The sequence below is a fragment of the Cajanus cajan genome, chromosome 4, assembly GCF_000230855.2.
Source record: "Cajanus cajan strain Asha chromosome 4, NIPB_CcT2T_4, whole genome shotgun sequence".
Taxonomy (NCBI): Eukaryota; Viridiplantae; Streptophyta; class Magnoliopsida; order Fabales; family Fabaceae; genus Cajanus; species Cajanus cajan.
This window is the reverse complement of record NC_138520.1, coordinates 32317543-32389631: the sequence shown is the minus strand read 5'-3', so window position 1 is coordinate 32389631 and position 72089 is coordinate 32317543. Positions and strand designations below refer to the sequence as shown.

Below are 72089 nucleotides of genomic sequence, written 5' to 3'. Positions count from 1 at the left end.
ATCGTGGACTGTGGAGACAAAATCATCACAAAATCCCTGGAAAGGAGATATTCACGCTACCCCCGTCGTCACAAACACGGAGGTATGCAGCTTCCGGCTCGGGCAATGAGCGAAGCTATCTCTGGAAAGGGGGTACTCACCGTTCACCGTTGTCACAAAGGTACTTAGCTTCCGGCTCGAACAAAGAGTGAAGCTAAGCCTGGAGAGGCGGTACTTACGGCTTCCAGCTTGGGCAACAAGCAAAGCAAGGCCTGGAGAGGCAAAACTCACACTGCTCACCGTCGTCACAAAGGTGCTTAGTTTCCGGCTCGAACAAAGAGCGAGACTAGGCCTGGAAAGGCGAAACTCACACTGCTACCGTCGTCACAAGGGTACTTAGCTTCCGGCTCGAACAAAGAGTGAAGCTAAGCCTGGAGAGGCGGTACTCACAGCTTCCAGCTTGGGCAGCAAGCATAGCAAAACCTGGAGAGGCTACTCGACAATTTTCCACCGGAAGACGCTACAAGTCAGAAGGTCGGCGCATCACCCGGACAATTGGGTCAACTCCTTTACTTGTCAGCCGATACACCAAAAGGCCGTCCGACTAAGTAAAGGGGGGGCAGCTGTAGACCCCTAAAATTGTCCGGGTCGGAAATAAAGCTTGAAGACTCTCGAAGACTGAAGGAAGATCAGCCAGAAGGACTCCTGGAAGGCCCTAGGAGGGTTCTCTGTAGGTCTAGAGGTCTTAGAATAGCTCAAAATAAGGAAGTGGAGGGAATGAAGCCCAATACGGCCGTACTGAACTTAATACGGCCGTATTGAAGCTTCAATACGGCCGCAGTGAACTCAATACGGCGTATTGAAGTTTCTGAAACTTCAATACGGCCGTACTGAAGTCAATACGCCCGTATTGACACTTCAATACACCCGCAGTGAACTCAATACGGGCGCATTGAAATTTCTGAATTTCAATACGGCCGTATTGAACTCAATACGACCGTATTGAAGTTCAAAAATTTCAATACGGCCGTATTGCTCCTGTAGGCCGTATTGCGCCTATTCCCTATAAATATGACGTCAATTGGACGTCATTCCACACTTTTGAACAGAGTTTCAACCCTCTCCTTGAGTATTCTGGGGTTTTTGAGCAGTGTTCTGCCCTAGAAATCACTCGGAGAGTTGATCCGACGAAGTTCTTGAGCCCCGAGCCATTTTGCTTGAGGATCGAACCTCGTCGAGGGGAAATCTTTTTGATTCCCTTAGTTAAAATTTTGTTCTAGGAGAGCGAGAAGCGGGCTTGTAGAGCGAGGGAACGCCAAAACGCTTCCCAGTTCATTTTTTGCAATATATAAAAGCACGCTTCAAGAGGTTTCCCTTCAATCCTTCCTTTTACCGCTTTCTGTTTGTTGCATAATTTAATAAGTCATCATGTAGATATTTAATTCTTAATCGTTCATAATAAAAGGGGTAATTTAGTAATTTTACACTGTTATTTTAGAAATAATCTGTCATAGGGAACCCGAAAGGGGCGCTGTGGGGTGCTAACACCTTCCTCACGCGTAACCGACTCCCTTACCCGACTCTGGTTGTAATGGCCAAAGTCGATTTTTTGAATCGATTGCCTTAAACTTCTTTTTCCAATGTTTTGAGTAAAACATTGGTGGCGACTCCATGAACCCTCAATTTTTATGAAAACCACTAATCCATAGAGGGTCCCGCTTGGGATTAACATGGATTGGTGAGCCTTTTAATAAAGTTGCTCGTTTGACGAGGTCTCAGTTTGAGAATAAGTCATTCTAAGCAATCCATATTTTAAAATAAACGAGTCCAACCATCCTTCGCGAATGCCGAAAGCCCGTTTCGGGCCGGTGGCGACACCCTTGATGGCCTTTTGTGTGACATGTATGATGTCAAATTCTGATAATTGCACTTGCCATCGGGCAATCTTCCCAGTGATTATCGGTTTGTCGAACACGTACTTAATTGGGTCCATTTTGGAAACCAACCAAGTAGTATGCCTAATCATATACTGCCTGAGCCGTTGTGTTGCCCATGCTAACGCACAGCACGTCTTTTCTAGTGGCGTGTAGCGGGTTTCATAATCAAGGAACTTTTTGCTCAGGTAGTAGATGGCTTGTTCTTTCTTCTTTGTTTCATCTTGTTGTCCTAGCACAGCTCCCATGGACTCATCAAGCACCGTTAGATAGAGGATTAATGGTCTTCCCTCGACAGGTGGCACCAACACTGGTGGATTGGCCAAACACTGTTTGATCTTATCGAAAGCTTGTTGACAATTCTCATCCCAAACTTCGGAATGATTCTTGCGCAACAGCTTGAATATTGGTTTGCACGTGTCAGTCAACTGTGCGATGAACCTTGCGACGTAGTTCACCCTGCCGAGGAATCCTCTAATTTCTTTCTCAGTTTTAGGAGGAGGCATTTCCATTATTGCCTTTACTTTATCGGGGTCCACCTCTATGCCTTTTTCACTGACGATGAACCCGAGAAGCTTACCTGACCGAACTCCGAAAGTACACTTAGCCGGGTTTAGCTTAAGCTGATACTTACGAAGCCGATTGAATAATTTTCTCAAATATTGGATGTGGTCCATCTCGTCTTTTGACTTTGCGATCATGTCATCCACGTATACTTCAATTTCTTTGTGGATCATATCGTGGAATAGCGTCACCATCGCTCGTTGGTAGGTGGCACCCGCATTTTTAAGTCCAAAAGGCATCACCCTGTAGCAGAAAGTTCCCCAGGGTGTAATGAAAGAAGTTTTCTCGCGGTCTTCTATATTCATCTTGATTTGATTATACCCCGAGTATCCATCCATAAAGGAATAGAGTGTGTTTGTGGCGGTGTGATCCACAAGTGTATCGATGTGGGGCAAGGGAAAATCGTCCTTTGGACTGGCACGATTCAAATCCCTATAATCAACACACACTCTAACCTTCCCATTCTTTTTGACGACTGGCACAATGTTAGCCAGCCATTCGGGATACTGGGATACAACCAAGAATCCCGCGTCCAATTGTTTTTCTACCTCCTCCTTAATCTTTAAGGACCATTCGGGCTTGATTCGTCGAAGCTTTTGCTTAATGGGTCGAAACCCCTCTTTTAAGGGCAACTTGTGTTCGACAATGTTGGAGTCCAACCCGGGCATATCATGGTACGACCATGCAAATACGTCCTTGTATTCCCTCAATAATTGAATCAATTGTGTTTTTATTCCATCACTGATACGGGTCCCAATGTTGACCTCTTTCAATTCTTGATCCTGCCCCAAATTCACGGTCTCCAATTCTTCTTGATTCGGTTGGAGTAGACGAGCTTCTTGATCTAGCAGTCTTTGCAGATCCGGAGAGATGGTCTCCTCATCACTGTCCAACTCAACCCATTCACCCTCGGCTTTCGGATCCCAGTCAGAGCGAGCAATCACAGACATAATTATTTATTGGTTCTGTTTAGGTTTAGAGTTTATTAATATTAATGAGAGAGAGAGAATAGAACAAAATGAGAGAATAATGTGTGAAAAAATGCCTCTTTATTGATATATGAGTGTAAAACTGTACAAAACCCTTTATTTACATGAAAAGGTCCTCATGATCTCGGGTACTGATCATGAGTCCCTAAAAGAAAAAATGTGGAGGGGCCCTATCATGGCTTGCCCTTCTCTCTACTCCTGCTGCGGTAGAGGATTCTTGCTCACGTCGGGCGCCGTCGAATCGAAAGTGACCCACCCAGCATCGATAAGGTCTTGGACCTTATACTTGAGAGCTCTGCAGTTCTCCGTTGAATGTCCCGGTGCCCCCGAATGGTATAGACATTTGTCTTGTGGATTGTACCAATCGGGGTAAGGTGGATTCACTTTCTTTGGTGGAATGTAAGCTATAAGACGCGCCTCCACTAGCTTCGGCAGGAGATCGCTATAAGTGGTCGGAAGTTTGTCAAACTTCTTCACAGAGTTGTATTGCGATTTGCCTGACTTCGAAGTGGAAGAAGATGGAGAAATGGTTACAGCGTTGACTCCTCCTTCTTTCTTCTTCCCGAAGGCCTTCTTAGCTTCATATGGTTGGGAAGGCTTAGCCAGCTTCCCACTTTTAAGTCCTTGTTCCACCCTTTCTCTAATGGTGATGATGTCCGAGAAGAGTGTCGTTGTGTTCCCTATCATTTTATCGTAATAGGGACCAGTCAACGAGTTGATGAATAAGGACACCGTCTCCTTATCCGACAGCGGGGGCTCTATCTGTGCCGCCAACTCCCTCCAACGTTGGGCGTACGCCTTGAAGGATTCATCATTCTTTTTACTAAAGGCTTGAAGATCTGACCTATCGGGTGTTAGGTCGATGTTATACTTATAGCGCTTGAGAAAGGCGTCGGCCAACTGTCTCCACGTGCACACTTGATTTCCATCCAGCTGCATATACCAATTGAGTGCAGTTTCGGCTAAGCTCTCTTGAAAGCAGTGGATCAAGAGCTTTTCATTTGTGGCATATGCAGCCATCTTGCGACAGTACATGGTGAGATGACTTTTGGGGCAAGTCGATCCCACGTACTTTGGGAAATCCGGCACTTTAAATTTAGGAGGGAATTGAATATCCCTCACTAAACACATGTCAGCGGCATCTTTGATGTCAAAATCATGCCCCTCCATAGCCCTCAACCGATCCTCTAGGGCGTGGAATTGTTCTTTTGAAACCTCGGGCTCTTTAATCATAATTCCAGCCCCAAGGGGTACAGTGTGTGGAGGATCTTTTTCATGCTCTTCCTCCTCTCCCTCATGATGGGACCCATGTTCACTGTGATGAGATCCATGGACGTTGTGGTGACGCATGAGTTCCATCATTTGCGCCATTTGCTCTTTAAGCTGTGAAAGCTCGGTTGTGAGCTTCTTGTTTTGCTCCTCCAATGCTTCCATTTTCTTGATTCTCTGTGCGCGCGTAAGGACAGAGAGATGACCAGCCACTTTCTAAAATGAATGTTTAGTTAGTTTATTTTATGGAATGAATACACTCTTTAACATGAGCTTGATAAACCTCCATCTTTAAGGCGCTGCCTTTTTAAGACGGAAGTTTACCACCCTTCTTTATCTATGATCTCTCCCCAACGGAGAATCTCTATAGTCATGGGTCTCTTTCACTCATGTCAAGAGGTATTGGTGACCCTAAAATGTATGTTTTTATGAGGATGCATGGTCTCTTATTGGTAATGATGCACATGCCCCTTACTTTTATATTTTCACACATTGGTTTTTCCTCTCATGTCATGACATTTTCATGCATGGGGATTTATTCTTAGACCTTATTACGAGGTTATTTATTAATGCACAAACAATTGCACATAAGCATTTACACAAACAATTCACTCATCCACGAACAGTCACGAACGAATCACGAGGTAGGGGTCTCCTGCAGAAAAGTGCATATTCAAGGAGGATCTAACTGTTCTCACTTGGTCAAAGGCCCCCAAGGTGCCCCCATTATAGGGACCCAATTCCTCTCGTCGTAAGTCGATGGAAAGTTCTAACGCACTGTCGGACTCGAGTTCATGGTTATCACCTTGAGTGATGTTTTTCCGACAACGGTCTCGTAGGCTCCTATAGACCCATTCAACCGGCCGTACTAACATCCACTCCCTATGGATTACCACTCATGCCCCCGGGTATAGAGGGAACTGTTGTGTGCAAAGGTTTGTGTGCAATTTATTTCAAACAATTGCGGAAATTTAAACAAACAACAGTTATTTAAAGCCAAATATATAAAGCATGTTATCATACAAGCAAGGGGTAATGAAGTAATTTTAACTATTATTTGTTAAAAATAATCTGTCACTAAATGGGACTGACTCTCGAAGCTTCCCCAGTGGAGTCGCCATCTGTCGCCACCGGCCCAAACGGGCCTCGGCGGTCGCGAAGACGGTCGAGCTCGCTTTTATTTTAATTTTGAAAATGTATTGGATTATTAGAACGACTTGTTCTCAAACTGAGACCTTGTCGATCTTATCCAATTTATTTATTAAAATGTCTCACCAATCCATATTAATCCCAAGCGGGACCCTCCATGGATTAGTGGTTTTCGTAAAAGGAGGGTTCGTGGAGTCGCCACCAATGTTTTACTCAAAACATTGGAAAAAGGGATAAGGCAATTGATTTTATAAATCAACTTTGGCCATTACAACCAGAGTTGGGTAAGGGAGTCGGTTACGCGTGGGGAAGGTGTTAGCACCCCACAGCGCCCCTTTCGGGTTCCCTATGACAGATTATTTTCTAAAATAACAACGTAAAATTACTAAATTACCCCTATTTATTATAAGCGATTATAAATTAACTATCTACATGATGACAGTTTAAATATGCACACAGAAAGCAGTAAAAGGAAGGATTTAAGAAGAAACCTCTTGAAGCGTGCTTTTATATATTGAGTAAAACTGGGAAGCTTTTTGGCGTTCCCTCGCTCTACAAGCTCGCTCGCTCCTTCCTAAAACTTTTAACTATGGAAATCCAGAGAATTTCCCTTCGACTAGGTTCGATCCTCAAGCAAAATGGCTCGGGGCTCAAGAACTTTGTCGGATCAACTCTCCGAGTGATTTCTAGGGCAGAACACTGCTCAAAAACCCCAGAATACTCAAGGAGAGGGTTAAAACTATCTGAAAAAGTGTGGAATGACGTCCAATTGACGTCATATTTATAGGGAATAGGCGCAATACGGCCTACAGAAGCAATACGGCCGTATTGAAATTTTTGAACTTCAATACGGTCGTATTGAGTTCAATACGGCCGTATTGAAATTCAGAAATTTCAATGCGCCCGTATTGAGTTCACTGCGGCTGTATTGAAGCTTCAATACGGCCGTATTGATTTCAGTACGGCCGTATTGAAGTTTCAGAAACTTCAATACGCCGTATTGAGTTCACTGCGGCCGTATTGAAGCTTCAATACGGCCGTATTAAGTTCAGTACGGCCGTATTGGGCTTCATTTCCTCCACTTCCTTATTTTGGGCTATTCTAAGACCTCTAGACCTACAGAGAACCCTCCTAGGGCCTTCCAGGAGTCCTTCTGGCTGATCTTCCTTCAGTCTTCGAGAGTCTTCAAGCTTTATTTCCGACCCGGACAATTTTAGGGGTCTACAACAACTTGGAGCACCTTCCATTGGCCTCGACAAGTGCCATCATGGGTAAAAAGAAATCTTTCAAAATAAAAGAAGCTCGGCAGGAAACCCAAAAAGGGGACTGCGCAAAAATAAGAGCAAAAGACCCGCTAGGAATCCCACGAAAGGGTGACCTAGGCAAAAGTTAGGGTTACAAAAATAAACAAAAACAAAGGTCCGCTAAAACGCCACAAAAGGGTGTTTTAGGCAAAAATAAGGACAATCAAAAAACAAAATAAATCCATGATGGTACCATGAACCGAATTCAAAAAGAAAGGTTCAAGGGAAGCTATCCAAGTTGTCAAATCACAACACGACTTTTTAACTTCATAAGTGTTTAATCAAACAAGCCTAAACACATAAGCCTACCTTGGCCATCCATTCTTACAAAAACCATTTTTGAAAAATAATCCCTTCTAAAACACAAACTTTTGAAAAATATACCCTTTCCTTCTTTTCTCTCTTGTCCCAACGATTTTAGAATAATCTAGTGGAAGCATGGAGAAATAAATCATCACTGATAATGGATCTAATCTGAACAACAAAATGGTGGAAGAACTGTGCCAAGAATTCAAGATCCAACACCACAACTCTTCCCCATATCGACCAAAGATGAATGGGGCAGTCGAGGCAACCAATAAGAACATCAAAAAATAGTGCAAAAGACGGTTGTCTCATTTAAAGACTGACACGAGATGTTACCCTTCGCTCCTCATGGCTATAGGACTTCAGTACGTCCATTTACAGGAGCTACTCCATTCTCACTCGTTTATGGGGTGGAGGCAGTTCTACCCATCGAAGTCGAGATACTCTATCTAAGGGTAATCATGGAAACAAAACTTTCCGAGGCAGAATGGGTTCAAAGCCAATATGACCAGTTGAACCCTATCAAAAAGAAACGGCTGAATGCCATATGCCATGGTCAAGCCTATCAGAGGAAGATCAAAAAGGCTTTTGACAAGAAAGTCCACCCTCGAGTCTACCATGAGGGAGAGTTGGTAATGAAGAAATTACTACCAACTCAAAAAGGGCAAAATCGGAAAGTGTGCCCCAAATCACGGAGGACCATACGTGGTAAAACGAGCCTTCTCAGGAGAAACATTGATTCTCACAAACATGGACGGAGAAGAACTTCGATACCCAGTCAACATTGACGTGGTAAAGAAGTACTATGCTTGAAGACGTTGCTTACATAGGCCTGCTAGGATGAAAACCCAAAAAAGGCGTCCTAGGCAAAAGTTAGGGCAAAATAAAAAGCCCGCTAGTACAAGGGTACTAGGCAAAACAACGGCAAAATTATCCCCGCTAGGATACGTCCTAGGCAAAAGTTAGGGGCAAAAGAATAAGATGTAAAAACAAAGCAAGCAACGATCGCTTGAATCGAAAACTGAAAGGCGGTTCAAGTGATTATCTTCTAGGAGCAAGCGTCTTGCAGCATCTACACTCCTGGCTCAGGCCGAAGCAATTAAGGGAACGTAAAGAGCAACAATTACAGATATAATTGTTAAGCCCAATGTATATAGCCTACCCTGGCCAGCCATTCTTCAGAAATTTCCTTCTGTATATCTTTCTGTAAAAAAAACACTTGTGAATATCAAATAAAATATCCATTTGTTTCTTTTCTCTCTTGACCATGTGATTATGCCTCTAAATTGATGTTTCAAAAATTGTACGAAACTCTTTTAATAATCGGTCAAATAAAGAAAATTGGAGGGGTTCCTATAAAATCCATAATCTCCTGCATAAAGGCTCACAAAAATACTCCCTCGCGTCAATGACAGAAAGTCCTCCAAGAAGAAGAGGATAGGGAGAGCCACTCACTTTTCTAAATAAATGAACAAAAATAAAAAATTGTGTTGCATTTGTGCATCACACACACATTAGTTGCACATTCAAAGACCTTATCATGAGGCAACCGCATAAAATAGAAAAATAGAAAATTGCTTGTGTATGACAGCAGCAAACAAAATGCAAAGATTCAGAAAATCAACAGCGTCATACAGAATAACTGGGCCTGGAGAGGCTTGCCGAAAGAATACTCTCAGAATAACTGAGCCTGGAGAGGCTTGCCGAAAGAATACTCTCAGAATAACTGAGCCTGGAGAGGCTCGCCGAAATAATACTCTCTCAAAATAACTGAGCCTGGAGAGGCTCGCCGAAATAATACTCTCTCAGAATAATTGAGCCTGGAGAGGCTCACCGAAATAATACTCTCTCAGAATAACTGAGACATTTCTATACAGAAAAAGCCAAAACCAACAAAAAAGGAAAAAATACAGAAATCAACAAAAATACAGAAAAAGCCGAACTCAACAAAAAAGGCAAAAACACAGAAAAAGCCAAAATCAATAAAAAAGGCAAAAACACAGAAAAGCCAAAATCGAAAAAAGGGCAAAATACAGAAAATCCAACAAATCATACAGAATAATTGAGCCTGGAGAGGCTTGCCGAAATAATACTCCCGCAAAATAATTGAGCCTGGAGAGGCTTGCCTAAATAATACTCCCGCAGAATAATTGAGCCTGGAGAGGCTTGCCGAAATAATACTCCTTCAGAATAATTGAGCCTGGAGAGGCTCGCCGAAATAATACTCTTTCATCATAACTAAAGCCTGGAGAGGCTTGCAGAAATAATACTCTCTCAGAATAAATGAGCCTGGAGAGGCTCGCAGAAATAATACTCCCCAGAGAAACCTCAACTCAAGCTCACGGAACGAATCCCCAGCGAGAGCTATCAAAGCAAAATCGACGCAATCCCCAATGGAAGTGCGATCATCCAAACAGTATATACAAGTCAAAGGACTTAACACTTCCTCAGTGGAAGATAGCTCTCCGACTCAAAGCGCTGAGTGAGGCTAAGCCTGCAGAGGCTTCCTAAATAATACTCTAGGATACATAAGATCCCTCATTCCCCAATCGCCTACTCAGAGGCATCCCTGCAAAAGGAGAAAAATCAAAAAAATATCAATAAATATTCCCCAAGCGGAATCCGGCACTCAGCCGAACACTGAACCCCAATTCCTCAGTCGCCTACATAAGAGGCACTCCTTCAAAAGGAAAAATCATAAAAAGATCAATAATCATTCCCCAAGTGGAATCCGGCTCTCAGCCTATCATTGAACATCAAGATGATCTGCCTAACAGAAGAGGCCAATCACAAACCAATGACAAAATCCCCTGGCGGATAACAGCCTACACAGAGGCAACAAAATCCAAAAATTAAAAAGAGTTACCCGAATAAGGATAACCGGGATACTCCACCAACGTCCAAAGGACGTCAGCCAATCATAAGGCACTGCTCATCTCAAAAAGAGCATCTTCGTGTCTACACCCCAAGGAAACAGAAATTCCTCAATGGGCGCCAACTACTCAATGGAAAGTTGGGACACAAGAACCTATGAGTAACTGCACATCCCCTAGACGGATCCCTGCGTTATCCAGCCCTCAGTGGCACAAAAATCAAAAACAATCGTCGAAACAGCATCGTGGACTGTGGAGACAAAATCAACATCCAGAATCCCCAGCGGATAACAGCCTACACAGAGGCAGCAAAAATCAGAAAATCAAAAAGAGATACCCGAATAAGGATGAACCGGGATACTCCACCAACGTCAAAGGACGTCAGCCAAACATAAGGCATCGCTCAACTCAGAGAGAAAGAGCATCTGTGTCTACACCCCAAGGAGTCAGAAATTCCCCATGGGTACCAACAATGCAATGCAAGTTGGGGCACAGGAACCTGTGAATGACTGCACATCCCCTAGACGGATCCCTGCGTTATCCAGCCCTCAGTGGCACAAAATCAGAAAAAACCGTCGAAGCAGCATCGTGGACTGTGGAGACAAAATCATCTCAAAGCCTAAAAGGCAATACTCAGCTACCCAGTTGTCGAGAACACCGAGGTATGCACAAGTCTGGAGAGACGGTACTCAAACAAAGTCTGGAGAGACGATACTCAAACAAAGTCTGGAGAGACGGTACTCAAACAAGGTCTGGAGAGACGGTACTCAAACAAAGTCTGGAGAGACGATACTCAAACAAAGTCTGGAGAGACGGTACTCAAGGTCTGGAGAGACAATACTCAAAGTCTGGAGAGACGATACTCAAACAAAGTCTGGAGAGACGATACTCAAACAAAGTCTGGAGAGACGATACTCAAACAAAGTCTGGAGAGACGATACTCAAACAAAGTCTGGAGAGACGGTACTCAGACAAAGTCTGGAGAGACAATACTCAAACAAAGTCTGGAGAGACAGTACTCAAGGTCTGGAGAGACAATACTCAAGGTCTGGAGAGACAATACTCAGCCATCAGCGTCGTCAGAGGCACGTTGGTGTTAAACTCAGCTACCGAGGATGTCAGAAGCGCCGAGGTATGCACCCACCTGGAGAGGCTACTCAACAATTTTCCACCGGAAGACATTACAAGTCAGAAGGTCGGCACATCACCCGGACAATTGGGTCAACTCCTTTACTTGTCAGCCGGTACACCAAAAGGCCGTTTGACTAAGTAAAGGGGGGGCAGCTGTAGACCCCTAAAATTGTCCGGGTCGGAAATAAAGCTTGAAGACTCTCGAAGACTGAAGGAAGATCAGCCAGAAGGACTCCTGGAAGGCCCTAGGAGGGTTCTCTGTAGGTCTAGAGGTCTTAGAATAGCTTAAAATAAGGAAGTGGAGGGAATGAAGCCCAATACGGCCGTACTGAACTTAATACGGCCGTATTGAAGCTTCAATATGGCCGCAGTGAACTCAATACGGCGTATTGAAGTTTCTGAAACTTCAATACGGCCGTACTGAAATCAATACGGCCGTATTGAAGCTTCAATACAGCCGCAGTGAACTCAATACGGCCATATTGAAATTTCTGAGCTTCAATACGGCCGTATTGAACTTCAATACGGCCGTATTGAAGTTCAAAAATTTCAATACGGCCGTATTGATTCTGTAGCCCGTATTGGGCCTGTTCCCTATAAATATGACGTCAATTGGACGTCATTCCACACTTTCACACTCAGTTTTGACTCCCTCCTTGAGTATTCTGGGGTTTTTGAGCAGTGTTCTGCCCTAGAAATCTCTCTGGGAGTCGATCCGACGAAGTTCTGGAATTCCGAGCACTTAGCTTGGAGATTCGAACCTAGTCGAAGGGAAATCCTCCGGATTTCCATAGTCAAAATTTTATAGGAGGGAGCGAGCGGGCTTGTAGAGCGAGGGAACGCCAAAAAGCTTCCCAGTTTTACGAAATATATAAAAGCACGCTTCAAAGGTTTCTTCTTAAAGTCCTTCCTTTTACTGCTTTCTGTGTGCATATTTAAACTGTCATCATGTAGATAGTTAATTTATAATTGCTTATAATAAATAGGGGTAATTTAGTAATTTTGCACTATTATTTTAGAAATAATCTGTCATAGGGAACCCGAAAGGGGCGTTGTGGGGTGCTAACACCTTCCCCACACGTAACCGACTCCCTTACCCGACTCTGGTTGTAATGGCCGAAGTCGATTTTTGAATCGATTGCCTTAAACTTCTTTTTCCAATGTTTTGAGTAAAACATTGGTGGCGACTCCACGAACCCTCCTTTTACGAAAACCACTAATCCATGGAGGGTCCCGCTTGGGATTAACATGGATTGGTGAGACATTTAATAAACAAATTGGATAAGATCGACAAGGTCTCAGTTTGAGAACAAGTCGTTCTAATAATCCAATACATTTTCAAACTAAAATAAAAGCGAGCTCGACCGTCTTCGCGACCGCCGAGGCCCGTTTGGGCCGGTGGCGACATCCACAAGTCTAGCAACAAGTCATTTTTGGTCAATTTTTTTTTTCTCCTTTTTTTTTCTCTATTTTCACGTCATTTTTTTTTATACTTTGGGTCCAATTTCTTTTCTTTAATGTTTAGCCCATTTGTTGCTTAGGTTTTGCACTTATGGGTGAGAAGAAATTAGGTCAAATTTAGGAGAAGGAGAGGAGGACAAGTGGCGGTTTCTTAGAGGTGTTTAGGGTATCTTTTTAGTGGAAATGGATTTGTACTATCTAGTACAAGTTGTTTTGCACAATTTTCCAGCCACCTCTTAGATTCTTTTAGGTTTGTTTTAAGCATCAAATAAAGACCATAACAATTGGAATGCAAGGGAAAAGTGGGGAGCAAGTTATATGCATGTGCAAGGAAGCATTTCACACATGGAAACTCAAAAATACAAGGAACATGCTAGGACTAAGTAGCATGCATAAATGACTCCTAGAATGGTAGCTATATGTCACACCCACTATATCATGCAATATGGTATTTTTTTGTTCATGTATTCATGCAAAGTGTTTGGCATACATACATGGAATTTTTTGACAAAATATAGGAAACAAAACTTTGACAAAACTTAAAAGATTCAAAAATCAAAAAGCATATTCATATGAGACTCAAACCTAAAAATGAAAAGGCATGGCAACACCTAATAATGGAAACCTAAAATGGAAAGGAAGGCTCACAAGGAACAAGGTGTGAACCCAAAACTATTTGGCCACACAAGAGAAGACAAGGAGAAGAAAATGACTGAATAGAAAAAAGAAAGACAACCAAGAAGTCAAGAAAGACAAGATATTACCCTTGATGAACCTTGGCTCTAGATACCACTTGATGACATCCCTCCTTCCATGGTTGATGATAGTGTGATGAAGGGAGACACCTAGCCCATGATCTAGGCTCACCAAAGGGTAGACAAAAGGGAGGTTTATGGTGACAAGGGAAGCTAGGCGTGAAATGGTTGTAAGTGGCGGAATTGTATGGTGAATGGTGTATGAATGCTCAAGGTTGGCTCACTCCAAGTGTAGATGGAGGCCAATCTAGGGTTTCACTCTCCAAGGGTGGAGAATGAAGGTGGCTAGCCGAAACTAACCTAGTGACTAAGGATAGGATTTGAGGCAAAGAAATGCTCTCTCAAATTCATATAATCCAAAGTATTTACAAGGTGTGGGGTGTTGGGTATTTATAGGAGGGGAGGCATCTAGGGTTGCATTTGGAGTAGGCAAATGCATTCCAAATGAAATGCAAATTAACCCTAGATGCAACTTGGTGGCCAAGGATGGAATCTTTGGGTTTAGATTGGCTATATCTAGGTGCATGATAAGACCATGCAACCTTTGCCCTCCACTTGGGCCTAAGCCTTTCTAACACCAAAAATAGACCCAATAAGCACCAAAAATGCGTCACCCTCTAATTAACACCCTAGCCCAAAATTAAAAACCCTAATAATCTAGAGCACCCCATAATACAAGGATAAAATGGGAAATACAAAAGAAAATAAATTCTAAGTCCTAAACACCTCAAAATACAAGGGTAAAATTGGAAATACAAGTAAAATAAATTCTATGACTAAAATACCCCAAAGTAAAAGGGCAAAATAGGAATAAAAATAAATGCTATGCTAATAAAAACTTAGGGGCTAAGGTCCAAAAGTGGCCTCACTAACCCATTCCTCTTGCCTCCTTTAATATATCACCTCTTGGTCTTCTCGGCCTTAGTGTTATTCCATCAGATTCCATCCTTGGCTACCGAGTAGCGTCACATTTAGGGTTGATTTAAAGTGCATTTGGTTTGTATTGCTTGGCCATGCATTCTTAAATGCAACCCTAATTGCTTCCTCCTTTTATATATACCCTAGGCTATCCGCCTTGTAAATACTTTGGAAATTAATATAGAGTCATCCTTTTGTGCCATTATATTTCCTTAGTTTCTCTTGGTCATTTCCGGCCAAGAACCCTGCCTATCTCCACCTTGAGTGAAAACCCTAGAAGTGGCCTTCATATACCTTGGAGTGAGCCAAACCTTAGAGTGCCATTCAAACAATCCATCAAATACCTTTCTTCCCTTATCATTTTCGGTCATCACCATCATCCAAGGCTAGGCTTTTGAAGAACTGTGATCCATGGAGTCTAGGAGTTCTCACATTGATCATCCTTCATCCATCAATGCTAGGAGGAACTCCATCAATAATTTATTTTAAAATGTTAAAATTGAATTCATAAATAAATGTGATAAGTAAAAAAATTGAATTATTATGAACAAACCTCTTTATAATTGTTACCACAACTCTTTTTGTGAATCTTGAGTTTTAATTTTTGTCATCATCTTTAAGATATTAATCAATATTTTCAAATTAAAAACATAAAACTATTTAATTTTTATGCAATAAAAATTTCTAATAAATAACAAGGAAAGTTTATCAAATTATATAGTATTTCTCAATAATTCAATTTTTAAACACATCCACAGGAGTGAACTGCCTTTCTTAGAAAGTTAGAGGAATTTTACAATTTGTTGTTTTGAGAGGGAATTTAGAATTCTAGGTTTTTAATTAATAATAATAGAATTTTAAAATACTAAATTTTGAATTTCTTTATTATTTATTTAAAAGGTTAAAATTTTCAAAATAATTTGTGTACACAAAAACATAAAATTATCTTTATATATATGAATGGAGTCGAGGCACTTCATACCTCTATATTTTTTTTAATAAAAGTGTTTAAAATTATTAATGTTTGGTAAATCAATTGATGTTGTATTTGGTTTTGAAACTAAAATGTTTTGAGTTCTAGTCTTATCTTTGTAAGCTTGATTAACTATTTAAATTATTTCTCTTTTTCTATCTTTATGTGTATAAATAATTTTTTTTAATTATCTAATTCTTTAATCTACTATATTTCATCTCTTTTTTAATTAAATTTTAATAGTTTAAAAAAATTATTAATATAAATTTTTATTGTTGTTGTTATTATATATATATATATACATATATATATATATTGTTCCCACAACTTAAATTTTCTGTGTCTATTAATAGGAACAAACAACATTTGACCAATAAAACTAGGTTAAATCTATTTTTTAAAATAATAATTCAAATAAAATAAGATTCATGAAAACAAGCTTAATTGCCTTAATACACAATAAATTGTGTATTTGAAACAAAACAAATGATCATAAAATAAAGAAGGAATTATATAGTAATCAAAAGACAAATCAACTATGATAAACGAAAGTTAAAATTTATCAAGAGAAAAAAAATAAAAAATTTATTGGATAAATTATTATTCAAATTGTTTCATAATTTTTAAATGATTCAAAAAAAAAATTGCTTAAATTTCTTTTATAGCATTTTTTTTCTCATTTTTTTTAATAAAACATGATTTATTATCTATTTTAATATTATATAATTTATATTATTTATTGTTTAAAAATAAGTAATTTTATTATGAGGGTCATGAGTTCTTGTTCTTCTAAAATAATTTTTTTATTATTTTAGAAACAAATTTTATATTTTTTTTATACTCTCCTTCCCTAACAAAAAATACCTCATTTTGTTTTTTATATATATAATTTTATCAATTTGCAATCGAATTTGATTCGGTCGCTACAGGTATTTTCAATAATTTTTTTAAAAAAATTACATTTTATTGAGTTTTGTGACAGAAATTATACTTGGTCGCTACTTTAGTGACCAAATCATAATCGATAGCTACATATTTACATTTCGGTCACTAAATCGGTCACTGAAGGATAAAAAAAATTTAAAGTGGGAAAAAATTGAATAGTGACTGATTTAGCTACTGAAAAGTTGTGATGGAAGACCATCTATGAAGAACCATGTGGGCCCCATCATAAGATCCATGGCTAGGAGAGTAGAAGAGGAGGAAAGAGCTCACCCACCAAAGGATACCCTCCTCATGGTCATAGAGTACTAATTACTGTTAGAAAAGAATGGCACAATTCAAGAGGGGGGGTGAATTGGATTCTATGACACTTTAAAAAATTTTAGAGTATTTAGGATCTTTATTTCAATTAAACTTTTTTAAAAATGAATTTTCAATGAAGTTTCTTAAAGACTTGTTATAGAAGAATGAATTCTATATGCTTTCTTGATTAACCAATAATGAGGTTCAAAGTTAACACCAATATGTAATGCTTTAATTCAGTTTAAACCATCATTGTTCATGCACACATGCTAATCAAGAATTATCTTCTTTAATACACAATCAAAATATTACACAAAGTAAAAGATAAGGGTAAGAGAAGATTGCACAAGTCTTTTAAGGGTTTGGCGTGCATATAACCGTTCAAATGCTGCAAGAATGTCTAAAGTCGCCCAGATAATCGATTATTTATACAAATAATCGATTATTTGTATCAGTAAAACCCTTTAAAACACTATCTGCTATGAATAATCGATTATTTTTGGAATAATCGATTATTCCAGAGAGTTGTTTTTCCTAACTTTGCCCAGATAATCGATTATTTTCAAGTTAATCGATTATTCCAGAGGCCTTTCAAATTCTTCTTCCCAGATAATTGATTATTACCCTAGATAATCGATTATTCCAAAGACTCTTGAGATTCTTCATACCAGATAATCGATTATTGCCTAAATAATCGATTATTACAGAGGGTCTTGGAATTCTTTATCTCCCAGATAATCGATTATTACCCAAATAATCAATTATTATTATGAGTTTACTTGAAATAATCGATTATATTTTAAGATAATCGATTATTCCAGAGAAGTTTTGCTTCTTAGAAATTCTAACCTTTCAAATTATTCTTAGTCTAATTTGTTCCTTAAATACTCTCTTCTATTGCATTAATGTATCATACTTGCTCCAAGCAATCATACAAACACTCTCAAATCATAATCAATTCAAACATGATTCATTGATTATGCCTAGTTCAATTCTTAATTGGTTAAATCTTTCCCTTGGTAGATGATAGACTATGGCCAAGGCCAAGGAATCAAAGAGGTGATATCTTAAAAGAATCAAGAGGAATGGGATGATCTTAAAGACCTTTTTCATATGTTTGTACATATAGTAGTTTCTTTGTATAGGCTTATTTTTGTCTTTGTATTTGTGAGAAACTTTACTTGCTTTTATTAGTGATTGTATATTGTTTTTAGGGTAGGTTACTTGGAGAGTTTAACTCCATTTAACCTCCTTTGTTGATACATTCATTTTATATTTTTTTCAGTAGGGGAAAAGGGGTGGCATTTAGCAATGCTTGAGGGTGTGACTAGTAATTGGGCCAGAACTGGGCCTAGGCAAAATTTTGCATATTAGACTCATTTTGCTCTTAATTTTTCAAATTTGATTTAGCTAGGTCTCATCATCATATGATGAACCTAACTAAACCAAATCAAATACTTTTGAAATAAATCATGGAGCATTTTTGAGCCTTGGCCGCCTAGCCCATTCCTTTGTTCTTGGCCGAAATTTCTAGCTTCTCCTACAAGCTTTGAAGCTTGCCTTCCAAGCTTCTAAACCTTAGTAGGTTTGGCTGACCTTACCATGGTTCTTAAGTGAATCATGGTCAAGGTTAGCTTCTCCTACAAGTTTTAGAAACCATGGATGGTTAGCTACACCTTACCATGGTTCCTAGTGAACCATGGTTAAGGTTAGCTTACACTACAAGCTACCTCTCCCTATATATTTGTAATCTCTTCACTTGTATTCACTTTTGACATTTATGAGACTTAGAATTCAGAAATTCTCTCTCATTTCAAGAGTCCAATTTCGTGGAGAATCTCCTTCTCCTAGAAGCTTCACAAAGGAACTTCTCCTTTGTGCTTGGTTCCTCAAGTTTCTCTCCTTCAAGAGAAACCGAACCACCTTGGGAAGCATCTTCAAGCTTTTGAAGCTTGAACTCATCCAAATCATCCATTGATGTGAAGAACCTGAAGAGAAGAAGGGACTTAGCATGGTTCAACTTGAAGAACATCAATCTTCTCCAAGTAGTTTCATCAGTTTTGGTATCTAGAGCCTAGTGCTCTTGAGGTTATGTGTTTCTAATTTTTTCTTCATTGAATCCGTGTTGTTCCTTCCTTATCTTTGTCTAAATTTGTGTTGCTGTATGGATCTAGTTTTATTTCATATTTTGATGGATCCTATATGTCTCATGAGAAGTAATTGATTCATATTTTGCTTGTTTCCAATTCTTGTGAATCAATTCGATTTGTGCTTTTAGGAATCTTGTTCTTGTGCATTTTTTTATGTTTGTTTGAGTCTCAAATGTGTCCACAATTGGAAAACATTCATATTGCATTAGTTTTATTTTTGAATCACTTATTTTGTCTAGAGTCATGTGTAGTCCTTTACATGTCATTAATTCCTAGACTAGCTTGTTTAACTTTTGTTTTTTTTGTCTTGTTCTTTGGTCCATTTGGTTTGTGCGTTTTTTTTTATACTCTTTGTACCTGACCTATATTTGCTTTTGTTTTGCATATTTGAGTTCATAATTTGCTATAAGTTCTAGCAAATTTCATAGAGTTATGATGGAAATCTAATCCCCAAGGATCCCTTTGGAAGAGGTAAGACCAAGAAGGGTGAAGGGTGATCCAAGGATGCTCACACTTGAATACCATTGGGCCTTTAACTAGGTCCATGGTTAGGAAGCTAGAAGAGGCTTCTACAGAGGACGTGCTTCTTAGACCTTTGCTCTTCATGAGCATTGATTATGATTCCTCTTACTAGTCTCTTAAGTTTCCATTGTACATACTTGTATAGTTGATTTCTTGTACTTTGTATGTAGTAGATACTTGTATACGTGTATTTTTGCCTTTGTATTTGTGAGGCACTTTATTTCCTTTTTAGTAGCTATTGTATATTGTTTCTAGGGTAGGTTACTTGGGCACTTTGACTCCATTTAACCTAACCTAGAAATACACTCTTTTCTTAGTTTTCTAGTAGTAGGATTGGGAGTGGCATTAGCAAGCTAGAGAGTTCCATTAGTAAGCTAGAGAGTGTTACTAGCAATTTAGCCAAAAGGTGGTCCTAGGCTAAAATTTACATATTGGACTCATTTTACTCCTAATTTTTCATAGATTTGATTTAGCTAGGTTCCATTCACATTGGATGAACCTAACTAAACCAAATTAACAATTTTAAAACGTGATTGGAGTAAAATAAGTCCAAAAGGCCGCCCACCTAGATGTGTTCACACTTGTGTTCACACTTGTGTTCACACTTGGCCAAATTGCTCGGTTTTTCTCAAGCTTGGAAGCTTGAAGCACAATCTTCTCCTTAGCTTGCTTACCAAGCAAGCTAAGTGAGTAGCTTGCACTCCAAGCCTCTAGACCATGAGTGGTTAGCTAGACCTTACCATGGTTCCTAGTGAACCATGGTTAAGACTAGCTTACTCTCCAAGCTTCCTACTCCTATATTTTCGTTTTTCCTTCATTGTAAAACACTTTTGGATGTATTGAGAATTATTTTCTGAAGAATTGTTCAGATTTCTCTCTTCTAAAAGTCCCTAAACCTCTTTGATATTCATCCAATTCTCTTATCCCTTCATAGAAGAGTGTGGTGAGAATTGAAGGGGCTTATCTCTTCAACAAGGAGTGACGCCTCTTGGGAGAGTTCTCCACCAAACCTTGGTGGTTCTAAGGCCTCCTCCTCCATAGGAGACCTTAGCCAAGCTTAGGAAGGATCAAGGAGCCGAAGATCTAGGGGAGAAACTTGAAGAGGATTCACATCAATCCAGATTCTCTAAGCAAGTTTCCATCAAGTTAGGTTTCCTTTATGTCACATTAAAAAGTTTGTCAAAAAAATTGTTGAACACTAATTCCTATTAGGTTTCTTTCAGTCTTGCTTTGTGGCTGAAACTTTTAACACTTTTTAAGTCCTCAAAACAGAGGCAAAACAGAAGTATTAGTGTGTTAAAAGCATTAGAAAAGAAAAAGAAAAGGTGCTTAAAAATTGGACTTAAAAATAGTACAAAATTGTGAAGCACTAGTTGAACATTTCACTTGAATACCTCTTGTTTTGTGTGGCATTTTGGCAGCATTTTTTTTATGGTTAAATCCGAGACTCTTGCATGATAAAAAGGAATTAAACTCCTGTGTCAAAAAGAAAAATAAGTGAAAAAAAATTTGCAAAAAAATAAGAACAAAGAAAGAACAAAAGAAAAGCCAAGGAGTGAAAGTTTTGAGAAAAATCATTCTCGGATTTGTGTAATTGTTTGCTTTAATTTCCTGTCCAGCCACTCATTGTTTACATTTGAGTCTTATTTTATTTTTTAATCATAGATATTGTTTTGTAATCCACTCTAGTGTCATTGATAGGTTTTCCATTTGTGTGCTAGCCTTCTTTGGTGCCTTAATTTTTGCTTGTCTTTTGTGGAACTTTTTCTAATCTTGTCTCTTTAATTCTACCACTTGGTGCATCTTTTCCTAATTGTGCTTTTTCAGTTTTTCCTATATAACTCCAACAACTTAAGGTGTTTTGAGTGCCTCTTTGAAGGTGTGGAAAGCCAATTACAAGGGTAGCATCTTGAAGTGTTTGTGGAAGCCTAGGAGATTGTTATTCTCTTTGGTGGAAAGCTCTTGGTGGGAGACAAACACCTAGGAATAACCAACATCAAGGTTATTCCTAAGAGAGGAGAGATACACTTGGAGAGGTTGCTGCACTTGGGAGAAGCTTGGAGAAAGACAACAACAATTTTTGAGAAAATTTGTGAAAACTAGTGACTAGTTTAGAGACGGAAATTTTTGTTTCAAAAATTTTCCTTGTTAAATTCGTCTCTAATTTTGTCACTAATTTAGTGGCTAAATTTTGTTTCCTAAAGTTTGGTGCAGCCACTAAATTCATTTAGTGTGAATTTACATTTCATTTAGTGTGAATTTACACTTCATTTGGTGTAAATTTGCATTTCATTTGGTGTAAATTTTCATTTCTTTCACTTCTTGTACAAGGGCTTTTTAGGAGTGTCTTGGAGTGCATTTGGTGCATTTCCATCTCTCCTTAGTGTTTTCAAACTAGGGTAATACGCTTAGTACTAGTGAGAGTGGTTCTTGGAAGTCCTTGGTATTTTCCAAGCTCTCACATAGGTTTACTTGCTTAAAACGCTTAGTTTACGTTTTCTTGTCTTTATGTTCATGCCATTTACGTTTTAAGAAATTTATGTTTTCAAGCAATTTATGTTTTCAAGTCTTGATTGCATTGCTTAATTGTACACATTAGACACTTGCTTGTTATTTTTCTTTTGAAAAGAACTTTGTGAAAACATTTTGTGCAAGGCAAAGTACAAAGGGGTTTAGAGATTTTTACCTGAAGATGCTTGGTTATTAAGTGGCTCGATAGTAGCTCACCTCCCTCCAAAGTTCAATTTGTACTCTTAGACCTCCAAGTGCCAAGTCTAGCACTTCCAAAAATATTATTTTCTTAAAATCTATTTTTGTGTGAAGAGAAAAATCTTGTTTAAAATGTCTCAAAAATCCAACTATAGTGGAAGTGATAGCTTTCCTAAAAGAATTTCTTACTTAACAAAAAAGCTAAAATCACTTAAACTATGGAAGAAGCAAGAGGCCTTTCAAAAAGAGAAGGAGAAAATTGAAAGAGAGGCCAAACTTGCTATCCTAGATGAGAAGTTGAGAATTCTTAAACAAGAAGAAGAAAAATTGAAAGAAGACATGAGAAAACACAAAAGAAGAAGACAAATGAAATTCATAGGAAAAGAAGAAATAGAAAAAAAGAAAGAACTTTGTGCAGGGAAGAGTAAAGAGGAAGAAATATCCTCTAAAGGATTTGTGACTAAAGAGAATTGTTTTAGTACAAAATCCTATGAAAAAAATTCTCTTTAGTCATAAAGATCTTAACTCTTGCCCTCATTCTACCATTAGTGTTGAGGAGGAGATTCATAAATCCATTATTTTTTAAAGAAAAAGAGTCTCAACTTCAAGATTTGGTGAAGGAGAAGTGGATTTCACTTAGTTCCACTTCTCATGCTACTTCCTTGGTGGTGCCCAAGGTAGATAGCCTTCCTTTGTGTAGGACTTTTCCTACCTTAGTTGTTTCAATAATGCACCCAATTTATGGAATATATTATTTGTTGGATATAACATCTGAACCTTCAAGGTTCCTTGTGACAAATTCTTCTCATAACTATCCAACAAATAATATAATCCAAAATTGTTTAGGAAATTTCTTTGTAGTATTTTCCTTATTTTCTAAGAAATGCCTAGGTTACCACATAGGGTACTTTAGGCAAGATGTTTTAGTTTTTAGGATTAAGTCTTCAGTGTGCTATAGTTTTAGTTTTAGCACATTTTTAGGATTTAGTAATATACCTAGTATATGTTTAGGAAAGGATCCTATTCATTATATTAGAAGGTCTAGTATCATAGACTTCTTTAGGTTCCATGAAAGGATTCCTTCTAGGATATACCTTTCACATTTATTTGTTAAAATATCACCTCTAATGAATTTTATTATATATTTGTAGGTATGGCCAATAATCATGAAGACCCTCGAGATTTGAGGTCAAATCCTTTTCAAGAGGGAGGGTATGATAGACTATGGCCAAGGCCAAGGAATCCAAGAGGTGATATCTTAAAAGAACCAAGAGGAATGGGATGATCTTAAAGACCTTTTTCATATGTTTGTACATATAGTAGTTTCTTTGTATAGGCTTATTTTTGCCTTTGTATTTGTGAGGCACTTTACTTGCTTTTATTAGTGATTGTATATTGTTTTTAGGGTAGGTTACTTGGAGAGTTTAACTACATTTAACCTCCTTTGTTGATACATTCATTTTATATTTTTTTTCAGTAGGGAAAAAGGGGTGGCATTTAGCAATGCTTGAAGGTGTAAATAGTAATTGGGCCAGAACTGGGCCTAGGCAAAATTTTGCATATTAGACTCATTTTGCTCCTAATTTTTCATAGATTTGATTTAGCTAGGTCTCATTGATCGAAGTCGTATCCGGTCAAATAAAAATAATTAAATGTAGTACTAGGAAGTTGTCCTAGGTCGTCTCTCAAGGACCATTTTTCTCTGTCAAAGGCTTAAACACACGAAGTGGGGGGGGTTTGGTTGTTCAAATTTTTAATTTTATAACACAATAAAATGCAGATAACACAATAAGTAAAATAGATTGGCTCCTTGTTCGGATTGTAACTCTCTTATCCTTGGTTCATAATAAGATTGCTCTGTTAACCACTTAATCCTTGTTCCATCCGAGTTAACCAACTAAGCGAAGATTAACTCAAGATTTCCCTACACGAATTAAGCAAACGTATACAACATCAACCTCTTCACAGATTAAGCAACTGTGTCATTAAGCATAGCCCATTAAGCATGGACATACTAATATAGAGGTTGAATGAAGGAGAACAAAGTAGAACAGAGACACACAAACATACCCAACCTCAAACAGAGATTACAATCCATAACAAGAAGCCAACCCAAAGGTTTTAGCCTTCCATTAAAATAGAAATGGAAATGAAAATGCAAGGAAAATGAAAATGCATTAAATCAAGTTAAAGAGTACTACAATCTAGCCTTCCATGGAGGAGGCAAAGAACAGAACTAAAATGCATACAAAAGGAAAGGATAGTAAAACATAAACTGCAACTACAAGAAAGAAAATAAACTTAAAGAAAACAAAGAGAAGGGAGGTAGAAGAACACCCAAGAGTAACTTATTTGAAGGTGTTTTTGGGATGTCTTACAATGGAGAAGTGAAGGCCTATTTATAGCCTTCATCTAACACAAAAGAAATATAAAATAATGGGAAAAAGCTAAGACAAAACGAAATGGGATGAGTTGGTGTTGTTGGTGGGATGAGTTGGATGCCATTTCCGCACCGATTTTTGACCACCGAAATTGTCCTTCTAGATGAACGAATTTGAACACGGTTCCTTCTGCAAAGTTCTAGGTCTTTGTCTCCGCTTTCCAGGGCCACCGAGTTTTCACCATTTGGATCACTACAGCCCAAGTTAAGCCCTGAAGACCGAGACATGTTCATCAGCCCAAAAACAGCGAAAATTTAGAATAATAATTCCCAACTATCCAATTTGGCCCAACAACACACATATCTATCTAAATCCTATAATTAACCATAGATGGAATGTAAAATAGCTAAATTGAAGGAAAAGATACATATCAAATTATGATTTATCAAATACCCCCACACTTAGCTTTTTGCACTCCTGGGCAAAATCAAGAAAGCAAAGCAAAGAACAATTCCAAAGATATCAAAGAAAGTGATGACACAGGAAGAAACAGAGACAACAATACACACAAGAAAACAAACAGATTTACACAATTCTCAATGACTCCTGGGAAAAGAAAAGGAGTAGACAACATCCAACACAAAAAGAGTCAGAGAAACTAGACACTTATGGAAATCATCCAAGCATTTCAAGACATGGCAAGACAATTAATTAGCTCAAGAGGTGAATCAAAAGTAACAGAGCCTCACAAGATGCACTATATCACTGTTTCTCTCAAGTGTCTAGGCAACTGTATACTCTCAAAGCACTCATGAAAAACAAGCAACAGATAGACTTGGCAAGCCTCTAAAATCAACACCCAATAAACATGCACATAAGGATCAAAAGGTCTTTTTAGGGTTGTAATGAGGCTAAGGACAAGGTAGAGGATAATTTATGGGATAAGTAACTGCAAACCAGAGGAAATAGAGGAGCAATGGGGAATAAGTCAAGAATACGCACAAGAAATAAACCCAAAAATTTCTAATGACTTTTATGATGATGAATCCTCTTTCTCTTGCCTCAAACAACTTCTTCTTTTTTTTTTTTTTTTTTTTTTTTTTTTTTTGAGTATGAACAGTACATAGTGAACAGTACCACGAAAATTTGTAATGAGTAAAGTGTACAACATAAAGGATCAACTAGCCAAAATACATCATCCAATGACACACACGCACACCCCCACACTTATTCAAGAACTTATTCCCAAAACAATTCCAAAGCTCCAAAACTCCCAAAGGTTAAGATAATCATGGTTTTTCTCTTAAGGCTTGTAATGAGCTTCGAACAAAGGGGAAATAGGCTCAGTAGGGGTTATCAGAGGAGATAATTCAGGGTAAGCTTATTTGGCCAGAGGCTTATAAGAACAAAAATGCCTTAATCATATCCAAACATGCATGTGAATCAAGAAGTATCAGACAGAGTCAAGACAAGGCAACTGTGCAAGCAATCAAGAGGCATAACACACAAAAAAGGATAGATAGTGGCTCAAATCCTCACACAGGGTATATCTGTCACAATTAAAACAACTTCTCAAACCTCAAAAATCATCTTTCCAAGTAGAGAAAAACAGGGATTTCAAACCATATAGTATCAAAAAAAACTCCTATCCAAGAATGAAGTCAGTGCCTACAAACAATCAAAACCCAGAAATCACAGAGAAACATGCAAAGCTGTACAGAACACCTAAACATAAAACATAAAATAACAAATAAACCCTAAAAACATGTAATCAAGCTAAAACCGTCCCCCCCACACTTAAATCACACATTGTCCCAATGTGGCCCAAACAGAAGATCAGAGCAATAAGGACAATCAATAAATCTGGACAAGTGCAATAAAAGTAAAGAAGGATAAGGGAAAAGAAAACTCCCTAAGTCATGGTGGAAGAGAAGTGGGGTCGAGCAGAGACATCTCCTCTACAACTGCATTCAACAGGGAAGGATTGCTGAGGAAAGGTTTCAGACGGTGCCCGTTAACTTTGAAGCTCTTGTCTGTGGATTCACTTTTGATCTCAACTGTACCATAAGGAAAAACATTAGTAACAACAAAAGGTCCAATCCACTTAGAACGCAACTTACCACCCATGAGACCAAGCCTTGAATTATACAGTAAAACTTTCTGCCCAACCGTGAAGTCCTTTCTAGCTATCAAACTATCATGGAACTTCTTGGTTTTCTCCTTGTAGAACTTAGAGTTCTCATAGGCTTCCAGGCGGATCTCATCCAGCTCACTCAGTTGCAACTTTCTTTCCTCACCAGCCTGATCAATGGAGAAGTTGCAGGTCTTCACAGCCCAGTAGGCCCGATGCTCAATCTCAACAGGTAAATGACATGCCTTGCCAAAGACAACCCGATAAGGAGACATCCCTATAGGTGCTTTGTAGGCAGTCCTATGTGCCCAAAGAGCATCATCCAACCTGTTACTCCAATCTTTTCTGTTGGGCTGTACAATCTTCTCTAAGATTCTCTTAATCTCCCTATTTGAAATCTCAGCTTGCCCATTAGTTTGGGGGTGGTAAGGTGTGGAAATTCTGTGCACTACCCCATACTTCTTGAGCAAAGCCTGCATAGATCTATTGCAAAAATGGGTTCCTTGATCACTAACAATGGCTCTGGGTACTCCAAACCTGCAAAATAGGTGAGATCTAACAAAATCCACTACAACCCGAGCATCATTAGTTCTGGTGGGTTTGGCTTCCACCCATTTTGAAACATAATCAACAGCTAAAAGAATGTAGGAGAATCCAAAAGAAACAGGAAAGGGACCCATGAAATCAATACCCCAGACATCAAACACCTCACAGAATAGCATGGGCTGCTGAGGCATCTGCTGTCTCCATGTAAGGGATCCTCCTGCTCGCTGACACTGCTCACAAGTGCTACAAATCTTCCACGCATCTCTGAAGATCGTGGGCCAGTAGAAACCACAGTCAAGCACCTTGCGAGCTGTCCTCTGAATGCCTAGATGGCCACCTGGTGGGGAAGAATGACAAAATTGCAGGACCGAATCAATCTCATTATCTGGTATGCATCTCCTAATCACCTGGTCACTGCAAAACTTCCACAAATAGGGGTCATCCCAAGTATAATGCTTAGCATCACTCTTAATTTTATCAATTTGAGCTCGTGATGCTAAGGGAGGAAAAACAGAAGCAACTAAAAAATTAACAATGTTTGCAAACCAAGGGGTGGTAGAAGAAGAAATAGAAGAAATAGTTAACAAATTTTCATCAGGAAAATTATCCTGGATGGGTAAGATTTCAGCACTATTCTCAGCTCTCTCAATCCTGCTGAGATGGTCTGCCACCATGTTTTGTGCTCCGCTCCTGTCACGGATGTCCAAGTCAAACTCTTGAAGCCAGAGCATCCATCTGATCAGCCTAGGCTTTGAGTCAGCCTTTTTCAACAGGTACTTCAGAGCTGCATGGTCAGTATAAACAATAACACGAGAACCAAGCAAATAAGATCTAAATTTATCAAGAGCAAAAACAATGGCCAGAAGCTCTTTCTCTGTGGTGGTGTAGTTTGCTTGAGCAGCGTCCAAAGTCCGGGAAGCATAATATATCACTCTGGGCAACTTGTCAACTCTTTGTGCCAGGACAGCCCCCAATGCATAATTAGATGCATCACACATCAGCTCAAATGGGACTGTCCAATCAGGTGCCTGAATGATTGGAGTGGTGGTGAGTGCTTCCTTGAGGTAGTCAAAAGCCTGCTTACACCTGTCATCAAAAACAAAATCAACATCTTTTTGTAGTAGATTGGATAGTGGAAGGGCCTTCTTGCTGAATTCTTTGACAAATCGCCTATAGAAACCTGCATGGCCAAGAAAAGATCGAACCTCTCGCACGCAAGAGGGGTAAGGAAACTGTGAAATAACAGAAACTTTTGCAGGATCTACTTCTATGCCCTTACTAGAAATAATATGCCCTAAAACTATACCCTGCTCAACCATGAAATGACATTTCTCAAAATTAAGAACAAGGTTAGTCTCAATGCATCTATTCAGAACTCTATCCAAACTATCCAAACATGCATCAAAAGAGGATCCATAAACAGTAAAATCATCCATAAACACCTCTATGCAATTTTCTAAAAAATCACTAAAAATACTGAGCATGCACCGCTGGAATGTGCCAGGGGCATTGCATAGGCCAAAAGGCATCCTTCTATAAGCAAAAGTGCCAAAAGGGCAGGTGAATGTGGTCTTCTCCTGATCCTCGGGAGCAATATGAATCTGAAAATAACCAGAGAACCCATCAAGGAAACAGTAATGAGATTTACCTGCCAGACGCTCAAGCATTTGATCAATGAAGGGCAAAGGAAAATGATCCTTCCTGGTTGCTTGGTTTAGCCTCCGGTAGTCAATACAGACCCTCCAACTATTTTGGACTCTAGTGGGTATGAGCTCATCCTTCTCATTCTTAACAACAGTGAGGCCTGTCTTCTTGGGGACTACCTGGACTGGACTCACCCACTGACTATCTGATATAGGATAAATGATCCCAGCTTGAAGAAGCTTGGTCACCTCCTTCTTCACTACATCCAAAATGACAGGGTTGAGTCGCCTCTGGGGCTGTCTCACTGGTTTAGCTCCATCCTCCAGTAATATCCTGTGCATGCATGTGGATGGGCTAATGCCAGGAATGTCTGCCAGGGTCCAACCAATTGCTTTCTTATGCCTTTTTAGAACCTGCAACAATTTCTCCTCTTGAACAACATCAAGGGAGGTGGAAATTATCACTGGCAACTTCTCATTATCTTCCAAGTAAGCATACTTGAGGTTCTCTGGAAGAGGCTTCAATTCTGGTGTGGGTGCTGGTTGATCATTAGAAGAAACCAAAGAAGGGAAAAGGGGTTCCATAGCCTGTACCTCAACCTGCAAGTCAGATTCTTTCGTACTTCCTGCAACATGGTTAGTGCATTCTGACTGTATAAAATCAAGACCAAGAGGTACAACACCCAAAGTATCAAGTTCAGATGCCTCATAATCACATTCAGATTGATATTCAGATTGACATTCAGATTGACATTCAGATTCAGACTCAATACATGGAAGATAGTTATACCAATCAGATGAAAATGAATGCTTCTTAACATGAGGAGAATCTAAACCATAAAAGTGCTCATCAACTAGATCATCAATCAATTCAGCACGAAAAACAGAATGAGCTTCAGAAGGAAATTTCATGGCATCCAATATATTAAAATGAACAACAATATCACCAAATTCCATAGACAAAGTGCCAGCATAAACATCAATCTTAGTCCGGGCTGTTTTTAAAAATGGTCTACCTAAAATGATTGGGGCAGAACCATGGGAAAATCCATCTTCCATATCAAGCACATAAAAATCAGCAGGAAAAATTAGTTCACCAACCCGAACTAAGACATCCTCTATTAAACCTGTAGGGTGGGCAACACTCCTATTGGCCAATTGGATGACCACACCCGTAGGTTGCAAAGTACCAAGAGACAAAGAATTGAAAATAGACAGAGGCATGACATTAATTGAAGCACCTAAATCAAGCATGGCATTTTCAAACTTATTGTTACCAATAATGCAAGGTACACAAAATGTACCTGGATCCTTACACTTCTCAGGAATGTGTGGAACAGATTTACCTATGAGTGCTGAGACATTCCTGCCCATGCTGATTCGCTCATTGCCCTTTAGCTTCCTCTTATGAGTGCACAACTCCTTCAGAAACTTAGCATATCTGGGAATTTGCTTGATGGCATCCAGCAAAGGTATGTTCACCTCCACCTTCCTGAAGGTCTCCAATATTTCTTTATCCATCTCTTCCATCTTTTTGCTTGGAATTGATTTTGGCGGAAATGGAAGAGGAACAGGAGCTTGATATAGATTATCAGTGCATGCACTAGAAGAAGGTCCACCTGCATGAAAATTTTTACTACTACCTGTATGGCTCTCTTTCTCAAGTGAAGGCTCAGGTGGAGGTACAACAACTGTAGGTGGTGTTGGGATGTCAATTTGTTTGCCAGACCTCAAGGTGATGGCACTTACATTCTTCGGATTTTGCACAGTTTGTGAAGGTAGCTTGTCTGAATTTTGGGACTGTGCTTGATTGAGTTGAGTGGCCATCTGCCCCATTTGGTTTGTCAAACTTTGAATGGAAGCTCTGGTCTCTTGTTGGAACTGCATGTTTTGAAGAGTCATCTGCCTCACTAACTCCTCCAATGTAGGTTCAGAAGTAGATGGTTGAGGAGCTGGTGGTGCAGGAGCTTCATGTTGTCTCTGTTGCTGCTGTAGGATAGGAGGAGGCACATATCTGCTAGGACCAGCATTGTTTTGGAAGGGAGGTGATGGTTGTTGTTGTTGCTGCTGCTGGTTAGACCATCTGAGATTAGGATGATTTCTCCAACCTGGATTGTACCTATTGCTGGAGAGGTCATAACTTTGCTGTTGTTGTTGCTGTGTTGGTCTGTTATTGTAGATATTTGCAGCATAGGCTTGTGGGGCATTAGGACCTATAGAAGACTCTTGCAAGGAGGGACAAGCATCAGTTGGATGATTAATTGAAGTGCAAATTCCACATACCTTTGCTGGTGGTGGACCTGACTTTTGATTTGTAGCCAGTTGTGAGACCAAGGTGGTGAGAGCATCAATCTTACTCTCCAACTTTTTGTGTTCAGTGGAATCTGGGGCTACCATATCATGCACACCCCTCACAACTATGGAATCACTCCTCATATTGAATTGTTGTGAGTTAGACGCCATTTTTTCAATCAACCCTCTAGCAGAAGCAGGTGTCATATCTCCTAAGGCTCCTCCACTAGCTGCATCAATCATGCTTCTATCCATCATGTTCAACCCCTCATAGAAATACTGTAATAATAGCTGCTCAGAAATTTGATGGTGAGGGCAGCTAGCACACAACCTCTTGAATCTTTCCCAGTACTCATATAAGCTCTCCCCAATGAGTTGTCTAATTCCAGATATATCCTTCCGGATTGCAGTGGTCCTGGATGCAGGGAAGAATTTTTCGAGGAATACTCTCTTCAAGTCATCCCAGCCTGTTATTGAACCAGGAGCCAGATAGTACAACCAGTCCTTAGCAAGATCCTCTAATGAAAAAGGGAATGCTTTCAGATAGATGTGATCTTCAGGGACATTAGGTGGCCTCATGGTGGAACAAACAATGTGGAACTCCTTGAGATGCTTATGTGGGTCTTCACCTGCACGACCATGAAACTTAGGCAGCAAATGGATTAGTCCAGTTTTAAGCACAAAAGGAACATCTTCCTCAGGGTATTGAATGCATAAACTCTCATAAGTAAAATCAGGTGCAGCCATTTCCCTAAGTGTTCTCTCTCGAGGTCCAGGTTGGTCAGCCATGTTTTCAGTTGAGTCAACTTCAGATGCTACACTCACACTATGGGTATCACTCTCAGGTGAGACTATATGCTCTCTAACTAATCTATGGTATGTTCTATCTATTTCAGGATCAAATGGATGCAAAGTGTGTGGATTGTTCCTAGTCATACACTACATGCACCACTATAGTAATAGTGAACAAAGGGGGAATTTTATGAAAACTTAGAAAACAACAAAACTAATGCACCAATATTATCCTAAAATCATTAGCTACTACCACACAAGAATTAAGGCAAAATGATAAATCTAGCTGTCAAAATCAAAAATGAATTCTAATATTCTGCACTATTCACATTCACATTAATACACTAAAACAAAACACACAAAAATTGACAAAGACTCTAAAACATAAAACACACAACAAAACACCACAAAAACAAATACAAAAACGCACAGCCTTTTACAGAAACTGATGGTCCCTGGCAACGGCGCCAAATTTGATCGAAGTCGTATCCGGTCAAATAAAAATAATTAAATGTAGTACTAGGAAGTTGTCCTAGGTCGTCTCTCAAGGACCATTTTTCTCTGTCAAAGGCTTAAACACACGAAGTGGGGGGGGTTTGGTTGTTCAAATTTTTAATTTTATAACACAATAAAATGCAGATAACACAATAAGTAAAATAGATTGGCTCCTTGTTCGGATTGTAACTCTCTTATCCTTGGTTCATAATAAGATTGCTCTGTTAACCACTTAATCCTTGTTCCATCCGAGTTAACCAACTAAGCGAAGATTAACTCAAGATTTCCCTACACGAATTAAGCAAACGTATACAACATCAACCTCTTCACAGATTAAGCAACTGTGTCATTAAGCATAGCCCATTAAGCATGGACATACTAATATAGAGGTTGAATGAAGGAGAACAAAGTAGAACAGAGACACACAAACATACCCAACCTCAAACAGAGATTACAATCCATAACAAGAAGCCAACCCAAAGGTTTTAGCCTTCCATTAAAATAGAAATGGAAATGAAAATGCAAGGAAAATGAAAATGCATTAAATCAAGTTAAAGAGTACTACAATCTAGCCTTCCATGGAGGAGGCAAAGAACAGAACTAAAATGCATACAAAAGGAAAGGATAGTAAAACATAAACTGCAACTACAAGAAAGAAAATAAACTTAAAGAAAACAAAGAGAAGGGAGGTAGAAGAACACCCAAGAGTAACTTATTTGAAGGTGTTTTTGGGATGTCTTACAATGGAGAAGTGAAGGCCTATTTATAGCCTTCATCTAACACAAAAGAAATATAAAATAATGGGAAAAAGCTAAGACAAAACGAAATGGGATGAGTTGGTGTTGTTGGTGGGATGAGTTGGATGCCATTTCCGCACCGATTTTTGACCACCGAAATTGTCCTTCTAGATGAACGAATTTGAACACGGTTCCTTCTGCAAAGTTCTAGGTCTTTGTCTCCGCTTTCCAGGGCCACCGAGTTTTCACCATTTGGATCACTACAGCCCAAGTTAAGCCCTGAAGACCGAGACATGTTCATCAGCCCAAAAACAGCGAAAATTTAGAATAATAATTCCCAACTATCCAATTTGGCCCAACAACACACATATCTATCTAAATCCTATAATTAACCATAGATGGAATGTAAAATAGCTAAATTGAAGGAAAAGATACATATCAAATTATGATTTATCACTCATCATCATATGATGAACCTAACTAAACCAAATTAAATATTTTTGAAATAAATCATGGAGCATTTTTGAGCCTTGGCCGCCTAGCCCATTCCTTTGTTCTTGGCCAAAATTTCTAGCTTCTCCTATAAGCTTTGAAGCTTGCCTTCCAAGCTTCTAAACCTTAGTAGGTTTGGCTGACCTTACCATGGTTCTTAAGTGAATCATGGTCAAGGTTAGCTTCTCCTACAAGTTTTAGAAACCATGGATGGTTAGCTACACCTTACCATGGTTCCTAGTGAACCAAGGTTAGCTTACACTACAAGCTACCTCTCCCTATATATTTGTAATCTCTTCACTTGTATTCACTTTTGACATTTATGAGACTTAGAATTCAGAAATTCTCTCTCATTTCAAGAGTCCAATTTCGTGGAGAATCTCTTCTCCTAGAAGCTTCACAAAGGAACTTCTCCTTTGTGCTTGGTTCCTCAAGTTTCTCTCCTTCAAGAGAAACTGAACCACCTTGGGAAGCATCTTCAAGCTTTTGAAGCTTGAACTCATCCAAATCATCCATTGATGTGAAGAACCTCAAGAGAAGAAGGGACTTAGCATGGTTCAACTTGAAGAACATCAATCTTCTCCAAGTAGTTCCATCAGTAGAGGTTTTGTAAATATGTCAGTTAATTGCTTACTAGTCTCTACAAACTCTACAACACAATCATTCCTTTGAACATGATCTCTCAAGAAGTGGTTTCTTATCTCTATATGTTTTGTCCTAGAGTGCAAAATTGGGTTTTTGGTCAAATTTATTGCACTTGTATTGTCACATCTCAGAGGTATTTTAGTTAACTCTGTTCCATAATCTCTTAATTATTGCTTCATCTAAAGAATTTGAGCACAACAACTCCCAGCAGCTATATACTCAGCCTCAGCTGTACTTAGTGCAACACAAGCTTGCTTTTTTCTATGCCATGAGACAAGTGCACTACCTAGTAGGTGACAAGTTCTACTTGTGCTTTTTCTATCTAGTCTACACCCAGCATAGTCTGAATCTGAGTAACCTATCAGACTTAGTGAGACTCCCTTTGGATACCACAAACCTACATTAGTTGTACCTTTCAAATATTTAAGAATTCTCTTTACACTCTTCATGTGAGATTCTTTTGGATTAGCCTGAAATCTTGCACATAGGCACACAACAAACATTATATCAGGCATACTAGCTGTCAAGTATAAGAGTGATTCAATGATACCTCTATACTTTGAGTTATTAACAGTTATTCCTTTCTCATCTAAGTCAAGATTGCAATTGTTTGATATTGGTGTGGAAGCCTCCTTACACCCTTCCATACCAAACTTTTTCAGAAGTTCATTGCAATACTTGCTTTGACTTATGAAAATTCCATCACTCATTTGTTTGATTTGCAACCCCAAAAAGAATGTAAGCTCCCCCATCATTGACATTTCAAATTCTCCTTGCATGGTTTTAGAAAATTCTTTACATAGAGAGGCATTGGTGGATCCAAATACAATATCATCCACATAGATTTGAACATACATTGTATCATTTTTAAACTTCTTGACAAACAATGTATTATCCACTTTCCCTCTAGTCATTTTCAATCAAAAATTTGCTCAACCTGTCATACCATGATCTTGGAGCTTGCTTCAAGCCATAGAGTTCCTTTTTAAGTTTGTACACTTGATTAGGATTTTTAAAATTCACAAAACCTGGAGGTTGTTCCACATACACCTCCTCTTGTATCAACCCATTGAGATAAGCACTTTTCACATCCATTTGATAAAGCTTGAAATTCATTATAGAGGAATAAGCAAGAAGTAATCTAATTGCTTCTATCCTTGCTACAGGGGTAAAAGTCTCATCATAGTCAATTCCTTCTTCTTGATTATACCCCTTAGCCACTAGCCTTGCCTTATTTCTTATAATTATCCCAGATTCATCAAGCTTATTTCTAAAAACCCACTTGGTTCCTATAATTGGATAATCAGTTGGTAATGGCACTAAATCTCATACTTCATTTCTTTCAAACTGATTTAGTTCCTCTTGCATGGCCATTAACCAATGTTCATCTTTTAGTCCTTCATCAATACTTTTAGGTTCCACTTGTGACACAAAAGCCATAGTATTGCAAATATTCTTGATGGCACTCCTAGTTGAGACTCCCTTACCAATATTTCCAATTATGTTATCCATTGATAAGTCCCTAGAAGTTTTCCATTCCTTAGGCAATTGTTCACTTGTTTCCTTTGTATTTTCATGTGATTCACTCTCTTTAGGCTTATTATTAGTTTCACTTTCCAATAGAGGTTGATCAAGCAAATCAGTCATGTCTTCAATTTCAGTTTGCGTTGTCTCTTGTTTGTTGGATTCATCAAATACAACATGGACAGATTCTTCAACAACTAGAGTTCTCTTATTATAGATTCTATATACTTTGCTATTTGTAAAGTATCCTAAAAAGATTGCCTCATCAGCCTTTGCATCAAATTTTCCAAGTTGCTCTTTCCCATTGTTCAGCACAAAGCACTTACACCCAAACACTCTAAAATATGAAATGTTAGGCTTCCTTCCATTGTAAATTTCATAGGGTGTTTTCTTTAATATAGGCCGGATCAGAACTTTGTTTAACACATGACAAGCTGTGTTAATAGCATCAGACCAAAAATATTTTGGCAATTTTGTTTCATTTAACATGGTTCTAGCTAGTTCTTCAAGAGACCTATTTTTCCTCTCAACAACCCCATTTTGTTGAGGTGTTCTAGGTGCTGAGAAATTATGGTTTATACCATGTTCCTCATAGAATTTTTGAAACATTATGTTTTGAAATTGACCTCCATGGTCACTTCTTATAGAGGTAATGTTTGAACTCTTTTCATTTTGAACAAGCTTGGCAAATTTTCTAAAGGCATTAAAAGCATCATTTTTATTTGCAAGAAACATAACCCATGTGTATCTTGAGTATCCATCAACAATCACTAAACCATTGTAGTTTCCACCTAGACTCACGGTTCTTGAAGGACCAAACAAATCCATGTGAATTAATTGCAAAAGTCTAGTTGTGGAAATCTAATTTTTGCTTTTAAAGCTAGCCTTCACTTGCTTGCCCTTTTGACAAGCGTCACATAGTTTGTCCTTACTAAACTTGAGTTTAGGTAATCCTACCACTAATTCCTTCCTACTCAGTTTATTCAAATGATCCATATGAATATGTGCAGCTCTGCTATGCCAAAGCCAAATATTGTCTTCTTGAGTTATTAAGCACTTAGTGTTGGAAATAGCTATTGAGTGTTCTAAATCAAGCATGTATATATTGTCAATCCTTTTTCCAATGAATCTGATTTCTTTTGTCTTTTTATTACATATCAAGCAACATGTATTATCAAATTCAATTTTAAAGCCTTTATCACTTAGTTGACTTATACTCAGCAAATTATGTTTCAATCCATCAACAAGCAATACATTCTCAATCAATGTTTGCGAGGAGGAGTCACCAACATTGCCATGACCAAGTATTCTCCCTTTGTTGTTGTCACCATAGGTAACATACCCTTCATTCTTCAATTTCAGACTTGAGAATTTTGAAGGATCTGCAGTCATATGCCTTGAGCAGCCACTATCAAGATACCATAGTAAGTTCTTGGCCCTCAAGCATTCCTACAACAAAGATTCAGAGAAAAAATTTAGGTACCCATGTGAAGGGTCCTTGTAGGTTAGTTCTCAGCCTTTGGCTCTTTTTGATCCAAACCATTTCTCCATTTGGAACTCCATATTTCCTAGAGTAGCAGTTCCTTATTATGTGACCTCTTTTACAACAATAGTAACAAGTTATTTGTCTAGAGAAATTACTTTTAAATTTTCTGAAATCTTGGTTTTTCTTAAAAGCTTCTTTCTTTGAGTTGAATGGCATGTTCATGCTTTGATTAAAACCAAGTCCACTCCTATTAAAAGTGTTTCTTTGTTTTCCCAAAAGAATATTTAAGTTTGCATTTCCATTTGTGAACTTTGCAAGAGTGGATTTTAAATCAGTATTTTCTTTTTCAAAAGTCTTGCAATTTTCACAAAAATATTTTGAGGAGGAGAAGGTTTCACAATGAGCTTCACTAAAGTTGAAAATAGTTTGAAGATTTTCATGCTCATGTTTCAAATCCTCAAGCTCTTGTTCAGCTTTAATTAAAGCATTTTCATACCATTTCAACTTGTTTTTCAGCTTTGAATTCAAGGCATCTAATTTCACAGCCTCTTTATGAATTTGTATAAAGGCTTCTTGGAGTTGATCATAGTCTGGATTAGATTCAAGGTCAGAATCACTTACAATTGTGTCTTGATCAACTCCAGCCATCAAACACAAGTTGTTCTCTTCAACTTTGGATTCATCACTTTTTGTGCTTGAGTCACTATCTTCCCAAGCAATGTAGGCTCTCTTCCCTTTGCCATTTTTCTTTATTTTCTTCTCCTCTTGTTGCTTCTTCAAGAGGTTTGGACACTCAGCTTTTATATGCCCCAGTTTTCCACACCTAAAGCAATTGAAAGAGGATGTGCTTGCTTCCTCTTTCTTGTTTGTCTTTCTATTGAATTTGTAGGGGGAATTCCTTTTTCTCCTTAGGAATTTTCTGAACTTCTTCACCAGCAACTTGAAGTTCTCAGTTTCGGAATCATCGGAGCTTGATTCTTCACACACCTCTTTGCCTTTGACAGATTTTAAGGCCTTTAATGACACTCCTTTGCCCTTCTTCCTGCTGTTCATTTTCTTCAAATATGTGCAGCTTTTGCTCATGCTCTCTTAGCTTCCCAAAAAGAGTAGCAAGTGCCAAGGAGGTCAAATCCTTTGATTCTTCTATGGCTGTCACCTTTTCTTGCCATGATCTGTCCAAGCATTGCAGCACTTTCAAATTCAGCTCTTCCTTTTCAAATTTTCTGCTAAGGTCAACAAGGTAATTTATCAAGTGTGTAAATCTCTTTTGAAAGTCAGAAATAGATTCACCATTGTTCATTCTAAACAACTCATATTCTATTATGAGAGTATGCTTTCTAGATCTCTTTACATCACTTGTTCCTTCATGAGTGACTTGCAAAGTATCCCACATTTCTTTAGCAGATTTGCATTGTGATATTCTAAAAAATTCATCAATAGACAATGCAGATGTAATAATGTTTTTGGATCTATAGTCATATTGGGCTCTTTTCTTTTCATCATCACTCCACTCACTCTAATATTTTTCTTTCTTCTCATCATCTTTTGTCATAGGGATATAGGGTCCATTTTCTATTGCATCCCATACAGCAATATCAATTGCTTCAATGAAAATTCTCATCCTAATTTTCCAGTAGACATAGTTTTCACCATTGAAAGCAAGAGGTCTATGAATAGACACACCCTCACCATAGGGTAGGTTGCTGTTGGCCATTTTTGAAATCTTGAATAAATCTCAAGAACCTTGCTCTAGATACCAATTGTTAGAAAAGAATGGCACAATCCAAGAGGGGGGGTGAATTGGATTCTATGACACTTTAAATTTTTTTAGAGTATTTAGGATCTTTATTTCAATTAAACTTTTCTAAAAATGAATTTTCCATGAAGTTTCTTAAAGATTTGTTATAGAAGAATGAATTCTATATGCTTTCTTGATTAACCAATAATGAGGTTCAAAGTTAACACCAATATGTAATACTTTAATTCAGTTTAAACCATCATTGTTCATGCACACATGCTAATCAAGAATTATCTTCTTTAATACACAATCAAAATATTACACAAAGTAAAAGATAAGGGTAAGAGAATATTCCACAAGTCTTTTATCTTGGTTCAGCCACTCCACATGAGACCTACATCCAGTCCTCAATCAGAACCTGATCAAAATTTGTTCCACTATCTTAATGAAGAAGGTTTATAAGCATACCACACATGCATATACTCCTACATTCAAGATAACCACTTTCTTGACCTCAAGAAAGCATCCCTTGTAGAAACCCACCACAAGAATTCCTTACCACTTGAGAAGCCCTCTCAAGATTTACAAGTATTCACAAAGAATTAAGGAACGAATTCACCTGGAATTTAGAAGCAAATCTTAATCTCTTCACTTTCAAGAATGTGATGATGATGATCCTTTCAATGTTTTTCACAAACGTTTTTCTTCTTGGATTCACAAAGAAAACTCTCAAAGATTGTCACAAAGACTTCACAAAAATGCTTTTCTAAATTTGATTCTCAATTCTAACTCTGTTCTGATGTTTCAAAAAGTTCAAACTATTTATAAAAGTTTCAGAACCAGATAATCGATTATTTTAAAGAATAATTGATTATTTTGTTCTTCAAGTTTTCTGGAAACCAACCAAGAACAATATAATCGATTATTTCACTGGATAATCGATTATTCCAGAGAGTCATTTCTGGGATAATCAATTATTTCACAAATAATTGATTATTGCAGCAAGGCATCCCATTTTGCCTGTTGCTGGAATAATCGATTATATTTAATGATAATCGAATATTTTGAGTTAGTTTTCAAAACTTCACTTTAAGTCTCAAAATAACTTCTTAGTCCTTTTAACTCATCATCATACACTCCCTAATCAAAATAGATATAGATTTAGCTTATGCACACAACACACACAAAAAATAAACTCAATCAAAACATTTTATAAACTATTTCCTATTACATAGCTCTTTCTTTTGACTTTGTTTTTGCCTTCCAAGTTGTTGTCCTTGGCACACATTTGTTATCATCAAAACTCTTCAAGCCTCAGAGGTGATCTCATCAAGCTCAGACTTCAACTATCTCAACAATTACTCTCATAAGTATCATTAGTATAGGGTTTATTTTCTACCCTTGTATTTTGGGATATTTTAGTCATAGGATTTAGTTTTACTTGTATTTCACATTTTACCCTTGTATTATAGGGTGCCTTAGGATTTTTATTTTTTGGACTAGGGTATTTATTTAGGGCCTAGAAGTATTTTTTGGTGAGCATTGATCTATGTTTGGACTTGGAAAGGCTTAGGCCCAAGTGGAAGGCACCTAGGTTGCATGGTCTTATCATGGACCTAGTTGTAGCTTAGTCAAACCCAAAGATTCCACCCTTGGCCACCAAGTAGCATCTAGGGTTAATTTGAGTTTCATTTGGAGTGCATTTGGCATTGCAATTTTCGACCATATACTTCCAAATGCAACCTTAAATGCTCCCTCCCCTATAAATACCCTAAACCATGCACCTTGTAAATACATTGGATTATATGATATTGAGTGAGCATTTTTTCCTCAACATCCCTTCCTTAGTCACTAGGTTAACATCGGCTAGCCTTCTCCTATCTCCACCCTTGGAGAGTGGGAAACCTAGAGTGGCCTCCATCTTCATCTTGGAGTGAGCCAACCATCATTGAGCTTCCATCAAAACACCTAAACCTTCTCCCACCTTTCATGCCCAAAATCCTTCACCCATAAATGTCCACTTTTTCTCTTCAAAGGCTACTCTCCCTTGGTGCGCCTAGATCATTGGGGCAAAGGTGACCCTCTTCAAAGACGTTTACATCATCCATGTAAGTGAGGTCTCCATCATGTGGTATCTAGAGCCAAGGTTCATCAAGGGTAACTCCTAGTCTTGTTTTCCTTACTCTGGTCATATCATCATCTTCTTGAGTGTCTTTCTTTGTTGTGCCAAATATATGATCAAGTATCTTGCTTTACATTTTGGTTTATTTTACGCTTCTTGTCAACCTTCCTTAAATGTTTTAGGTTTTTCCTATTAGGTGGTATTCGTTCTTTTAATTTTAGGGTTGAGCCTCATATGAACATGAAGAACATGCTATGAACATGCTTTTTGATTTTTGAATCCACCCAAGTTTTGTCAAATCTTGTTTTCCATTTTGTCTACAAAATTCCATGTATGTATGCCAAACACTTTGCATCACTACATGAACCAAAAATACCATGATGCATAACATGAAGTGGGCGTGACATATAGAAGCTATTTAGGAGTCATTCATGCATGCTATTTAGTCCTAGCATGTTCCATGTGTTTTTGAGTATCCATGTGTAAATGATTCCTTGCTCATGCATTTAATTTACAGCCCAATTTTTCCTTGCATTTACACTTGGAAAGGTTAATATTTGATGCTTAAAAACCCTAAAAGAATCTAAGAGGTGTGCTAGAAAATTTGTGCAAAACAAATTGTACTATAAGTACAAAAACCAATTCCACTCAAAAATACCCTAAAAGCCTCTAAGAAGACATCACTTGTTTTCTTCTCCTTCTCCTAAATTTGATCTAATTTTCTCTTCACCCACAAGTGAAAATCCTAAGCCACGAACAAAAGGCTGAACATAAAAAATTTTGGACCCAAAAGAATACAAAAAAAAAATTGATGTGAAAAAGAAAAGAAAGAACAAAAAAATTGGACCAAAAAGGACTTGTTGCTAGACTTGTGGACTTGGACCCTTACCTATGCTTTTGGGACTTGGACTTATGACATTATTGAACCTATTTTGAGATCTTAAGAGTGGCTGGACCAAATCATATAAAAGACCTAATCAAGTGGACTAAAACAACTAATCTACCCTAGTGTCATTCTAAGACTACACTTTGTGTGCTTCCTTTTTAAATTGTGCCTTAATTTTAGTTTGTCAATTTTTGGCCTCTTTTGTTTTATCTCAATCAATTCTCTCTGAGTTTACTCTTTTCTTAATTGTGCCTTTTCAGTTTTTTATTTCTTGGACTCTTGCTCTTGGGTTGGTTTCATTTTATGTGTAGGTGGAGAACAATTCTAGACAACTAGCAAACCTTTGGTGTATTTGAGGGGAAAAGCAAATTGAATCTCTACTTAGTCCTTTGAAGGGATTTCCACACCAAAAAGGAGAGCTTAAATACTTGGAGAGGACAAATCAAGTTTGTTCTTTGTGAAGGAAACCAAATTGGAGGAGTTGAAGACCTTAATTTTTCTTTTTTACTTACTTGTTTTTCTTGCTCAATTTTCGGCCTCTTGTATTTTGAGCCTTGATTTTCATTATTTTTGGGTTGTAATTGGCCATTTTAAACCTCTTCAATTTAGGGTAACTCAAAGTAGTGCTTGTAGGAGTGGCTTGAATACCACCAAGGTCACTTCAAGCTCCCACTCTAGGGAATCTGACTAGCATATGCTTTAAGTTGCTTTCCTTTGCATGTTTTCTAACTTTTATAGTATAATTGTTTAGGCTCTTTGTTCTTATTTGTTTCATTTAGGAGACTACAATTTGTAAGAAAAGTATTGAGAGGCTTAGTGATTTTTACTTGAAAAGGCTTGGTTTTTAAGTGATTCCTTATAGTCCACCTCCCTTTGATAGTTCAATTTGTACACTTAGGCCTTTTCATACTAATCTTGCACCTTTGAAAACCTTTTTGTGAAAACCTTTTTATCACTCACTCTTTGTGAAAACCTTTTTCTTTTATCAAAGATGAGTGATCATTCTAGTGTACATGATCATAATTCTTGGAGCACTGTCGCCACTCGCCGAAACGGACCTTGGCATTCGCGACGATGGTTGGACTCTTTTTAAGTTTTGAAAGATGATGGATTGTTAGAACGACTTATTCTCAAACTGAGACCTCATCGAGCTAACAATTTTGTTAAATGATTCTCACCAATCCATGTTAATCCCAAGCGGGACCCCCCTTTACTTAGTCGAACGGCTTTTTGGTGTACCGGTTGACAAGTAAAGGAGTTGACCCAATTGTCCGGGGAGTAAGCCATCCTTCCGACTTGTAGTGTCTTCCGGTGGGAAAATTGTTGAGTGGCCTCTCCAGGTCGAGTATTAGTCGTCGCCTCTCCAGGCTCGTGCATACCTCGGTGTTTCTGACAACCTCGGTAGCTGCATACCTCCGTGTTTCTGACGACGGGGTAGCTGAGTATTAGTCGTCGCCTCTCCAGGCTCGTGCATACCTCGGTGTTTCTGACAACCTCGGTAGCTGCATACCTCCGTGTTTCTGACGACGGGGTAGCTGAGTATTAGTCGTCGCCTCTCCAGGCTCGTGCATACCTCGGTGTTTCTGACGACCTCGGTAGCGTGAGTTTGCCCTCTCCAGGGTCTGCATGCCTCCGTGTTTCTGACGACGTTGGCAGCTGCATACCTCCGTGTTTCTGACGACGTCGATAGCTGAGTATTAGTCGTCGCCTCTCCAGGCTCGTGCATACCTCGGTGTTTCTGACAACCTTGGTAGCGTGAGTTTGCCCTCTCCAGGGTCTGCATGCCTCCGTGTTTCTGACGACGTTGGCAGCTGCATACCTCCGTGTTTCTGACGATGTCGGTAGCTGAGTATTAGTCGTCGCCTCTCCAGGCTCGTGCATACCTCGGTGTTTCTGACAACCTTGGTAGCGTGAGTTTGCCCTCTCCAGGGTCTGCATGCCTCCGTGTTTCTGACGACATTGGCAGCTGCATACCTCCGTGTTTCTGACGATGTCGGTAGCTGAGTATTAGTCGTCGCCTCTCTAGGCTCGTGCATACCTCGGTGTTTCTGACAACCTCGGTAGCTGCATACCTCCGTGTTTCTGACGACGGGGTAGCTGAGTATTAGTTGTCGCCTCTCGAGGCTCGTGCATACCTCGGTGTTTCTGACAACCTCGGTAGCTGCATACCTCCGTGTTTCTGACGACGGGGTAGCTGAGTATTAGTCGTCGCCTCTCCAGGCTCGTGCATACCTCGGTGTTTCTGACAACCTCGGTAGCTGCATACCTCCGTGTTTCTGACGACGGGGTAGCTGAGTATTAGTCGTCACCTCTCCAGGCTCGTGCATACCTCGGTGTTTCTGATGACCTCGGTAGCATGAGTTTGCCCTCTCCAGTGTCTGCGGTTTGCCCTCCCCAGGGTTGCATACCTCCGTGCTTCTGGTCACTTTGGTAGCGTGAGTTTGCCCTCTCGAGGGATTTGTGATGATTTTGTCTCCACAGTCCACGATGCTGCTTCGACGGTTGTTTTTGATTTTGGTGCCGCTGAGGGCTGGATAGTGCAGGGATCCGTCTAGGGGATGTGCAGTTACTCATAGGTTCTTGTGTCCCAACTTTCCATTGCGTAGTTGGTGTCCACTGTGAAATTCTGATTCCTTGGGGATGCAGACACAAAGATGCTCTTCCTGAGGTGAGCGATGCCTTATGATTGGCTGACGTCCTTTCGACGTTGGTGGAGTATCCCGGTTATCCTTATTCGGGTGACTTTTTGATTTTTGGTTTTGTTGCCTCTGCGTAGGCTGTTATCCTCTGGGGGATTCTGTCGTATTGATCTTGATTGGCCTCTTCTGTTAGGCGGATTATCTTGACATTCAGTTTTTTGGTTGAATACCGAATTCCGCTTGGGGAATGGGTATTGATCTTTTTGGATTTTCCTTTTTTGGAGGAGTGCCTCTGAGTAGGCGAATGGGGATTGAGGATCTTGTGTATCCCAGAGTATTATTTGGAAAGCCTCTTTAGGCTTTGCTTCACTCGTCGCTCGAGTTGGAAAGCTATCTTCCACTGAGGAAGTCTGAGTCCTTTGACTCGGATATTTTGTTTGGATGATCATGCTTCCATTGGGGAATCTTGCTGATCTTGCTCTGATAGCTTTCACTGGGAATTCGGCCCAAGAGTGCAAGCTGAGATGTCTTTGGGGAGTATTATTTCGGCAAGCCTCTCCAGGCTCAGTTATTCTGTACGATTGTCGGATTTTCTGAATTTTTGCCTTTTTTGTCGATTTTCGGCTTTTTCTGTACAGAAATTAAAGTGCTAAAGAATTTTGGATTCAAAAGTGGAAAATTTCATTTATTAAATGGAATGAAATTTGTACAATGGTAATGAAAAGAGTGGGGCACAGCCCGATCAATGAAATAAACAAAAAGCAAGAAAAATAGCCGGTCTTCACTCCTCTGCCGGCGGATCCTGTGGAGGGTCTGGAAAGCAACGATGCAGCCAGACTGACAGGCTGTCAAAATCCTGTCTCAGGGCGTCTATGCTGTGCTGAGCAGTGTCGAATCGAGCGTCGATGCTCTGCTGCAACGCGTCGAAATGAGCATCAAAGTAGGCCCTGTCCTACTGCGAGGTGTCGGCCTCTGGCTGCGGGTCCACATCACCCGGGAGCTCGATGTTCTCGAAGAGCTCGCTGAAGGTGTCGTGGGTGGTCGCTCGTACATATTGCCTCCCTGCCCTGGCAATGATCTTCATGTTGAGCAGGGTGGCAGCATTGATGGGCTTGGGCGCCAACTCCCCCGCATCTACGTCATCGGGGCACCCCCAAGTCTCGGCGAGTCGTGAAAGGAGTGTGGAGACCATAATGTATCCTCGCCGAGCGTCGGTACCCTCTCTTGCCCCCAGATTCTTTATATGCTCGAGGAAAAAGAATCCGGGGTTGGCCCTCTGTCCGGTGGCCATGCAGTAAAGAGCCAGCAGATCCTGCCGCGTCACTGACTCTAGACTCTTCAGTCTGGCATGGATGGAGCCGGTGATCAGCTTGTGGCAAATCCGGAGCGCAGTCGGGAGCCGAGTACCCTTCACTCCAGCGTGGTAATCCATCTGACCCGTGACCTCTCTCCACATCTCGGTCGGGGTCAGATTATCGGGGCACTCACAGACGGCGTCCCGATATTCCAGCTGATCGGCTCGCTGAAAGAAGCCAGCCTGGACGTTGAATTCGTCCAGTGTCAGGGAGCGATATCCTCCCTTCATCCAGAAGTCCACCGAGTAGACCGTCGCGCCGTAACTGTTCGTCGACTCTGTGACGTCGACGGTAGCCAGAAACTCCTTCGTCGCAGTTGGATAGATCTTAGGGTGGGGATCAAGGAGAAACCCCCATCCTATGGCGGCGATGTAGCCTCTGACCTCATCCTCCCATTCCATTGCCCGGAGGATGTTGAAGTCGAGCACCCTCGACGAATGGAAGATGAACGACTCGAGGAACTCCAGCCTCTCTTGATGCCGCGCAGTCATTTCGAGTTGTGCGGGGACTCTCTGTCTCTTTCTTGATGACTCGGCCATTTCTCGGAATTGGAGAGATCTCAGACACACTCACAGATAAAGTATGCAGAGGGATGGGAATGCTGTGAAGAATGAGAGAAGGAGGGGCGTATTTATAGAAAAAAGTAGGTCAGTACGGCCCGTATTGAATTCAATACGGCCGTACTGACCTTACCATTAATATACAAAAGATTGATTCAATACGGGCCGTATTGAATTCAATACGCCCGTATTGATGTGAACGTTACGGCCAATACGGCCGTATTTATCTCAGTACGCCCGTATTGAGTTGAAAAGTTGCTCATAACCCTAATTTCAATACGGGCGTACTGAACATGGTACGGGCGTATTGAAGTTTTTTTTTTTTTTTTTTTTTTTGGATAAACAGAGAATAAGTGATCTTCCAGTACACCTATCATCTGTATGCATGTATGCGGTATGATGCACCTAATTCTATTTGATTTATTTTTCAAAAGAATTAACCGATGCGTTTCTTTGCTTGGATTTTTGCCATTCCTCTAGACGGGCTGTGCGCTGCCGATTTCTGTAACCGAGGAATGATGCGTGTTATATCGAGATTGGTGTCATCAACCCAGTGATCCTTCCCTTCTTTTAGAAGACGTATCAACCCTCCTATTGACCACTATATCTCCATGTTTCCACTAGATTATTCTAAAATCGTTTGGGACAAGAGAAAAGAAAGGAAAGATATTTTTGTTCAAAAGTTTGTGTTTTAGAGGGGATTATTATTGTTTTGAAAACGGTTTTTGTAAGAATGGCTGGCCAAGGTAGGCTCATGTGTTTAGGCTTGTTTGATTAAACACTTATGAAGTTAAGAAAGTCTTGTTATTGACGTTGTGATTCGACAACTCAGATAGCTTCCCTTGAACCTTTCTTTTTGAATTCAGCTCATGGTACCATCATGGATTTCTTTTGCTTTTTTGATTGTCCTTATTTTTTGCCTAAAACACCCCTTTGTGGCGTCTCAGCGGACCTTTGTTTTTGTTCATTTTTGCAACCCTAATTTTTGCCTAGGTCACCCTTTCGTGGGATTCCTAGCGGGTTCTTTGCTCTTATTTTTGCGCAGCCCCCTTTTTGGGTTTCCTGCCGAGCTTTTTTTGTTTTTAGGATTTTGTCCTTAAAGGATTTCTTTTTTATCCATGATGGCACTTGTCGAGGCCAAGGAATGGTGCTCCAAGTTGTCATACACACTTCCACATAAAAATGATGCGGGTTTATTGTTATTAAGACAATTTTAACCTCATTCATGCTTATTCAAACAGGGTTAAAATAATGTGGTCTAGAAATTTATTGCAAGCAAGAAAAGAAGCAATAAGAAATAATAAAGAACGATTTTATTATAATTAGAGCGGAAACATGTGCCCTATCGAGGCTCGGGGATCGGGCTGTCCCCGAGGAGTGATCTCTAACAGTCATCAGGTCTATACATCCCTATCGGAAGGAGAAGAGCACTTGATGACGACGACCGGCCTTGACGCTTGTGAACCGGCCTTCCTAAAGATCTGGCTTAAAGAACGTCGAGAAGGATCTTGGTTCCTCTTCGTCCTTTGATCTTTATTAGGGTTGTATCCTAACCCTTGTTTCCCTGGATTATCCTTAATAATGGGTAGCTTGGGAATTCCTTGGGAATCCTTGCCAAGTCCTTGTCCAGGCAAGTATCCGTTCTTGATGAGCATGTAGGCTACCTTCTTCATTTCTCGGGGAAACGTTTCGACATTGGCAATCTCCAATGCTTGGAAGGCGGTCTCTAGAGCTTCCTCTGCTGCATCCACGTAAGGTATGGCAGATGGCCTGCTGATGAGTATGTCATCTTCGGCTTGTACGGTCACCAGCTTGTCACCCACTATGAATTTGACTTTCTGGTGGAGCGTAGAGGGAACAGCTTTCGCATCATAAATCCAAGGTCGGCCAAGGAGACAGCTGTACGCGGGAGTAATGTCCATCACTTGAAATTCGACATTAAAGATGGTGGGTCCAATTTGGATTGGAAGATTAATTTCTCCCACCACTTCTCTTTTAGAACCGTCGAAAGCTCGGACGATCATGTTGCTCGGGCGCATTTGGATTCCCTTGATTGCCACTTGATCAAACGTTCTTTTTGGCATCACATTCAAGGAAGATCCATTATCCACCAAGACTTTAGCGATGTGATATTCCTTGCACTTTATAGAGATGTGCAAGGGCTTGTTGTGGTTCGGTCCCTCAGCGGGGATTTCTTCATCGGTGAAAGTGAGGTGATCATTAGCCGTGATGTGACTAACAATCCCCTCAAACTTGTCTTGGGAGATAGTGTGCGACACGTATGCCTCGTTCAAGACTTTCAACAGAGCTTGCCGATGCGGTTCGGAGCATAGGATCAACGACAACAGAGTAACTTTGCTGGCGTCTTATGAAGTTGATCCACGATGGAGTACTCGCTCTGTCGGATATATTTTAACAGCTCGTCAGTCTCCTCCTCGGATTCTTTATTTTCCTTCAGGAGTGTAGATCCTGCCACTCCTAGTCATGCCCCCAAGTCCAGCGATGTTAGAGATATCGCTGTCGGCAGAAGAATGGATGTCGTGTATCCATGGCACAGCCTTATTCGATTCGTAGGGAAAAGGTCTTGGAGCAGTGATCCTTAACGGTGTCGGACCTTCCCCTTTATTCGTCATGATTACCAACAACGGAGTTGATGTGCGTTCGCTTGGCGCGGTTGTTGGCTTACACTTAATAACAAACGGCGTGCGATCCATTCTGAACATACGCATCGATTAATCCTTTCTTTTTATTAATGTTATTAATGAATTACTAGGAGAGATGTATGCAATGCACTCCCCTAGATCCCTCCATGATCTTTGATAAGAACGCATGATATGAGATGATGGTGTTGAATATGCATGCATTGTGTTTATTCAACTAAGCATTATCATGTTTTCGGGATGCTCCTAAGATGATGCATGATATTGCTTGGTTTGGATAAATATCTTTTTTTGGGTATTTTGTTTTTTGTATTTTTTTGGGTGAAAAGGGAAACTACCTATATGAATGTGATGAAGGTAGATGTTAACACCATGTAATGGAAGATTCTTATTCCTATTTATTCTTATTTTAAAAGGGAATGTTGTATGTTTAAAGAATGCAATGTATGCTCAAACAATGTAACATAAACAATGCACAAACAATTCACTCATCCACGAACAGTCACGAGCGAATCACGAGGTAGGGGTATCCTGCAGAAAAGTGCATATTCAAGGAGGTTCTAACTGTTCTCACCGGTCCAAGGCTCCCAAGGTGCCCCATTATAGGGACCCAATTCCTCTCGTCGTAAGTCGATGGAAAGCTCCAACGCACTGTCGGACTCGAGTTCATGGTTTTCACCTTGAGTGATGTTTTCCGACAACGGTCTACGGGCACCTATAGACCCATTCGACAACCGGCCGTACTAACATCCACTCCCTATGGCTTTCCACTCATGCCCCCGGGTATAGAGGGAACTGTTGTGTGCAAAGGTTCGTGTGCAGTTTATATTTCAAACGATTGCGGAAATTTAAACATCCAACAGTTATTAAAGCCAACTAGGTAAAACATGTTATCATACAAGCGAGGGGTAACGAAGTAATTTTAAACTATTATTTTAGAAATAATTCATCACTAAATGGGACTGACTCTCGAGGCTTCCCCAGCGGAGTCGCCATCTGTCGCCACCCGCCGAAACGGACCTTGGCATTCGCAACGATGGTTGGACTCTTTCTATGTTTTGAAAGATGATGGATTGTTAGAATGACTTATTCTCAAACTGAGACCTCATCGAGCTAACAATTTTGTTAAATGATTCTCACCAATCCATGTTAATCCCAAGCGGGACCCTCCATGGATTAGTGGTTTTCGCAAAAAGAAGGGGTTCTTGGAGTCGCCACCAATGTTTTAATCAAAACATTGGAAAAAGATATAAGGCAATTGATTTTCACAAATCAACTTTGGCCATTACAACCAGAGTCGGGTAAGGGAGTCGGTTACGTGCGAGGAAGGTGTTAGCACCCCACAACGCCCCTTTCGGGTTGCCTATGACGGATTATTTCATAAATAATAGTGTAAAGTCACTAAGTTACCCCTATTTATTAGAGACGATTATGAGTAAAATATTTACATGATGAAAACTCTAAACATGCAATGCAACAATCAAAAAGCAATAAATAAAAGCGGTAAAAGAAGGGATTTGGAAAGAAACCTTCGAAGCGGGCTTTTATATATTCAAAACGAAGTTTAGGAGGCTTTTTGGCGCTCCTTCCCACTACACGTCCGCTCGCTCCTTTCCCTAAAGATAATTTTTACTATGGAAATCAAAGAGATTTCCCTTCGACTTGTTCGAGTCTCAAGCTAATGGCTCATGACTCAAGAACTTCGTCGGATTGGCTCTCGGAGAGACTTCTAGGGCAGAGAATAGCTCAAAAACCCAAGAATACTCAGCACGAGGGTCCAGAAGTGTGGAAAAAAGTGTGGAATGACGTGCAAATGACGTCCTATTTATAGGATTGAGGCGCAATACGGCCTGGGAGGTCAATACGGCCCGTACTGGGTTTTTGAACTACAGTACGGCCGTATTGAATTTGGTACGGCCGTACTGAAGTTCAAAAACTTCAGTACGACCGTATTGAGTTCACTACGGCCGTATTGCAGTTCAAATGGCTCAGTACGGCCGTACTGAACCTCTGGAGGGTGTATTGAGCTCCAATCCTCGCACACCCTTATTCTAAGCTACTCTAAGACTTCTAGACCTACAAAGAATCATCCTAGGGTCTTCTAGGAGTCCTTCCGGCTGACTTTCCTTCGGTCTTCAAGAGTCTTTGAGTCTTATTTCCGACCCGGACAATTTTAGGAGTCTACAAGCACTAGGTCTAGTGTTAGGGATAAACTTAGGGAATTAAAAGAGTACCTAAGAAAAATAGAAGAGGAAACATAAAAAGAGAGGAAGAGTTAAGAAAAAGGGGAAAAGAAAATGAGAAAAACAATAAAGAAATAAAAAGGTTGCTTGCTAGGCTAGTTGTTAGGGGGGGAACCTAGTGGATCTAGACCAAGAGTCCCTTCCCCTAAGTCCTCAAAGGGCAAGGGGTTAGAATACCCTCAAGTGTTCATGAGGAGGAAAGGCATCATACCCAACCTCCAAGTGATAACTTTTATAGTAGTCATCACAATGATGATTACTATCAAAGACCCACAAGGAAACCAAGACGTAAGGAGTCTTCCAATAAGGACCCCAACATCACTCTTCCCCCTTTCATGGAAAACACAATGCTGAAACTTATTTAGATTGGGAAATGAAAGTTGAACAATTATTTTCTTGTCATGGAGTGAGTGAAGAAAGAAAGGTTTCTTTGGCAACCCTTAGCTTCCAAGGACATGCCATGTATTGGTGGACCTCTTTAGAAAAAGAAAGGAGAATAAACCATGAACCCCCAATTCAGTATTGGAATGAGCTCCGTAGTGCCTTGAGAAGGAGGCATATTCCTCCATACTATGACCGTGAGCTTATGGACAAGCTACAAAGATTGAAACAAGGGTCATCTATTGTGTAAGAATATAGGAAATCTAAGGAATTACTCATGATGAGGGATGGGATAAGTGAAGAAGAGAGGACCACCATCTCAAGCTTTCAAAGTGGTCTTAATCTTGAAATAAGAGACAAAGTTGAACTCTTACTATATATAGATTTGAATGAGCATGTTCAACTTTGTTCTAGATTGGAACATCTACTTAAGAGAAAATCATTTAGAAAAGACTCCACTCTCTCTTATTCCAAGAATTTTAAGAAGGAGGGCCCCTCTTCTAAACCTTTTCCTAATGAAAAAGGAAAAGAAAAAGAAAGACCTTCTCTTAAGGCATCTTCCAAGGACACTAAAACAAGTGACATCAAGTGTTTCAAGTGTCTTGGCCGTGGGCACACAGCTTAACAATGCCCCACCAAGAAAACCATGATTTTAAGAGGCCAAGATCACTATAGTAGCCTTGATGAAGCTACTTCCTCATCTTCAAGTGATGAAGAAGAAGTTTTAGAATCCGAGGAAGAAACTTACCCATGTGAAGGAGAATTATTAATGGTAAGAAGGTTCCTTGAGAATCAATCTAGTGACTTAGATCAATCCCAAAGAGAGAACTTGTTTCACACAAGATACAAGGTTTTAGACAACACTTGTTCTCTCATTGTGGATAGTGGATCTAGTTGTAATTGTTGTAGTACTAGATTGGTTAACAAGCTAGCCTTGACTACTATACCTCATCCTAAACCTTACAAGTTGCAATGGATCAATCAGGAAGGAGGTATTGCAGTCAACCAACAAGTAAATATACCTATATCCATTGGAAAGTATAAATATGAAGTTTTATGTAACATAGTGCCATTGGATGCTAGTCATATTTTACTTGGGAGGCCTTGGCAATTTAAAAAAAAAACCATTCATGAAGGCCTCACTAATAAAATAAGTTTCCATCACCTAGGCAAGAAAATTGTTTTTGTGTCCTCTATCACCCTCAAAAGTGAGTGAGGACCAAATAAAACTGAAAGCCAAGAGAGAAGAAGAAGAGAAAACAAAAGAAAAAAATTCCCTTGATTAAAGAAAGGGAGAAGAGGGTATCAAGCTTAGAGGCTAGTTTCCCCTCTAAGGAAGTTGTGCACAAAAGTCATTTTTCACTTAAGAATGATATCAAGAAAACTTTTTTGTGTGAGAAACCTTTATACCTTCTCTACTTCAAAGAGACACTAGCTGCCACTAGCCATGAACTTGAGTTTCTACCTCATGAGCTTCAAAAAATTTTAAAGGAATTTGATGATTTGTTTCCTCAACAAGTTCCAAGTGAGCTTCCACCTTTAAGAGGAATAGAACATCAAATAGACCTCATACCAAGTTTTATTCTTCCTAATAGGCCCGCCTATAGGACTAACCCCCAAGAAACCAAAGAGATAGAATCTCAAGTTGATGACTTGTTAAAGAAGGGTTGGGTTCAAAAGAGCCTTAGCCCTTGTGCCATACCCATTCTTTTGTTCCCAAGAAAGATGGCAAATGGAGGATGTGCACTGATTGTAGGGCCATCAATAATACCATAATGAAATATAGGCACCCAATCCCTAGGTTAGATGATATGTTGGATGAGTTGCATGGAGCCATCATATTTTCTAAGATTGACCTTAAAAGTGGTTATCACCAAATTAGAATTAAAGAGGGTGACGAATGGAAAACCACTTTTAAGACCAAATTTGGTTTGTATGAGTGGTTAGTGATGCCTTTTGGCCTCACTAATGCCCCTAGAACCTTCATGCGTCTAATGAATCATATTCTTAGGGATTGTATATGAAAGTTTGTAGTCATCTACTTTGATGACATTTTGGTGTATAAGAAAACCTTAGATGAACATCTTGGACATCTAAGGCAAGTCTTAATAATTCTTAGGGAAAACCACCTCTATGCCAACTTTGAGAAGTGCACATTTTGTAAAGACCAAGTCAATTTTTTGGGTTTCATAGTTGGCAAAGAGGGAGTTCATGTTGATCCCGAGAAAATAAAGGCCATCCAAGATTGGCTTACCCCAAAAAGTGTTGGAGATATTAGAAACTTTCATGGTCTAGCTAGCTTCTATAGAAGATTTGTAAAAGACTTCTCCACACTTGTATCCCCTCTTAACGAGCTTGTTAAGAAGGATGTACCTTTTATTTGGGGTGAAGCCCAAGAAAAAGCCTTTAAAATCCTGAAAGAAAAACTTACCAAGGCACCCATCCTAGCTCTTCCAAATTATGACCAAACCTTTGAGCTATAATGTGATGCATCTGGTCTTGGCATAGGTGTTGTGTTACTTCAAGGAGGCTACCCCATTGATGGAATAACACTAAGGCCAAGAAGTCCAAGAGGTGATGTATTGAAGGAAGCAAAAGGAATGGGTTAGTGTTGAAAAAAAACCATAGGAGGAGTGAGGCCACTTTTGGACCTTAGCTCCTAAGTTCTTATTAGCATAGCATTTATTTTTATTCCTATTTTTTCCCTTATCTTTGATTCCAAAATTACCCTTGTACTTTGGGGTATTTTAGTCATAGAATTTATTTTACTTGTATTTCCAATTTTACCCTTATATTTTGGGGTGTTTAGGACTTAGAATTTATTTTCCCTTGTATTTCCCATTTTACCCTTGTATTATGGGGTGCTCTAGATGATTAGGGTTTTTAATTTTGGGCTAGGGTGTTAATTAGAGGGTGACACATATTTTTGGTGCCTATTGGGTCTATTTTTGGTGTTAGAAAGGCTTAGGCCCAAGTGGAGGGCAAAGGTTGCATGGTCTTATCATGCACCTAGATATAGCCAATCTAAACCCAAAGATTCCATCCTTGGCCACCAAGTTGAATCTAGGATTCATTTGCATTTCATTTGGAATGCATTTGCCTACTCCAAATGCAACCCTAGATGCCTCCCCTCCTATAAATACCCAATGCACCACACCTTGTAAATACTTTGGAATTTATGATATTAAGAGAGCCTTTGTGCCTTAATATTCTTCCTTAGTCCCCTTGGTCATTTCGGCCACCTATCCTTCTCATCTTCACCGTGAGTGTTCTCACCTTTAGGAGTGGCCTTCATCCATCAATGAAGTGAGCCAAAACCCTAGAGTACCACCTTAGCATTTCATCAAACGCCTAGCCTCCATAAACACCATTCGTCCATCTCCATCTCCAAGGCTAGAAACCTTGAGTTCCATGATCCAAGGAGTCTGGTCATCCCTCTTTCACGCTCTTAACTCAATCCATGCAAGGAGGGTTGCCATCATGTGGTATCTAGAGCCTTGGTTCTTCAAGGGTAACTTTTCCATCTTTGGTATTTTCGGTCATGTCATTTGTGTCTCCTTGAATGTCTAAATTGTTGTGCATGATTGAGTCATCATCTTGTCATATGTCATGATTCTTATTCCTCCTTTTCATGTATTGATTCATGCCTCATCATTCTTGTGAATCATCTTGGTGCTTTAGGCTTCCTTGCTAGGGTTCCTACCATTTTTTCTTTAAAATTGAGTTGCTGGAAATTTTTGGGCTGCATGATATAATGATGTTTTTCATTTTATAATCCATATGGTTTTGTCATAAGCTTGTTTCCTTTGAACTACCTTGAAAGAAATTTCAAGTTTTTATGTTTAGCCTTTGAAATGAACAAAAAATGACATGCATGCCACTTGTTTGATAAAATGGCCGTGAGTCCTTGATGTGCTTTAGAGAGTCAATCATGCATGCTAATTAGTTCTAGCATGTTCTACATTCCTAAAATATCATGTGTGATTAATTTCTTTGCACATACTTGCTTTAAAATTTTCGGCCACTTTGTGTATTCCTTGGTGCACTTAACATGCCTATGTATTGTTTGATGTTTTGAGTATGAAAATTCCTTTTATGTGCAAGTTCTTGTTGCTGGACATTGCACATTAAAAACCTTAAGAAGACACTCAAAACTTGTCTCTTTAAGCCATTGTAAGTTGCTAAAAGGATACTCCAAGGACTTACTCATCAAACTAACAAACACAAGTGTAAAACCCAAGCAAAGGAGAACTATAAAATTAAAAAAAAAAAAAAGAGTATTGGCTGGACTTTTGGACCTCAAAACCGTGACCTAGTCAAGTGTCAAAAGAAACAAAAGAAACAAAATCAAAAGAATCAAAGACAAAAGAAAAAGGGAACCTTTGCTAGACTTGTGGAGTTTTGGACCAAATTTTCATACCTTGGCACTTGGAGTTATTCTTGGACTTTTGGACAATGCTTATTGACTTTATGAGACATTTAATCAAACACATTAAGTGCATTACTTTCTTTTAAGCCTATTTGATAAATTCTATTCTAGTGTTATTCTAGGACTTGCTCTTTTGTGTGCTTGGCTTTTGTTAATGTGCCTTAATTTTAGTTTTTGAGTCTTTCTTTCTACTCTTAAGTTTTTCTCAACAAATCCACTTGAGTTTAGCCTTTTTAATTGTGCCTTTTTAGTTTTCTTCCTTGGCTTCTTGTACTCTTGGGTTGTGTTTTCTTCTTGACCTAGGTGAGGAAAGCTTTTAAACACCACACACTTTCTTGGTGGATTGAGTGGAGGGGCTGTCCGATTTAAGCTCAAGGAACTTTGGAGGATCACACCAAATCAAAGAGTGCAAACACCATTGAAAGGCTAACCTTGGGTGTTCATTGTGAAGGGGTGGAGATTTGAAGACTTGGAGATTCAACAAATTTCTTTTTCTTACTTGTTTCGTTCTTGTTTTATTTTTGGCCTTCTTGTATTTGGCCTTTGCTTTCTTCCATTTTGGGTTGTAATTGGCCATTTTAAACCTCTTCATTTTTTTGGGTAGTAATTTCGTGTAGTTTGAAGGTGATTTGAAAACCTTCACCTAGGAAACCGACTAGCATATGCTTTAAGTGCTTTCCTTTGCATTCTTTAAAGCTTTGGTAGTATATTTGCCTAGGACTTTACATTGTTTATTTGTTTCGTTTAGAAGGCTTCATTTGCCTACTAGGGGGGCGTGCACATCACACACCTTAGTATTGTGAAAATTGTTTTTGTGAGAAAAGTGTGAAAAGGCTTAGTGATTTTTACTTGAAAAGGCTTGGTTTTTAAGTGATTCTTAGTAGTCCACCTCCCTTGATAGTTCACTTTGTACACTTAGGCCTTTTCATACCTATCTTGCACCTTGAAAATCCTTTTTTGTGAAAACCCTTTTATCACTCACTCTTTGTGAAAACTTTTTCAAACCTTTTTGAAAACACTTTGTGAAAACCTTTTTGGATCAAAGATGAGTGATCATTCTAGTGTCCATGGTCATAACTCTTGTAGTACTAGGTCTAGTGTTAGGGAAGAAATTAGGCAACTCAAAGAGTACCTAAGAAAAAAAGAAGCGGAAAATATAAAAAGAGAGGAAGAATTGAGAAGAAAAGAAAAAGAGTTTGAAAAAAATAATGAGGAAATAAAACAACTACTTGCAAAATTAGTTGAGAGGAGAGAAACTAGTGGATCCCAACCTAGGATTGTTCCAACTAGATCTCAAAAAGGCAAAGAAGTTAGAGTTCCTGGGAGTTTGCATGAGCAAGAAAATACAACAAGAGAGGAGGAACTTAGAAGGAAAGAAAAAGAAAAGAACATAGAAAAGAAAGAAAAAATTAAGAAAAGTATAGAGAAGGTTAAAGAGTGGTTAGAAAAAGAAAAACAACCAACACTCTTAGAGAAGAGTAAGGAGGATAATATTTCTTCCAAAGGGCTTATGCTTAAAGAAAGTCATTTTACTATTGAAAATGATTTAAAAAAGACTTTCTTTATTCATCAAGACCTTAACTCTTTCTCTCACGTTGCCACTAGTCATGAAGTGGAGATTCAAAAACAAGTCCTTTTTAAAGAAAAAGAATCTCAACTTCAAGATTTAGTGAAGAAGAAGTGGACTTCACTTAGTACCACCTCTTGTACTACTTCCTTGGTGGTGCCCAAGGTAGATGAGCCTTCTTTCTTTAAGACTCTTTCTACTTTAGTTTTCTTCATAAAGCACCCAACTTTTGGCTTGTATGGTTTGTTGGATACATCTCATGGTGTTGTATCTTCTATTTTTGATCTTGAAGGAAGTTCAAACTTATTTGAACTTAACTTGGATACTTCCTTACAAGACAAACTTAGATTATATGAGTTTCCTAGACTCCTCTTAACACCTTTTTCTCATATGTATCTAACAAATAATGCAATACAATGTTGTTTAGGTAATTTTTTAGTTAAGTTTTCTTTATTTTCCAATACATACCTAGGTCACTACATTGGGTACCTTCAACAAGATATTTTAGTTCTTAGGACTGTCGCCACCGGCCCAAACGGGCCTCGGCGGTCGCGAAGACGGTCGAGCTCGCTTTTTATTTTAGTTTTGAAAATGTATTGGATTATTGGAACGACTTGTTCTCAAACTGAGACCTTGTCGATCTTATCCAATTTATTTATTAAAATGTCTCACCAATCCATATTAATCCCAAGCGGGACCCTCCATGGATTAGTGGTTTTCGTAAAAGGAGGGTTCGTGGAGTCGCCACCTATGTTTTACTCAAAACATTGGAAAAAGGGATAAGGCAATTGATTTTATAAATCAACTTTGGCCATTACAACCAGAGTTGGGTAAGGGAGTCGGTTACGCGTGGGGAAGGTGTTAGCACCCCACAGCGCCCCTTTCGGGTTCCCTATGACAGATTATTTTCTAAAATAACAACGTAAAATTACTAAATTACCCCTATTTATTATAAGCGATTATAAATTAAATATCTACATGATGACAGTTTAAATATGCACACAGAAAGCAGTAAAAGGAAGGATTTAAGAAGAAACCTCTTGAAGCGTGCTTTTATATATTGAGTAAAACTGGGAAGCTTTTTGGCGTTCCCTCGCTCTACAAGCTCGCTCGCTCCTTCCTAAAACTTTTAACTATGGAAATCCGGAGGATTTCCCTTCGACTAGGTTCGATCCTCAAGCAAAATGGCTCGGGGCTCAAGAACTTTGTCGGATCAACTCTCCGAGTGATTTCTAGGGCAGAACACTGCTCAAAAACCCCAGAATACTCAAGGAGAGGGTTGAAACTATCTGAAAAAGTGTGGAATGACGTCCAATTGACATCATATTTATAGGGAATAGGCGCAATACGGCCTACAGAAGCAATACGGCCGTATTGAATTTTTTGAACTTCAATACGGCCGTATTGAGTTCAATACGGCCGTATTGAAATTCAGAAATTTCAATACGGCCGTATTAAGTTCAATACGGCTGTATTGAAGCTTCAATACGGCCGTATTGATTTCAGTACGGCCGTATTGAAGTTTCAGAAACTTCAATACGCCGTATTGAGTTCACGGCGGCCGTATTGAAGCTTCAATACGGCCGTATTAAGTTCAGTACGGCCGTATTGGGCTTCATTCCCTCCACTTCCTTATTTTGAGCTATTCTAAGACCTCTAGACCTACAGAGAACCCTCCTAGGGCCTTCCAGGAGTCCTTCTGGCTGATCTTCCTTCAGTCTTCGAGAGTCTTCAAGCTTTATTTCCGACCCGGACAATTTTAGGGGTCTACAGCTGCCCCCCCTTTACTTAGTCGGACGGCCTTTTGGTGTACCGGCTGACAAGTAAAGGAGTTGACCCAATTGTCCGGGTGATGCGCCAACCTTCTGACTTGTAGCGTCTTCCGGTGGAAAATTGTCGAGTAGCCTCTCCAGGTTTAACTTTGCTTGCTGCCCAAGCTGGAAGCTGTGAGTACCGCCTCTCCAGGCTTAGCTTCACTCTTTGTTCGAGCCGGAAGCTAAGTACCCTTGTGACAACGGTAGCAGTGTGAGTTTCGCCTCTCCAGGCTTAGTCTCGCTCTTTGTTCGAGCCGGAAACTAAGCACCTTTGTGACGATGGTGAGCAGTGTGAGTTTCGCCTCTCCAGGCTTTGCTTTGCTTGCTGCCCAAGCTGGAAGCTGTGAGTACCGCCTCTCCAGGCTTAGCTTCACTCTTTGTTCGAGCCGGAAGCTAAGTACCCTTGTGACAACGGTAGCAGTGTGAGTTTCGCCTCTCCAGGCTTAGTCTCGCTCTTTGTTCGAGCCGGAAACTAAGCACCTTTGTGACGATGGTGAGCAGTGTGAGTTTCGCCTCTCCAGGCTTTGCTTTGCTTGCTGCCCAAGCTGGAAGCTGTGAGTACCGCCTCTCCAGGCTTAGCTTCACTCTTTGTTCGAGCCGGAAGCTAAGTACCCTTGTGACAACGGCGAGCAGTGAGTACCCCCTTTCCAGAGATAGCTTCGCTCATTGCTCGAGCCGAAAGCTGCATACCTCCGTGTTTGTGACGACGGGGGTAGCGTGAATATCTCCTTTCCAGGGATTTGTGATGATTTTGTCTCCACAGTCCACGATGCTGCTTCGACGGTTGTTTTTTTGATTTTTGTGCCACTGAGGGCTGGATAACGCAGGGATCCGTCTAGGGGATGTGCAGTTACTCATAGGTTTTTTGTGTCCCAACTTTCCATTGCGTAGTTGGTGCCCACTGGGGAATTTTTGATTCCTTAGGGATGCAGACACAAAGATGCTCTTTCTGATGTGAGCGGTGCCTTATGATTGGCTGACGTCCTTTCGACGTTGGTGGAGTATCCCGGTTATCCTTGTTCGGGTAACTCTTTTTGATTTTCTGATTTTGTTGCCTCTGTGTAGGCTGTTATCCGCCAGGGGATTTTGTCATTGGTTGTGATTGGCCTCTTCTGTTAGGCAGATTATCTTGATATTCAATGATAGGCTGAGAGCCGGATTCCGCTTGGGGAATGATTATTGATCTTTTTATGATTTTTCCTTTTGAAGGAGTGCCTCTTATGTAGGCGACTGAGGAATTGGAGTTCAGTGTTCGGCTGAGTGCCAAATTCCGCTTGGGGAATATTTATTGATGTTTTTGATTTTTTCTCCTTTTGCAGGGATGCCTCTGAGTAGGCGATTGGGGAATGAGGGATCTTATGTATCCCAGAGTATTATTTAGGAAGCCTCTGCAGGCTTAGCCTCACTCAGCGCTTTGAGTCGGAGAGCTATCTTCCACTGAGGAAGTGTTAAGTCCTTTGACTTGTATATACTGTTTGGATGATCGCACTTCCATTGGGGATTGCGTCGGTTTTGCTTTGATAGCTCTTGCTGGGGATTTTGAATCCAAGAGCATGAGTTGAGGTTTTCTCTGGGGAGTATTATTTCTGCGAGCCTCTCCAGGCTCAGTTATTCTGTACAGTTGGGGGATGAGGAGTGTTTTGGTAAGCCTCTCCAGGCTCAGTTATTCTGTACAAATTGTTTGTTGGATTTTCTGTATCCTTGCATTTTTGCTTGCTGCTGTCATACACAAGCAATTTTCTATTTTTCTATTTTATGCGGTTGCCTCATGATAAGGTCTTTGAATGTGCGACTAATGTGTGTGTGATGCACAAATACAATTTTTTATTTTTGTTCATTTATTTAGAAAAGTGAGTGGCTCTCCCTATCCTCTTCTTCTTGGAGGACTTTCTGTCATTGACGCGAGGGAGTATTTTTGTGAGCCTTTATGCAGGAGATTATGGATTTTACAGGAACCCCTCCAATTTTCTTTTATTGACCGATTATTAATGGAATTTCGTACAATTTTTATGAAAAACCAATTCAGAGGCATAATCACATGGTCAAGAAAGAAAAGAAACAAATGGATATTTTTATTGATATTCACAAGTGTTTTTACAGAAAGGTTTACAAAGGGAAATTTCTGAAGAATGGCTGGCCAGGGTAGGCTATATACATTGGGCTTAACATTATATCTGTAATTGCTGCCCTTCCCGTTCCCTAGTTGCTTCGGGTGAGATGCCTGAGCCAGGAGTGTAGATGCTGCAAGACGCTTGCTTCTAGAAGATTATCACTTGAACCGCCTTTCGGTTTTCGATTCAAGTGATCGTTGCTTGCTTTACTTTTTGCATCTTATTCTTTTGCCCCTAATTTTTGCCTAGGACATGTCCTAGCGGGGATAATTTTGCCTTTGTTTTGCCTAGTACCCTTGTACTGGCGGGCTTTTTGTTTTGCCCTAACTTTTGCCTAGGATGCCCTTTTTGGGTTTTCATCCTAACGGGCTGATGCAAGCAACGTCTTCAAGCATAATACTTCTTTACCACGTCAGCGTTGACTGGGTATCGAAGTTCTTCTCCGTCCATGTCTGTGAGAATCAATGCTCCTCCGGAGAAGGCTCGCTTCACCACGTATGGTCCTTCGTAATTTGGGGCCCACTTTCCGATCTTGTCCTTTTGAGCTGGTAGCAATTTCTTCATCACCAGCTCTCCCTCATGGTAAATTCGAGGATGGACTTTCTTGTCAAAAGCCTTTTTGATCTTCCTTTGGTAGGCTTGACCATGGCATATGGCGTTCAGTCGTTTTTCTTCGATAAGGTTCAATTGGTCGTGTCGACTTTGAACCCATTCTGCCTCGGAAAGTTTTGCTTCCATGATTACTCTCAGAGACGGTATCTCGACTTCAACCGGCAGAACTGCCTCCATTCCATAAACAAGGGAGAATGGAGTAGCTCCCGTGGATGTACGTACTGAAGTCCTATAACCATGGAGAGCGAAGGGTAGCATCTCATGCCAGTCTTTGAATGAGACAACCATCTTTTGTACTATCTTCTTGATATTCTTATTGGCTGCCTCGACTGCCCCATTCATCTTTGGTCGATATGGGGAAGAGTTATGGTGCTGAATTTTGAACTCTTTGCACAGTTCTTCCACCATCTTATTGTTTAAATTGGATCCATTATCAGTGATGATTTTGTCGGGAATACCGTATCTGCATATGATATTCTTTCTGATGAAGGATGTTACCACCTTTCGGGTCACATGAGCATACGATGCCGCTTCTACCCATTTGGTGAAATAGTCAATGGCCACAAGGATGAACCTATGTCCATTGGATGCCTTTGGCTCGATGGGTCCAATAACATCCATGCCCCACATTACGAATGGCCATGGTGAAGCCAACACATTGAGTGGCGTTGGTGGGACATGAATGTTGTCGGCGTATGCTTGACACTTGTGGCATTTCCGGACGTATTGGTAACAATCCTTTTCAATGGTCGACCAATAATATCCTGCTCTGAGGATTTTCTTAGCCATTGCAGGCCCGGGGATATGGGTACCGAAAACCCCCTCATGTATTTCTTTGATTACATTTTGAGCTTCGACTTGGTCTATGCACCTCAACAAGACCGAGTCATAATTCTTTTTGTAGAGGGTTTCTCCAATCAACAGAAATCCCATGGCCCTTCTTCGGATATGCTTTTTATCATTATCGCTAGCCATATCAGGATATTCCCCTTTTGACAGATATTGTTTGATGTCATGGAACCATGGATGATCGTCAACAGCTTCATCTATCAGTAGGCAGAACGCTTGCTTATCGTGCCGCCGGATATTGATGATGGGCATTTCATGCTCCTTATCCAAGGCGAACATCGATGATAGTGTAGCAAGGGCGTCAGCGAACTGATTTTCCTCCCTTGGGATATATTCAAAGACGACATTTTGAAAGAATTGTATCAGGTCTTTGATATGTTCAACATATGGTATCAGCTTAGGATTTCGGACTTCCCATTCACCTCGCAGTTGGTGGATGACTAAAGCCGAACCTCCGAATACTTTGAGCTTTAGGATACCATTGTTGATTGCTGCTTGGATTCCTAACGCGCAAGCCTCGTATTCGGCCATGTTATTTGTACAGTCGAAGTTGAGTCTTGCCGTTAAGGGGATATGCTTTCCTTGTGGGGAGATTAATACTATTCCAATCCCCTGTCCAAGCATGTTGGAGGCTCCATCAAAATACATGGTCCACGCATCATCTTTTGGTTCTTCATGTTGTATACTCATTATATGCTCATCGGGGAAATCATCCTGAAGGGATTGGTAATCATTGGTCGGCCCGTGTGCTAGGTAATCAGCTAGGGTACTACCCTTGATGGCTTTTTGTGTGACATGTATGATGTCGAATTCTGATAATTGTACTTGCCATCGGGCGATCTTCCCAGTGATTATTGGCTTGTCGAACACATACTTAATTGGATCCATTTTGGAAACCAACCAAGTAGTATGCCTTATCATATACTGCCTGAGCCTTTGTGTTGCCCATGCTAACGCACAGCAAGTCTTTTCTAATGGCGTGTAGCGGGTTTCATAATCTAGAAATTTCTTGCTCAAGTAGTAGATGGCTCGTTCTTTCTTTCCAGTTTCGTCCTGTTGCCCTAGCACGGCTCCCATGGACTCATCAAGCACTGTTAGATAGAGGATTAATGGCCTTCCTTCGACAGGTGGCACCAATACTGGTGGATTGGCCAAGCACTGTTTGACCTTGTCAAAAGCTCGTTGACAATTCTCATCCCAAGTTTCGGAATGATTCTTGCGCAATAGCTTGAATATTGGCTTGCACGTGTCAGTCAACTGTGCGATGAACCTTGCAATGTAGTTCACCCTGCCAAGGAATCCTCTTATCTCCTTCTCGGTTTTAGGAGGAGGCATTTCCATTATTGCCTTTACTTTATCGGGGTCCACCTCTATGCCTTTTTCACTAACGATGAACCTGAGAAGCTTACCCGACCGGACTCCGAAAGTACACTTAGCCGGATTTAGCTTAAGCTGATACTTGCGAAGCCGATTGAATAATTTTCTCAAATATTGAATATGGTTCATCTCGTCTTTTGACTTCGCGATCATGTCATCCACGTATACTTCAATTTCTTTGTGGATCATATCGTGGAATAGCGTCACCATCGCTCGTTGGTAGGTGGCACCCGCATTTTTAAGTCCAAAAGCCATCACCCTGTAGCAGAAAGTTCCCCAGGGTGTAATGAAAGAAGTTTTCTCGCGGTCTTCTATATTCATCTTGATTTGATTATACCCCGAGTATCCATCCATAAAGGAATAGAGTGTGTTTGTGGCGGTGTGATCCACAAGTGTATCGATGTGGGGCAAGGGAAAATCGTCCTTTGGACTGGCACGATTCAAATCCCTATAATCAACACACACTCTAACCTTCCCATTCTTTTTGACGACTGGCACAATGTTAGCCAGCCATTCAGGATACTGGGATACAACCAAGAATCCCGCGTCCAATTGTTTTTCTACCTCCTCCTTAATCTTTAAGGACCATTCGGGCTTGATTCGTCGAAGCTTTTGCTTAATGGGTCAAAACCCCTCTTTTAAGGGCAACTTGTGTTCGACAATGTTGGAGTCCAAACCGGGCATATCGTGGTACGACCATGCAAATACGTCCTTGTACTCCCTCAATAATTGAATCAATTGTGTTTTTATTCCATCACTGATACGGGTCCCAATGTTGACCTCTTTCAATTCTCGATCCTGCCCCAAATTCACGGTCTCCAATTCTTCTTGATTCGGTTGGAGTAGACGAGCTTCTTGATCTAGCAGTCTTTGCAGATCCGGAGAGATGGTCTCCTCATCACTGTCCAACTCAACCCATTCACCCTCGGCTTTCGGATCCCGGTCAGAGCGAGCAATCACAGACATAATTATTTATTGGTTCTGTTTAGGTTTAGAGTTTATTAATATTAATGAGAGAGAGAGAATAGAACAAAATGAGAGAATAATGTGTGAAAAAAATGCCTCTTTATTGATATATGAGTGTAAAACTGTACAAAACCCTTTATTTACATGAAAAGGTCCTCATGATCTCGGGTACTGATCATGAGTCCCTAAAAGAAAAAATATGGAGGGGCCCTATCATGGCTTGCCTTTCTCTCTACTCCTGCTGCGGTAGAGGATTCTTGCTCACGTCGGGCGCCATCGAATCGAAAGTGACCCACCCAGCATCGATAAGGTCTTGGACCTTATACTTGAGAGCTCTGCAGTTCTCCGTTGAATGTCCCGGTGCCCCCGAATGGTATAGACATTTGTCTTGTGGATTGTACCAATCGGGGTAAGGTGGATTCACTTTCTTTGGTGGAATGTAAGCTATAAGACGCGCCTCCACTAGCTTCGGCAGGAGATCGCTATAAGTGGTCGGAAGTTTGTCAAACTTCTTCACAGAGTTGTATTGCGATTTGCCTGACTTCGAAGTGGAAGAAGATGGAGAAATGGTTACAGCGTTGACTCCTCCTTCTTTCTTCTTCCCGAAGGCTTTCTTAGCTTCATATGGTTGGGAAGGCTTAGCCAGCTTCCCACTTTTAAGTCCTTGTTCCACCCTTTCTCCAATGGTGATGATGTCCGAGAAGAGTGTCGTTGTGTTCCCTATCATTTTATCGTAATAGGGACCAGTTAACGAGTTGATGAATAAGGACACCGTCTCCTTATCCGACAGCGGGGGCTCTATCTGTGCCGCCAACTCCCTCCAACGTTGGGCGTACGCCTTGAAGGATTCATCATTCTTTTTACTCAAGGCTTGAAGATCTGACCTATCGGGTGTTAGGTCGATGTTGTATTTATAGCGCTTGAGAAAGGCGTCGGCCAACTGCCTCCATGTATGTACTAGATTTCCATCTAGCTGCATATACCAGTTGAGTGCAGTTTCAGCTAAGCTCTCTTGAAAGCAGTGGATCAAGAGCTTTTCATTTGTGGCATATGCAGCCATCTTGCGACAGTACATGGTGAGATGACTTTTGGGGCAAGTCGATCCCACATACTTTGGGAAATCCGGCACTTTAAATTTAGGAGGGAATTGAATGTCCCTCACTAAGCACATGTCGGCGGCATCTTTGATGTCAAAATCATGCCCCTCCATAGCCCTTAGCCGATCTTCGAGGGCGTGGAATTGTTCCTTTGATACTTCGGGCTCTTTAACCATAATTCCAGCCCCAAGGTGTACGGCGTGTGGAGGATCTTTTTCATGCTCTTCCTCCTCTCCCTCATGATGGGACCCATGATCACTGTGATGAGATTCATGGACGTTGTGATGACGCATGAGTTCCATCATTTGCGCCATTTGGTCTTTAAATTGTGAAAGCTCGGTTGTGAGCTTTTTGTTTTGCTCCTCCAATGCTTCCATTTTCTTGATCTTCTTTGCGCGTGTGAGGACAGAGAGATGACCAGCCACTTTCTAAAAATGAATATTTAATCTAATTAATTTATGGAATGAATACGCTCTTGACATGAGCTTGATAACCCTCCATTTTTAAGGCGCTGCCTTTTTAAAATAGAGTGTTACCACCCTCCTTGACTTATGATCTCTCCTCAACGGAGAATCTCGATAATTATGGGTCACTTTTACTCATGTCAAGAGGTATTGGTGAACCTAAAATGCATGGTTTATGAGGATGCATGATATCTTTATTGGTAATGATGCACATGCTCCTCATTTTTATTATATTTTTACACATGGTCTTTCCTCTCATGTCATGGTTTTTTCATGCATGGGGATTATTCTTCAGACCTTATCACGAGGTTATTTATTAATGCACAAACAATTACACATAACGAATGCACAAACAATTCACTCATCCACGAACAGTCACGAGCGAATCACGAGGTAGGGGTATCCTGCAGAAAGGTGCATATTCAAGGTAGGTTCTAACTGTTCTCACCAGTCCAAGGCCCCCAAGGTGCCCCCATTATAGGGACCCAATTCCTCTCATCGTAGGTCGATGGAAAGCTCCAACGCACCGTCGGACTCAAGTTCATGGTTATCACCTTGAGTGATGTTTTCCGACAACGGTCTACGGGCACCTATAGACCCATTCGACAACCGGCCGTACTAACATCCACTCCCTATGGTTAATCACTCATGCCCCCGGGTATAGAGGGAACTGTTGTGTGCAAAGGTTTGTGTGCAGTTTTTATTTCAAACAATTGCGGAATTTAAACATACAACAGTTATTTAAAAGCCACATAGATAAACATGTTATCATACAAGCAAGGGGTAACGAAGTAATTTTAACTATTATTTGTTAAAAATAATCTGTCACTAAATGGGACTGACTCTCGAGGCTTCCCCAGTGGAGTCGCCATCTGTCGCCACCGGCCCAAACGGGCCTCGGCGGTCGCGAAGACGGTCGAGCTCGCTTTTTATTTTAGTTTTGAAAATGTATTGGATTATTGGAACGACTTGTTCTCAAATTGAGACCTTGTCGATCTTATCCAATTTATTTATTAAAATGTCTCACCAATCCATATTAATCCCAAGCGGGACCCTCCATGGATTAGTGGTTTTCGTAAAAGGAGGGTTCGTGGAGTCGCCACCTATGTTTTACTCAAAACATTGGAAAAAGGGATAAGGCAATTGATTTTATAAATCAACTTTGGCCATTACAACCAGAGTTGGGTAAGGGAGTCGGTTACGCGTGGGGAAGGTGTTAGCACCCCACAGCGCCCCTTTCGGGTTCCCTATGACAGATTATTTTCTAAAATAACAACGTAAAATTACTAAATTACCCCTATTTATTATAAGCGATTATAAATTAAATATCTACATGATGACAGTTTAAATATGCACACAGAAAGCAGTAAAAGGAAGGATTTAAGAAGAAACCTCTTGAAGCGTGCTTTTATATATTGAGTAAAACTGGGAAGCTTTTTGGCGTTCCCTCGCTCTACAAGCTCGCTCGCTCCTTCCTAAAACTTTTAACTATGGAAATCCGGAGGATTTCCCTTCGACTAGGTTCGATCCTCAAGCAAAATGGCTCGGGGCTCAAGAACTTTGTCGGATCAACTCTCCGAGTGATTTCTAGGGCAGAACACTGCTCAAAAACCCCAGAATACTCAAGGAGAGGGTTGAAACTATCTGAAAAAGTGTGGAATGACGTCCAATTGACGTCATATTTATAGGGAATAGGCGCAATACGGCCTACAGAAGCAATACGGCCGTATTGAATTTTTTGAACTTCAATACGGCCGTATTGAGTTCAATACGGCCGTATTGAGTTCAATACGGCCGTATTGAAATTCAGAAATTTCAATACGGCCGTATTAAGTTCAATACGGCTGTATTGAAGCTTCAATACGGCCGTATTGATTTCAGTACGGCCGTATTGAAGTTTCAGAAACTTCAATACGCCGTATTGAGTTCACGGCGGCCGTATTGAAGCTTCAATACGGCCGTATTAAGTTCAGTACGGCCGTATTGGGCTTCATTCCCTCCACTTCCTTATTTTGAGCTATTCTAAGACCTCTAGACCTACAGAGAACCCTCCTAGGGCCTTCCAGGAGTCCTTCTGGCTGATCTTCCTTCAGTCTTCGAGAGTCTTCAAGCTTTATTTCCGACCCGGACAATTTTAGGGGTCTACAAGGACTAGTGCTTTAATGTGCTATAGTTTTAGTCTTTTTAAATTTTTAGGTTTTAGTTATACACCTAGACTTCACCATGGGGAGGATCCTATCCTTAACATTAGAGAGTCTAGTCCTTTTAATTTAGACAATCTTTTTAGCATTTTTAGTAGAACTCCTCTTAGGATACACTTTCCATTTCTATCATATACTATTACCTCTAATGCTTATTTTTATGTTTTTGTTGGTCATGATGCCCACCATGAGGAACTTCTTGATTTGAGTTCAAATCCTTTTCAAGAGGGAGGGAATGATGGAATAACACTAAGGCCAAGAAGTCCAAGAGGTGATGTATTGAAGGAAGCAAAAGGAATGGGTTAGTGTTGAAAAAAAACCATAGGAGGAGTGAGGCCACTTTTGGACCTTAGCTCCTAAGTTCTTATTAGCATAGCATTTATTTTTATTCCTATTTTTTCCCTTATCTTTGATTCCAAAATTACCCTTGTACTTTGGGGTATTTTAGTCATAGAATTTATTTTACTTGTATTTCCAATTTTACCCTTATATTTTGGGGTGTTTAGGACTTAGAATTTATTTTCCCTTGTATTTCCCATTTTACCCTTGTATTATGGGGTGCTCTAGATGATTAGGGTTTTTAATTTTGGGCTAGGGTGTTAATTAGAGGGTGACACATATTTTTGGTGCCTATTGGGTCTATTTTTGGTGTTAGAAAGGCTTAGGCCCAAGTGGAGGGCAAAGGTTGCATGGTCTTATCATGCACCTAGATATAGCCAATCTAAACCCAAAGATTCCATCCTTGGCCACCAAGTTGAATCTAGGGTTCATTTGCATTTCATTTGGAATGCATTTGCCTACTCCAAATGCAACCCTAGATGCCTCCCCTCCTATAAATACCCAATGCACCACACCTTGTAAATACTTTGGAATTTATGATATTAAGAGAGCCTTTGTGCCTTAATATTCTTCCTTAGTCCCCTTGGTCATTTCGGCCACCTATCCTTCTCATCTTCACCGTGAGTGTTCTCACCTTTAGGAGTGGCCTTCATCCATCAATGAAGTGAGCCAAAACCCTAGAGTACCACCTTAGCATTTCATCAAACGCCTAGCCTCCATAAACACCATTCGTCCATCTCCATCTCCAAGGCTAGAAACCTTGAGTTCCATGATCCAAGGAGTCCGGTCATCCCTCTTTCACGCTCTTAACTCAATCCATGCAAGGAGGGTTGCCATCACCCATTGCCTACTTTAGTGAAAAACTCCATGGGGCCACCTTGAATTATCCCACCTATGACAAGGAACTTTATGCCCTCATAAGAGCTCTCCAAGTTTGGGAGCACTACTTAGTGACTAAATGATTTGTAATACACACCGACCATGAGTCACTCAAGTATCTTAGAGGGCAAGGGAAATTAAATAAAAGGCATGCAAAGTGGGTGGAATATCTTGAACAATTCCCCTACATCATCAAATATAAAACGGGTAAGAGCAATGTAGTAGCCGATGCTCTTTCAAGAAGGCATACATTACTTTCCACCTTAGGAACACAAATACTTGGTTTTGATGATGTGAAGGAATTGTATGAGCTTGATTTGGACTTCCAAGCCACTTATGCCAAATGTCTCCAAAAGCCTTTTGATGGATGTTATCTTCTTGAGGGGTATCTCTTTAGAATGGGTAAACTTTACATACCCCAAGGATCTATTTGAAAGCTTTTGGTCAAAGAAAGCCATGAAGGGGGTCTCATGGGCCATTTTGGGGTTGACAAAATCCTAAGTTTCTTAAAAGAAAAATTTTATTGGCCACATATGAGAATAGATGTCCAAAGGCATTGCTCCAAATGTGTTACTTGTCTAAAAGCTAAATCAAAAGTAATGCCTCATGGACTCTATACCCCTCTTCCCATAGCTATCTCCCTTTGGGTAGATATTAGCATGGACCTTGTGCTTGGACTTCCAAGGACTCAAAGGGGATTTCACTCCATATTTGTGGTAGTGGACCGTTTTAGAAAAATGTCTCATTTCATACCATGCCACAAAGTGGATGATGCTAGCTATATAGCTAAATTATTCTTTAGGGAAGTGGTCTGCTTGCATGGTCTACCCAAGACAATTGTGTCCGATAGGGATGCTAAGTTCCTTAGTCACTTTTGGAAAGTACTATAGGAAAAACTAGGAACAAATCTCCTCTATTCTACTACTTGTCATCCCCAAACCGATGGTCAAACCAAAGTAGTAAATAGGTCCCTATCCACTTTGTTAAATGTACTCCTCAAAGGTAATAAAAAAACTTAGGATGATTGTTTCCCCCACCTAGAATTTGCATACAATAGAGTAGTTCATAAGACTACTAATCTTTCACCCTTTGAAGTTGTATATGGCTTTAACCCAATAACCCCTCTTGATCTACTACCCCTTCCTAATACTCCTTCCTTGTTTCACAAAGAAGGTGTATCTAGGGCGGATTTTATTAAGAAATATCATAAGAAGATCAAGACTCAAATTGAAAACCAAACACAAAATTATGCCAAATAAAACAACAAAGGAAGAAAGAAAATCACCTTTGAGGTTAGGGATTGGGTTTGGCTTCATTTGAGGAAGGATAAATTTCCCACTCAAAGGATGCCAAAACTAAACCCTATGGGAGATGGACCATTCCAAGTTCTTCAGAAAATAAATGA

General features: G+C 40.0%; 1 protein-coding gene and 1 non-coding gene across 2 annotated transcripts; one reads left to right on the top strand and one right to left on the bottom strand.

Annotated features, from left to right (window-relative positions):
- Window positions 1-24740: 24740 nt before the first annotated feature.
- LOC145956778 (uncharacterized) lies at window positions 24741-33720 on the bottom strand. The gene has a single exon (XM_083072458.1). It carries the CDS (start codon window positions 32158-32160, stop codon window positions 26530-26532), a length of 5631 nt encoding a protein of 1876 aa, XP_082928584.1. The 5' UTR covers window positions 32161-33720; the 3' UTR covers window positions 24741-26529.
- On the top strand, window positions 31526-31630 carry LOC145957665 (small nucleolar RNA R71). The gene has a single exon (XR_014433708.1). It is a non-coding gene; the product is annotated as a small nucleolar RNA R71 (small nucleolar RNA).
- Window positions 33721-72089: the final 38369 nt, after the last annotated feature.

What these genes read in the sequence shown, in the direction of transcription:
- LOC145956778 (XM_083072458.1), bottom strand. Translation starts at nt 32,160, where the DNA reads ATGACTAGGAACAATCCACACACTTTGCATCCATTTGATCCTGAAATA.